Genomic DNA, 60,948 nt, shown 5'->3' on the forward strand with positions numbered 1-60,948 from the left:
AACTGCCTGTAATCAATACACAATCGCATCGATCCATCTTTCTTCTTGACGAACAAAACAGGTGCTCCCCACGGAGAAACACTCGGACGAATATATCCCTTATCAAGCAGATCCTGTAACTGCTGTTTCAATTCCCTCATCTCTGACGGTGCCAAACGATAAGGTGCTCGGGATATAGGCGTAGTTCTTGGTACTAAATCAATACCAAATTCAACCTCTCGCACCGGAGGAAAACCAGAAATCTCATCAGGGAATACATCAGGAAACTCACTGACTACCGGTAACTGATCAATACACGTACTACTCATGAACATATCAACTGCATAGATAAGGTAACCCTCCCCACCTGACTCCAAGACATGACATGCCTTCAGAGCCGAAACAAGTGGCATCGGAGGTCGCGCACCCTCACCATAAAAATACCAGCTATCACCCTCAGCATGATGAAACTGTATCAGACGCTGATAACAATCCACAGTAGCGTGATACAAAGTCAACATATCTATTCCCAAAATACAGTCAAAATCTGCCATCGCTAATATTATCAAATTAGCTGACAATACATTACCCTTAAACTCTAGAAGGCAACCCATCACTAGATGCTTAGTTACTATCTCCTGCTCCAGCGGAGTCGATACAACTAAATCCATATCTAATAATACATAAGGTAATCTATGTTTCTTAACAAAGCGACTAGAAATAAAGGAATGCGATGCTCTAGTATCAATTAAAATAAGTGCAGGAATACCACATAACAGAAAGGTACCTGCCAACATGCGATCGCTTCCCTCAGTAGCCTGTTCTTGAGACAGAGCAAATACCTGCCCTTGAGACTGGGGACGTTAACCAGAAGAACTCTGTGGTGCTGGCTGCTGTCGTGGAAAAGTAAAAGCCTGAGATCCAACTTGTGATCCTGATCCACTAGCAGAACCCATGCGCTGAGGACAATCTCTCCGCAGATGTCCCTGCTGACCACAAATATAACAAGCACCAGTAGCTCTCCAACATGAAGCTGCAGGATGCTTCCCTCCACAGTGACTACAAAACTCCTCCTTCTTCATCCCAAAACGGAACATACCTCGTGAACCATGAGATCCAGATGAAGTAGTAAGAGTAGAAGAAGACGTAGGTCCAGATTGCACAATAGATTGAGCTCGAGGCTCAAAAGATCCACTAGGCTGTGCTGACATCAACAACTGTGCACGCCTGTTGTTGGTCTCCACAAGACGGCAACGGTTCACCAAAGTCTCATAAGATACTGGGTCATCACAGACAACAACCTGTGAGTAGATATCTTGGTTCAGACCTTGCAGAAAGAGATCATACTTCGATGCATCACTCTCATTAATATGAGGACTGAAAGGGAGCAGATCAAGAAATCATTGCTGATATTGATCAATAGTCATTGATCCTTGCCTCAGAGTAAGCAACTCCATCGATCGTGCTTGGCGAACAGCTGGAGAAAAATACAGTTTTTGGAACTGCTGACAGAAATCTCCCCAAGTCACCTGTCCTCTCTCATAACGTGCCTGAGAAGCTTTGGCATCCCACCAAAAACGTGCTCGATCCTCTAGAACAAATTCTAGAACTTCCAGTTTCTGCTCCTCAAAACAATCGAAAGCACGAAAAGTACTCTCGAGTTTAGACATCCAACTTCTTGCTTGTTCAGGATTCTCGCCTCCCACCAATGGTTTCGGTCCTACTTGCATGAATTTATTGATAGAGTAGCAACGTCTACCCTCATGATGACGATGTTGATCATCATGATGGCGGTGATGATGATGATGATGACCACCTCCCTGGTCAACACTACCGTGACTCTCGTCAGCCATATCCTGAAAAGAATTGCACATTAAAATCTCAAATGCGCAAGAATTACTCAAAACTAATTCTAAATCTCAAGTACTAATTCCAAAATCTAAGCATGCTCTGATACCAAAAATGTAGTGACCCATGCATGGTATCACCTACTAACTGGCAACTAATAGCATGCATTAAACTTAATACAGCAAAATAACTTAACAGAGTAAAACGTGCGGAAACATAACCATAAATTACATATCAGCTTAGTATAAAAGTATCAAGCTTATTCATCAGTAGTGATACAACCATATCGAAATGCTTAAAAGTAAACATTATACAGCTATATCGAATCCTGCTGTATAATTAACTCCTCAAGGCCTGCTCCCTAATCCTGCCTTGAACCACAAGCTCCGTCCATCCTGCGACCTGCCCCATGAAATATGGTGTCCAAGATAACAACTAGGACGTGAGTTCTAACGCCCAGTACATAGACATGAGTAAACATATGTATATAATGCATGCAACATGATGATTGGTAAAGGGTCATCTGAAAAGTCATGCTCAGAACTGGCGCCACATGAGTGCTGCCACCGCACGGATCAACCTCTGGGTGCAACCACACTCGTCTAGTACACCAGAGTAGACAGACATAAATGCCCCCGCCGTCACGGTACTCTCAGTGACAGACTATCGAGTATAGAGCTGAGCGGCTCTATAGTCAGGTATAACAAGGTATAGGCTCAACGTGTATATGCACATGACATATGAGTATAGAAAACGGTAAATCATACATCATGCCATATAATAATGCCAAATAAATGTGTACGTACCTCTAGGCTAGTTTAAGTATAGTAAGATCCTATGTAACACCCGAAAATTTTAATACGTAAATTTGCATGCATAATTAAGGAAAATAATTATTTAAAATTTATATTTGGGTTAAATGACATTTATGCGTTATTATATGAATTATATGCATGATTTAATTTATTTTAGCATTTAACCCGCTATTTTAGAATTTTTAGATTTTTAAGAAATTATTGGTTTTGATCGCGTAGACGGGACCGTGGTCGGACGAGATACCAAAATTCTTAGCCAAAAATATTTTATGAGTTTTATGAGCCTTAAAATATTATTTTAAGATATTTTTGTCAAGAAAATTTTAGTATTTTATTATATGTTTATTTAAGGGTTGATTTTTAGCCAAAATTAGCCACTTTATTGACTTTTATTAATTTTTAAAAATACCCTAAATTAGTATTTCTGGATTTATGCTTTTATATCAGATTAGTGGGTATTTTGAATATTTTAAAATCTTATGTTTATGTTATATTATCTACCTAACTAAATTATATCTATTATTAACCTAATCTACCCAAAATAATCCCCCAAAAATCCCTCCAACCCTACGTTTCTAGTGAGTAGCCACCTCCATCATATCCCTCACCTCCATTCTAACGCTTCAGCAGAAAACTTCACACCATAGCCAAATTTTTCAAGGTTTTCAAGAAAACAAGAAGATCCGTTCGTCCCGGAGCGCCGTACACGCGATTATTGTCTCGTTTCTTCTTTCATCTTCGTCTAAGGCATGTCTATTCTTTCGTTTGAACACCATATAAGCTACTACTCACCATGATGGTTTATTTCAGATTGTTAGCATGAACTTTTCGAATTTATGCATTGTATTAATATTTTGATGCATGTGTTTGTGTTTCTTGCCATGACTCACGCTTTTTTCTGACATGGATCGGTCCAGGGCTGTTGAAGGTTGGTTCAAGGGTCTGTTAGGTCCTTTAGGACCGAACCGTGGCTAGGTTAGAGTCGGTTAAGGGCTAGGCCGATCAGGAGAAGGGTTGGTTGTGTTATTGGCTCGGTTTAGGGCTGTTAGGAAGAGGGGTCGGCTGGCCCATGCATGACCATGAACCAGTCGACCAGATGCTAGGTTAGGACCGGCAGGACCCTGTGAAGGTCCTGCCGGCGGCGCTCCGGCCGGCCATGGCCGAATCAAGGCGGAGGACTGCTGCTCGCGGCCGAGGGGAAAAGGGAAAGGGGGGATCGGGTTGGGCTATGGGTGGAGGTTGGGTTGGGTCCTGGGGGTCTGGGTCGGGTCTGGGTAGTAGCAGGATCGGGTCAGGTGATCCGAGTCCGGGTTAGGTGGGCCGGGCTTGAGTATTTTAATTTTTAAGTACTTAATAGTTTAAGTGTATTTTGGGCTTTAATAATTAGTTAGAAAATTATTTGGGCCTCAAAATAATTTTATTTTTCCAAATAATTTTATTTGGGTCTTAAATAATTTATTTAAGTTAGCCTAATAATTTTTATGGGCTTGAGAGCCCATGAATATTTTTGGGCCAGTCAGTGGATTTTGGGCCAGTCTAGAATTTTTTTGTGTTTAATTAAGTTAATGGGCTTAAATATTTTATTTGGGCCCAGTTAAGTTTAATTAAGTTATTTGGGCTAAAAAATATGATTATTGGGTTTTATTTAAGTTTAATGAACCTAGATGAGTGACCAGCAGTCTGGACCAACCCATGAAAAATAAATAAGTCCGAAATATATATTTAATTATTTTTATGCATGAAGTCTATTTTAAGTATATTATGAAAAATTAATTAAATATATATTACAGACATATTTTCAGTGCATGCATTCATGAAATTTCTTATGTATATAATTATGTAAATGATGAGCAATAAAATATTTTGGTGGAAATTGAAGTATGTGTGACATAGGGGTGGTTTTTCACCATATGATTCGGTAATTTTACTACCATAGGGGTGGTTATCCACCATATGATTCGGTAGTTTACTACCATAGGAGGTGATTTATCACCGCCATCGTACGTTGGTTCAGGAGACTGATCAGTCGACACATGAGCGTCACACTTATGGATAGGACCATATTCAGGTTTCAAAAGCATTGCTCAATTATGTTATATATGATAAATAAATAATATGTTTATGATTATGGTTATGATTCAGTTTATGATTCAGCAGTTTTATTATGTGATGAAAATATTTCCATGCATGCTCATGTACATGTATATGTATTAGTAATTATGTGATGCATTATTTTTAACCTTGTTATAAAGGATTAGACATGTTGAGCCCCTAGGCTCACTACGCTTATATGGTGCAGGTGAGCATGTTGACGTTTATGTAGCTCCTACCGGTGGTGAGGACTTATGAGCTCACGGAGCAGTGGATCCCGTGACCGTCGCAGCTATTTAGTTTATTATGTTGAGTTTTGAAACATGTTTTATTTTATTATTGTTTCCGCATATGAGATTTTTCAACATTATTGTTTATTATTTTAAATTGATGCATGAAACATTTTTAAGAATTTATTTATTTAAATTTTTTTTTGGTTATTTAAGAAAAAGTATGTTATTTTTATATACATATATGTATGGGCATGTATGTATAGTATTATTATAAAAAAAAAATTCCGCATTTATTAGTAATAGGCGCTTCAATTGGTATCAGAGCGCGGTCCTTGGAGGGTGTCTACTGTCACGTGAAGCTCAGAAATCTTACTATCGGTCTGTAAGTTTTAAATGCTTTAATAAGATTTAGAAGGAGCTTATGTATTAAGTTTAAGTATTTCATGTTCAGTAAGACTTTTAAAACCCTTAGTTATGCATTGCGATTTACGTAAAGAAAATATGTGGTGGTGCAGAATGCCTCCAAGACAGATGAATAGGCGAGGGGGACCTCCACCTCAAGCTCCGCAGAATCCTCTCTCAGCATTGGAGCAGGCCAATGCTAACATGATGGCTGGGATTACTGCTCAGTTGGAGCAGCAAGCGGCACGTCCTAGGCTCACACATGATGAGGATGTTGCCAAGCGGTTCCAGAAGAAGGGACCTAAGGAGTTTTTCGGCACCACTGATCCACTCATTGTTGAGGGGTGGATTCGATCACTGGAGTCCATATTTGACTACATGGGGATCACTGATGCTGACAGAGTGAAGTGTGCAGTGTATATGATGAGAGGTGATGCAGCCTCTTGGTGGGAAGGTGCGGTTCGAGGTGTGAATCTACCTACATTGACTTGGATAGAGTTCAGACGCATGTTCTATGCCAAGTATTTCACTGAGGATGTGCGCAGTTGAATGATCCGGGAGTTTATGAGTCTCCGCCAGGGAGACAAGTCTGTGGTGGATTACATCACCCAATTCGAGAGAGGGTGTCGTTTCGTGCCTCTTATTGCTGACAGTGCGCTGGATAAGTTGAGGCAATTTGTGGATGGTTTGCGGGCTGACATCAAGCATGACGTTCGCATGTTGGATGTCACTACTTATGAGGCAGTAGTTAGCAGAGCATTACGTTCTGAGGAAGGGAGGCGAGAGATGCAGCGAGAGCAGCAGAGTAAGAGGCCGTTTCAGCCAGGGTATCAGAGGGCGACTTCGCAGCCTCCTGCGAAGAAGCCGTATACTGGGCCGTCTAAGGGCCCGAATCAGCAGGGACAGCAGCAGAGGCCTCAAAAGCGTAAGCCACAGCAGCAGCAGAGGGGCGGGGCCCCTAATACTGGAGGAGTTCCGATCTGCCCGCAGTGTCAGAAGCCTCACACCGGGAAGTGTCTAGTGGGGTCCAATGTATGCTATGTTTTCAAGGAGCCAGGGCATGTTTCATATAACTGCCCGAAGAGGAAGAACACCACTGGGCGGGTGTTCGTCATGCAGGCTGAGAAGGCAGACCCAGATACCTCCTTAATCACCGGTATTTCCTAAACTTATTCTTTTAAGAAATTTTTGGGAATTTACTTCATGATTTTAAATTGCATGAATTATCTGTTTGTTTGGTTAGAGTAGGATGTTCATTTTATTCGTGTTTAATTAAGAGAAATATTTTGTAACTTGTATTGGAAGAAAAGTAAGTTTAGTATGCGATTGTTGGGATTTTCTGCGTGCAGGGAGAATTCTAGTGGGAGAAAATTCCACGTTTGCGTTGCTAGATTCAGGAGCCACGCATTCGTTCATCTCCCTAGAGTTTATCAGGCGGGTAGGCATCAAGCCTGAGGTTGCTGTTACAGGTTACGATGTCACTATGCCGTCTGGTCAGATTCTGTAGTGACCCTTACCCGGATCACCTACTAAACAGAACTTAGGCATGCAATTAACTTAATTAAATAGATATCAGAATAAAACTGCGGAAACCATAAACAATAAACAATCCCAAGTAAAGAAATCTGTAATTTATCCAAATAATATACAACCAAATCGAATAGCTGTATAAACCCAAACAACAGTAATAAAACCTAGACGAAGCTCCAGCTGTCCAACCACTGACTAGCCCCTCCTGGATCCACCCTCCTCGTCCAATCGCAAACCTGCCCCATGGAATAGGGTGTCCAGAAAATACAGAGTACGAGACGTGAGCATAAAATGCTCAGTACGAGAGTATGAGTATACATGCATGCAAAGTGAACTCCCTATAGACTCGAGGTCAAGGATCAGATAACAGAGACAGACCGGGCCCTGGTATGTAGCACGTTGTGCCGTCGCTTCAGGAGGTGGCTCCCATACCGAGATAACTGTGGATACGCCGGACCCAAATCGATGGAAGTCCATCCACTAACAGGATAGGATAAAACCCTACTAACAGACATCTCGAAAGAGATACAGCAGGATGCAAATGAATGCAGCATAATATCATGGCATATAAATCATGCAGTCACATAATACATGCATACTCAGTCAGGATATCTCGAACAGTACTTTCGTACCTCAAAAACAGTGCAAGCACTACCAACTCTAGGTCCACGCCTATAGTCTTCTCTACACTGCCAAATGATACTACTATCATTAAAGTGCTCTAAAAGCCTTAACTAAGCTATTGCATACTCCTAAATATTTATAGGAAGCAAAAGCTATACCTTCGTCCGTCGTTAGCCCTTTGATGTCGATGCCTCCAGAACTTGGGCACAACTCCGCTACGACTACCGAACGTCTCGCCGACCTCCGGACCAAGCCTAAGAAGACTAGAACAGCTCCAAAAGGACTAGAACGGAAAGGAAAACTCAGAATTGGCAAATGAAAGTGAAGTCTCGGCCTTCTATTTATAGACAACGATCGGAACTTCCGATCCTTGATCGGAACGTCCGAACCTCGATCGGAACGTCCGATCCTGCCATCGGAGCTTCCGAAGATCCTGATCTGCCACGTGTCAAAATATCACTTGTTGACTTCGGATAGGGGTGATCGGAGCTTCCGGTCCTGATCGGAGCTTCCGATCTTGCCAATCGTCATGGATGACGTAAAATGATCGGAGCTTCCGATCCTGCATCGGAGCTTCCGATCCTGTTCGGAACTTCCGAACCTACCTTCGGAGCTTCCGAACTCTATTCAAGTAATTATGATTAATCCCTTAATTACTGATTTTGGGTACGGGGTACTACATTCTCCCCCACTTAAGATATTTCGTCCTCAAAAATAGATCTTAAGTACCGAATGCAAATACAGAAATCAGAAACATTCTTTATTCAAATCAAATGTTTACAGAGTTTGCAACTGAATACAACTTAAAGAATGAAATCAAAACAACTCAGGATGGTCTTTACGCATCCTGTCCTCAAGCTCCCAAGTAGCTTCCTCAGTGCCTCGGCGCTGCCACTGAACTAAAACCAAAGGAATGACTTTGTTCCGTAAAACCTTATCCTTATAATCCAGGATACGAAGAGGTTTCTCAACATAAGTCAAATCCTTGTCTACCTGAACCTCAGACCGCTGCAGAATATGAGATTCCTCCGCCACATACCGTCGTAACAGAGATACGTGGAACACATCGTGAATACTGGATAGATACGGTGGCAAAGCTAGTCGATAAGCCAAATCGCCAATGCTCTCCAAGATCTCAAACGGACCGATAAATCTGGGAGACAACTTGCCCTTAAGGCCAAATCTGAGAATCTTGCGGAAAGGTGACACTCTCAGAAACACTTTCTCCCCGACCTCGAACTGCAAGGGCCTACGCTTGATATTAGCATAACTGGCCTGACGATCCTGTGCAGTCTTAATCCATTTCTTGATTTGATCAACAATATCTATCGCCTGCTGGATAAACTCCGGTCCCTAAGCCTGTCTCTCCCCCACTTCTTCCCAGAAGAGTGGAGTACGACAACATCGCCCATACAACGCCTCAAAAGGTGCCATCCCAATACTAGTGTGATAGCTGTTGTTGTAAGCGAACTTGATCAACGGCAAATGATCCTGCCAGGCTGAACCAAAATCCATGACGCACGCTCTAAGCATATCCTCTAACGTACGGATAGTGCGCTCTGACTGACCATCAGTTTCCGGATGATAGGTTGTACTCAAACTGAGAGTAGTACCCATCGCACGCTGAACACTCCCCCAGAATCTAGAAGTAAACCTGGGGTCCCGATCGCTGACAATGCTCACAGGAACTCCATTAAGTCGAACGATCTCCTTAATATACATCCGTGCCATGCGATCCACAGAGTACTCTCGGCTATAGGCAATTAAATGCGCTGACTTGGTGAGTCGATCCACCACAACCCAGATAGCATCACAGTTCCTCGGGGATACCGGCAAATGGGTCACAAAGTCCATTGTGATAAACTCTTATTTCCATTCAGGAATAGGCAGACTGTGAAGCAATCCTCCAGGTCGTTGGTGCTCTGCCTTAACCTGTTGACACACCAAACATCTCGAAACAAACTGATAAACACTGCGTTTCATTCCCTTCCACCAGAAACGAGTACGTAGATCCTTTTACATCTTGTTGCTTCCAGGATGAATACTCAACTTAGTGCGATGTGCCTGAGACAAAATCTCCTCTCGCAACTCTTCATCCTGCGGAATCACAAGCCTACCAGACAAACACAGAAAGTCATCTGACTGATAATGAAATCCAGACGAGCTACCCTCGTTAGCTAGATGAGCTAAACGCTGGGTCTTCGAATCAGAAATCTGAGCATCTCGGATCCGCAAATACAAGGCTGGCTCAGATAATATCGCAAACATCTGGATACTCTGCATACCTTTCTTATGCTTGAAGGTATAACCTGAAGTACAACAGTCACTGATTGCACTAGACATCGAACAAGTCTGAAGTGCGGATAGTCGCACCTTGCGACTCAAAGCATCAGCGGTGAGATTAGCAGCTCCCGGATGGTACTTAATCTCGCAATCATAGTCCTTAAGCAAGTCCATCCAACGTCTCTGCCTCATGTTCAACTCCGCCTGAGTGAACAAATACTTGAGACTCTTATGGTCGGTGAAGATCTCAAATTTCTTGCCATACAGATAATGACGCCAGATCTTCAAAGCGAACACAATGGCTGCTAACTCCAAATCATGGACTGGGTAGTTGTCCTCGTGAAGCTTCAGCTGTATAGAAGCGTATGCGATCACATGCCCATTCTGAGTCAGGACACAACCTAACCCCTGAAGAGAAGCATCCGTGTAAACTACATACCCTCCAGATCCTGACGGTAATGCCAACACCGGCGCAGAAGTCAACCGCCGTCGAAGCTCACAAAAATTCTCCTCACACTCGGAGGACCACTCGAAATCCATACCCTTAAGGGTAAGCTGCGTCAACGGTCGAGCTAACTGAGAGAAGTTCAGAATGAAGCGACGATAATACCCTGCTAGACCCAAAAAACTACGGATCTCAGCAACTGTCGTCGGACGCGACCAATTAAGTACCGCTTCAATCTTGCTTGGATCAACAGAAATCCCCTCCCTGGATATGATATGGCCAAGAAAGACCACTCTATCCATCCAAAACTCACACTTGCTTAGCTTGGCGTACAACTGCTCATCTCGAAGAGTCTGTAGTACCAACCGCAAGTGAGAAACATGCTCTTCCATATTACGCGAATACACCAAGATGTCGTCAATGAAGACCACGACAAACTTGTTCAAATACTCCCTGAAGACACGGTTCATCAAATCCATGAATATAGCCGGGGCATTAGTCAAACCAAATGGCATCACTAGGAACTCGTAATGCCCATAGCGAGTACGGAATGCAGTCTTGGCTACGTCCTGATCACGAACTCTCAACTGATGATACCCAGATCTCAAGTCAATCTTGGAGTAAACTGATGTGCCCTGCAGCTGATCAAACAAGTCATCAATACAAGGCAACGGATACTTGTTCTTCACAGTAACTCGATTCAGCTGCCGATAGTCAATGCACAGCCGCATCGACCCATCCTTCTTCTTCACGAAGAGAACAGGAGCTCCCCAAGGGGATACACTAGGACAAATGTACCCCTTGTCCAAAAGATCCTGTAGCTGTTTCTTCAACTCACGCATCTCTGACGGAGCCAGACGATACGGTGCTCTAGAAATAGGCGAAGTACCCGGCATCAACTCTATGCCAAACTCGACTTCCCTAGCAGGAGGAAAACCCGGAATCTCATCAGGAAATACATCTGAAAATTCATCCACAACAGGAATGCTCTCTATCCCAATACTCTCAGCGGACAAATCAACTGCATAGATAAGGTAGCCTTCCCCGCCAGACTCTAGAGCTCGACAGGCTCTCAAATCTGATACCAAAGGCATCGGGGGTCGCGCTCCCTCACCATAGAAAAACCAACTCTCACTCCCCTCTGGATGAAAGCGTACTAATCTCTGATAGCAGTCCACTGAAGCTCGATAGGTATTCAACATATCTATTCCCAGAATGCAATCAAAATCGTCCATCGCCAGGACCATGAGATTTGCTAACAGAATGTTACCTTCGAACACTAAAGGGCAACCCATCACTAGATGCTTAGCCAAAGCAGATTGGCCCATCGGAGTAGAAACAGACATCACTACGTCTAGTGCAATGCATGGTAACTTATGCCTCTTAACAAAACGTGCAAAAATGAAGGAATGAGATGCACCAGTGTCAATAAGTACAAGAGCAGGTATACCATAAAGCAGAAATGTACCTGCGATGACTTTCTCATTCTCCTCCACAGCCTGATCATGTCTCAGGGCAAACACCTGGCCAGAAGCTCGTGGCCTCAAATGAGAACTCCCAGCAGACTGTCCCTGCGACCTCTGCTGTACGGTGGCCTGAGAACCCGATCCTGAACCAGATCCAGAACCGCCTCCCCCAGATAGTGGGCAATCTCTCCGGATATGACCTGTAGTAGCCCGTGCCCTAATTGAGTAATTAAAAGGATTAATGCTAATTAATTGAATTAGGTATCGGACGGATCGGAAGCTCCGAAGGCACAATCGGAAGCTCCGAACAGGATCGGAAGCTCCGATGAGCGATCGGAGGCACCGATGTTATTACGTCAGGCATGACGTGTGGTTGGATCGGAAGCTCCGATCAGGACCGGAAGCTCCGATCACCCCTATCCGGAGTCAACAAGTGATATTTTGACACGTGGCAGATCAGGATCTTCGGAAGCTCCGATGGCAGGATCGGACGTTCCGATTGAGGTTCGAACATTCCGATCAAGGATCGGAAGTTCCGATCGTTGTCTATAAATAGAAGGCCGAGACTTCACTTTCATTTGCCAATTCCGAGTTCTCCTTTCCTTTCTAGTCCTTTTGGAGCTGTTCTAGTCTTCTTAGGCTTGGTCCGGAGGTCGGAGAGGCGTTCGGTAGTCGTAGCGGAGTCGTGCCCAAGTTCTGGAGGCATCGACATCAAAGGGCTAACGACGGACGAAGGTATAGCTTTGCTCCCTATAAATATTTAGGAGTATGCAATAGCTTAGTTAAGGCTTTTAGAGCACTTTGATGATAGTAGTATCATTTGGCAGTGTAGAGCAGACTATAGGCGTGGACCTAGAGTTGGTAGAGCTTGCACTGTATTGAGGTACGAAAGTACTGTTCGAGATATCCTGACTGAGTATGCATGTATTATGTGACTGCATGATTTATATGCCATGATATTATGCTGCATTCATTTGCATCTTGCTGTATCTCCTTCGAGATGTCTGTTAGTAGGGTTGTACCCTATCCTGTTAGTGGATGGACTTCCATCGATTTGGATCCGGCGTATCCACGATTATCTCGGTATGGGAGCCACCTCCTGAAGCGACGGCACAGCGTGCTACATACCAGGGCCCGGTCTGTCTCTGTTATCTGATCCTTGACCTCGAGCCTATAGGGAGTTCACTTTGCATGCATGTATACTCATACTCTCGCACTGAGCGTTTTATGCTCACGTCTCGTACTCTGTATTTTCTGGACACCCTATTCCATGGGGCAGGTTTGCGATTGGACAAGGAGGGTGGATCCAGGAGGGGCTAGTCAGTGGTTGGCCAGCTGGAGCTTCGTCTAGGTTTTATTACTGTTGTTTGGGTTTATACAGCTATTCGATTTGGTTGTATATTATTGGATAATTACAGATTCCTTTACTTGGGATTGTATAATGTAATTGGATTCCGCAGTTTTATTCTGATATCTGTTTAATTAAGTTAATTGCATGCATAAGTTCTGTTTAGTAGGTGATCCGGGTAAGGGTCACTACATTTATGGTATCAGAGCATGCAAAAGATTTCTTGGGATTTAGTCTCATCTTGAGGTATTTTTGTAGATGTCAAATCGTGACGACCAGAGTTCTCATGGCAGTGTTGGTGGGCGTTGGGGTGATGCCGACCGAGAGCCTCGTCGAGAACGGCGTCATCGTCATCATGACGACGAGCGTTTCACTGTGCGTCGATTCTTAGCTATGGGTCCTAAGCCCTTAGTTGGAGGTGAATTTCCGGAGGATGCGGAGAACTGGTTAGACCGCATGGAGACGACTTTTCAGACTTTCCAATGCACCGAGGAACATAAGGTGGAGACCCTTGGCTATCTTCTGGATGGGCGGGCGCGCAGGTGGTGGAGGTTTACTTCTGCACCTTTTGTTGTGGCGAGAGGAGTGGCCACCTGGGCCGAGTTCCGCACAGCTTTCCAAAAGCGGTATTTTCCTCCTGCATTCCGTCAGTCGAAGGCAGGCGAGCTACTGAGTCTGCGACAGGGAACCATGTCTATCGATGTGTATCAGCAGAGGTTCTTTGATCTGCTATCCTATTGCCCCGAGATTGCTGATAGCTCAGAGATGAAGTATAATCTGTTTCTTCAGGGCCTTAACCCTGAGATCCATGACCGTGTGGCGGTTGGCGACGACATGTCCTACGAGGGTTTGGTGAGCCGTTGTCATCAGGCAGAGGACAGCATTCGGCGGAACAGGTCTTTCCCTCAGTCGAGGCCTGCTAGTTCTTTGGGTCCCCGTGCCCAAACTTTCAAGAAGTCTGGATCTTCTTCTTCCTCTGGTTCTGGAGGTATTGTCCGTTATGGTAAGAAGGACAAGTGTGATCACTGTGGGAAGAACCATCCATCCGACAAGTGCCGTAGAGCTTCTGGAGCTTGTTTCCGTTGTGGAGAGACTGGTCATATCCGGAGGGATTGTCCACTGTCTGGGGGAGGTGGTTCTGGTTCTGGTACAGGATCGGGTTCTCAGGCCACCGTACAGCAGAGGTCGCAAGGACAGTCTGCTGGGAGTTCTCATATGAGGCCACGAGCTTCTGGCCAGGTGTTTGCCCTGAGACATGATCAGGCTGTGGAGGAGAATGAGAAAGTCATCGCAGGTACATTTATGCTTTATGGTATACCTGCTCTTGTACTTATTGACACTGGTGCATCTCATTCCTTCATTTCTGCACGTTTTGTTAAGAGGCATAAGTTACCATGCATTGCACTAGACGTAGTGATGTCTGTTTCTACTCCGACGGGCCAATCTGCTTTGGCTAAGCGTCTAGTGATGGGTTGCCCTTTAGAGTTCGAAGGGAACGTTCTGTTAGCGAATCTCATGGTCCTGGCGATGGACGACTTTGATTGCATTCTGGGAATAGATATGTTGACTACCTATCGAGCTTCAGTGGACTGCTATCAGAGATTAGTACGCTTTCATCCGGAAGGGAGTGAGAGCTGGTTTTTCTATGGTGAGGGAGCGCGACCCCCGATGCCTTTGGTATCAGCTTTGAGAGCCTGTCGAGCTCTAGAGTCTGGCGGGGAAGGTTACCTTATCTATGCAGTTGATTTGTCCGCTAAGAGTATTGGGATAGAGAGAATTCCTGTTGTGGATGAATTTCCAGATGTGTTTTCTGATGAGATTCCGGGTTTTCCTCCTGTTAGGGAAGTCGAGTTTGGCATAGAGTTGATGCCGGGTACTTCGCCTATTTCTAGAGCACCGTATCGTCTGGCTCCGTCAGAGATGCGTGAGTTGAAGAATCAGCTACAGGATCTTTTAGACAAGGGGTACATTCGTCCTAGTATATCTCCTTGGGGAGCTCCTGTTCTCTTCGTGAAGAAGAAGGATGGGTCGATGCGGCTGTGCATTGACTATCGGCAGCTGAATCGAGTGACTGTGAAGAACAAGTATCCGTTGCCTCGTGTTGATGACTTGTTTGACCAGCTGCAGGGCACATCAATTTACTCCAAGATTGACTTGAGATCTGGGTATCATCAGTTGAGAGTCCGTGATCAGGACGTAGCCAAGACTGCATTCCGTACTCGCTATGGGCATTACGAGTTCCTAGTGATGCCATTTTGTTTGACTAATGCGCCGGCTATATTCATGGATCTGATGAACCGTGTCTTCAGGGAGTATTTGGACAAGTTTGTCGTGGTCTTCATTGACGACATCTTGGTGTATTCACGTAATACGAAAGAGCATGTTTCTCACTTGCGGTTAGTACTGCAGACTCTTCGAGATGAGCAGTTGTATGCCAAGCTGAGCAAGTGTGAGTTCTGAATGGATAGAGTGGTCTTTCTTGGCCATATCATATCCAGGGAGGGGATTTCTGTGGATCCAAGCAAGATTGAAGCGGTACTTAATTGGTCGCGTCCGACGACAGTTGCTGAGATCCGTAGTTTTTTGGGTCTAGCAGGGTATTATCGTCGCTTCATTCTGAACTTCTCTCAGTTAGCTCGACCGTTGACGCAGCTTACCCGCAAGGGTGTGGATTTTGAGTGGTCCTCCGAGTGTGAGGAGAATTTCCGTGAGCTTCGACGGCGGTTGACTTCTGCGCCGGTGTTAGCATTACCGTCAGGATCTGGAGGGTATGTAGTTTACACGGATGCTTCTCTTCAGGGGTTAGGTTGTGTCCTGACTCAGAATGGGCATGTGATCGCATACGCTTCTAGACAGCTGAAGCTTCACGAGGACAACTACCCAGTCCATGATTTGGAATTGGCAGCCATTGTGTTCGCTTTGAAGATCTGGCGTCATTATCTTTATGGCGAGAAATTTGAGGTCTTCACCGACCATAAGAGTCTCAAGTATTTGTTCACTCAGACAGAATTGAACATGAGACAGAGACGTTGGATGGACTTGCTTAAGGACTATGATTGCGAGATTAAGTACCATCCGGGAGCTGCTAATCTCACCGTTGATGCTTTGAGTCACAAGGTGCGACTATCCGCACTTCAGACTTGTTCGATGTCTAGTGCGATCAGTGACTGTTGTACTTCAGGTTTTACCTTCAAGCATAAGAAAGGTATGCAGAGTATCCAGATGTTTGCGATATTATCTGAGCCAGCCTTGTATTCGCGGATCCGAGATGCTCAGATGTCTGATTCAAAGACCCAGCGTTTAGCTCGTCCAGCTAACGAGGGTAGCTCGTCTGGATTTCATTATCAGTCAGATGGCTTTCTGTGTTTGTCTGGTAGGCTTGTGATTCCACAGGATGAAGAGTTGCGAGAGGAGATTTTATCTCAGGCACATCGCACTAAGTTGAGTATTCATCCTGGGAGCAACAAGATGTACAAGGATCTACGTACTCATTTCGGGTGGAAGGGAATGAAACGCAGTGTTTATCAGTTTGTTTCGAGATGTTTGGTGTGTCAACAGGTCAAGGCAGAGCACCGACGACCTGGAGGATTGCTTCACAGTCTGCCTATTCCTGAATGGAAATGGGAGTTTATCACTATGGACTTTGTGACCCATTTGCCGGTATCCCCGAGGAACTGTGATGCTATCTGGGTGGTGGTGGACCGACTCACCAAGTCAGCGCATTTCATTGCCTATAGCCGAGAGTACTCTGTGGATCGCATGGCACGGATGTACATTCAGGAGATCGTCCGACTTCATGGAGTTCCTGTGAGCATTGTCAGCGATCGGGACCCCAGGTTTACTTCTAGATTCTGGGGGAGTGTTCAGCGTGCGATGGGTACTACTCTCAGTTTGAGTACAGCCTATCATCCGGAGACTAATGGTCAGTCAGAGCGCACTATCCGTACGTTAGAAGATATGCTTAGAGCGTGCGTCATGGATTTTGGTTCAGCCTGGCAGGATCATTTGCCGTTGATCGAGTTCGCTTACAACAACAGCTATCACACTAGTATTGGGATGACACCTTTTGAAGCGTTGTATGGGCGACGTTGTCGTACTCCACTCTTCTGGGAAGAAGTGGGGGAGAGACAGGCTGAAGGACCGGAGTTTATCCAGCAGGCAATGGACATTGTTGATCAGATCAAGAAACGGATTAAGACTGCACAGGATCGTCAGGCCAGTTATGCTAATATCAAGCGTAGGCCTTTGCAGTTCGAGGTCTGGGAGAAAGTGTTTCTGAGAGTGTCACCTTTCCGCAAGATTCTCAGATATGGCCTTAAGGGCAAGTTGTCTCCCAGATTTATCGGTCCGTTTGAGATCTTGGAGAGTATTGGCGATTTGGCTTATCGACTAGCTTTGCCACCGCATCTATCCAGTATTCACGACGTGTTCCACGTATCTCTGTTGCGACGGTATGTGGCGGATGAATCTCATATTCTGCAGCGATCTGAGGTTCAGGTAGACAAGGATTTGACTTATGTTGAGAAACCTCTTCGCATCCTTGATTATAAGGATATGGTTTTACGGAACAAAGTCATTCCTTTGGTTTTAGTTCAGTGGCAGCGCCGAGGCACTGAGGAAGCTACTTGGGAGCTTGAGGGCAGGATGCGTAAAGACCATCCTGAGTTGTTTTGATTTCATTCTTTAAGTTGTATTCAGTTGCAAACTCTGTAAACGTTTGATTTGAATAAAGAATGTTTCTGATTTCTGTAGTTGCATTCGGTACTTAAGATCTGATTTCGGGGACGAAATATCTTAAGTGGGGGAGAATGTAGTAGCCCGTGCCCTAATTGAGTAATTAAAGGATTAATGCTAATTAATTGAATTAGGTATCGGACGGATCGGAAGCTCCGAAGGCACGATCGGAAGCTCCGAACAGGATCGGAAGCTCCGATGAGCGATCGGAGGCACCGATGTTATTACGTCAGGCATGACGTGTGGTTGGATCGGAAGCTCCAATCAGGACCGGAAGCTCCGATCACCCCTATCCGGAGTCAACAAGTGATATTTTGACACGTGGCAGATCAGGATCTTCGGAAGCTCCGATGGCAGGATCGGACGTTCCGATCGAGGTTCGGACGTTCCGATCAAGGATCGGAAGTTCCGATCGTTGTCTATAAATAGAAGGCCGAGACTTCACTTTCATTTGCCAATTCCGAGTTCTCCTTTCCTTTCTAGTCCTTTTGGAGCTGTTCTAGTCTTCTTAGGCTTGGTCCGGAGGTCGGAGAGGCGTTCGGTAGTCGTAGCGGAGTCGTGCCCAAGTTCTGGAGGCATCGACATCAAAGGGCTAACGACGGACGAAGGTATAGCTTTGCTCCCTATAAATATTTAGGAGTATGCAATAGCTTAGTTAAGGCTTTTAGAGCACTTTGATGATAGTAGTATCATTTGGCAGTGTAGAGCAGACTATAGGCGTGGACCTAGAGTTGGTAGAGCTTGCACTGTATTGAGGTACGAAAGTACTGTTCGAGATATCCTGACTGAGTATGCATGTATTATGTGACTGCATGATTTATATGTCATGATATTACGTTGCATTCATTTGCATCTTGCTGTATCTCCTTCGAGATGTCTGTTAGTAGGGTTGTACCCTATCCTGTTAGTGGATGGACTTCCATCGATTTGGGTCCGGCGTATCCACGATTATCTCGGTATGGGAGCCACCTCCTGAAGCGACGGCACAGCGTGCTACATACCAGGGCCCGGTCTGTCTCTGTTATCTGATCCTTGACCTCGAGCCTATAGGGAGTTCACTTTGCATGCATGTATACTCATACTCTCGCACTGAGCGTTTTATGCTCACGTCTCGTACTCTGTATTTTCTGGACACCCTATTCCATGGGGCAGGTTTGCGATTGGACGAGGAGGGTGGATCCAGGAGGGGCTAGTCAGTGGTTGGCCAGCTGGAGCTTCGTCTAGGTTTTATTACTGTTGTTTGGGTTTATACAGCTATTCGATTTGGTTGTATATTATTGGATAATTACAGATTCCTTTACTTGGGATTGTATAATGTTATTGGATTCCGCAGTTTTATTCTGATATCTGTTTAATTAAGTTAATTGCATGCATAAGTTCTGTTTAGTAGGTGATCCGGGTAAGGGTCACTACATGACCAGTCTCTCCACAACGGAAACAAGCTCCAGAAGCTCTACGGCACTTGTCGGATGGATGGTTCTTCCCATAGTGATCACACTTGTCCTTCTTACCATAACGGACAACACCTCCAGAACCAGAGGAAGAAGAAGATCCAGACTTCTTGAAAGTTTGGGCACGGGGACCCAAAGAACTAGCAGGCCTCGACTGAGGGAAAGACCTGTTCTGCCGAATGCTGTCCTCCGCCTAGTGACAACGGCTCACCAAACCCTCGTAGGACATGTCATCGCCAACCGCCACACGGTCATGGTTCTCAGGGTTAAGGCCCTGAAGGAACAGATTATACTTCATCTCTGAGCTATCAGCAATCTCGGGGCAATAGGATAGCAGATCAAAGTACCTCTGCTGATACTCATCGATAGACATGGCTCCCTATCGTAAACTCAGTAGCTCACCTGCCTTCGACTGTCGGAGTGCAGGAGGAAAATACCGCTTTTGGAAAGCTGTGCGGAACTCGGCCCAGGTGGCCACTCCTCTCGCCGCAACAAAAGGTGCAGAAGTAAACCTCCACCACCTGCGCGCACGCCCATCCAGAAGATAGCCAAGGGTCTCTACCTTCTGCTCCTCGGTGCATTGGAAAGTCTGAAAAGTCGTCTCCATGCGGTCTAACCAGTTCTCCGCATCCTCCGGAGACTCACCTCCAACTAAGGGCTTAGGACCCATAGCTAAGAATCGACGCACAGTGAAACGCTCGTCGTCATGATGACGATGACGCCGTTCTCGATGAGGCTCCCGGTCGGCATCACCCCAACGCCCACCAACACTGCCATGAGAACTCCGGTCGTCACGATTTTCCATCTACAAAAATACCTCAAGATGAGACTAAATCCCAAGAATTCTTTTGCATGCTCTGATACCATAAATGTAGTGACCCTTACCCGGATCACCTACTAAACAGAACTTAGGAATGCAATTAACTTAATTAAATAGATATCAGAATAAAACTGCGGAAACCATAAACAATAAACAATCCCAAGTAAAGGAATCTGTAATTTATCCAAATAATATACAACCAAATCTAATAGCTGTATAAACCCAAACAACAGTAATAAAACCTAGACGAAGCTCCAGCTGGCCAACCACTGACTAGCCCCTCCTGGATCCACCCTCCTCGTCCAATCGCAAACCTGCCCCATGGTATAGGGTGTCCAGAAAATACAGAGTACGAGACGTGAGCATAAAACGCTCAGTACGAGAGTATGAGTATACATGCATGCAAAGTGAACTCCCTATAGACTCGAGGTCAAGGATCAGATAACAGAGACAGACCGGGCCCTGGTATGTAGCACGCTGTGCCGTCGCTTCAGGAGGTGGCTCCCATACCGAGATAACTGTGGATACGCCGGACCCAAATCGATGGAAGTCCATCCACTAACAGGATAGGGTACAACCCTACTAACAGACATCTCGAAAGAGATACAGCAGGATGCAAATGAATGCAGCATAATATCATGGCATATAAATCATGCAGTCACATAATACATGCATACTCAATCAGGATATCTCGAACAGTACTTTCGTACCTCAAAAATAGTACAAGCACTACCAACTCTAGGTCCACGCCTATAGTCTACTCTACACTGCCAAATGATACTACTATCATTAAAGTGCTCTAAAAGCCTTAACTAAGCTATTGCATACTCCTAAATATTTATAGGAAGCAAAAGCTATACCTTCGTCCGTCGTTAGCCCTTTGATGTCGATGCCTCCAGAACTTGGGCACAACTCCACTACGACTATCGAACGCCTCGCCGACCTCCGGACCTAGCCTAAGAAGACTAGAACAGCTCCAAAAGGACTAGAACGGAAAGGAAAACTCGGAATTGGCAAATGAAAGTGAAGCCTCGGCCTTTTATTTATAGACAACGATCGGAACTTCCGATCCTTGATCGGAACGTCCGATCCTGCCATCGGAGCTTCCGAAGATCCTGATCTGCCACGTGTCAAAATATCACTTGTTGACTTCGGATAGGGGTGATCGGAGCTTCCGGTCCTGATCGGAGCTTCCGATCTTGCCAATCTTCATGGATGACGTAAAATGATCGGAGCTTCCAATCCTGCATCGGAGCTTCCGATCCTGTTCGGAACTTCCGAACCTACCTTCGGAGCTTCCGAACTCTATTCAAGTAATTATGATTAATCCCTTAATTACTGATTTTGGGTACGGGGTACTACAGATTCTTACTACCACTAGCATCTGCAGAGATTTGGAGATGCAGTTACAGGGACATAATATCAGAGCAGATTTTGTGGTTTTACCGTTGACTGGATTCGATATGATTTTGGGTATGGATTGGTTGTCAGTCAACGGAGCAGTGATTGATTTTTGGCAGAGGACAGTGGCAGTGAAACCAGTGGTAGGCGATCAGTTTGTTTTCTATGCATATCCGAGCAGTGAGATCTCGCCTGTTATCTCTTATACACGTGCGAGGAAGTTATTGAGACGTGGTTGCTAGGGGTTTCTCGCTAGTGTAGTCACTTCATCAGAACCACCTAGCAGATCATTGTCAGATATAGATGTGGTTTGTGACTTTTCAGATGTCTTTCCGGAGGACGTTTCGGGAGTCTCACCAGCTAGAAAGGTGGAGTTCAGTATTGATCTGATACCAGGTACTGTGCCTATCTCTAAGGCACCGTATCGACTTGCTCCTACTGAGATGAAAGAGTTGAAGGAGCAGATTCAAGAGTTGTTGGAGAAGGGCTTTATTCGTTCTAGCTTTTCTCCTTGGGGAGCTCCAGTGTTGTTTGTGAAGAAAAAGGATGGTAGCATGAGACTTTGTATCGATTACCGAGAGCTCAAAAGGGTCACTGTGAAGAACAAGTATCCACTGCCGAGGATTGAGGATTTGTTCGATCAATTGCAGGGAGCTTCGGTTTTCTCTAAGATCGATCTGCGATCTGGCTATCATCAGTTGAGGATCAGAGATGCAGATATGTCCAAGACTGCTTTCCGGACACGCTATGGGCATTACAAGTTCTTAGTAATGCCGTTTGGATTGACCAATGCTCCAGCGGTTTTCATGGATCTCATGAACCGCGTATTTCAGCCGTACTTAGATCAGTTTATCATAGTCTTTATTGATGATATCTTGATCTACTCGATGAGCATTGAGGAGCATAGACAGTACTTGCAGACAGCATTGCAGACTTTGAGGGAGCATCGACTGTATGCAAAATTTAGTAAGTGCGAGTTTTGGCTAGAGCAGGTGGCATTTCTTGGCCATATAGTTTCGAATGATGGGATAGCGGTGGATCAGATGAAAGTGCAGGCAGTGCAGGATTGGGGAATTCCGAAGAATGCTTCAGAGATTCGCAATTTCTTGGGTTTAGCAGGCTACTACCGGAAGTTCATCAAGGGTTTTTATTCTATTGCAGTACCCTTGACTTCCTTGACCAAGAAAAATGCGAAGTTTATATGGAGTTCAGACTGTCAGAGGAGCTTTAATCAACTTAAATAAGCACTCACAACTGCACCAGTGTTGGCAATGCCTGTTCCACACGAGGAGTTAGTGGTTTACATGGACGCGTCTAAGCTTGGGTTGGGCGCCGTATTGATGCAGAGTGACCGAGTCATTGCCTATGCGTCGAGACAGTTGAAGATTCATGAGCAGAACTATCCGACGCATGACTTGGAGCTAGCAGCAGTGGTTTTTGCTTTGAAAATCTGGAGGCACTATCTGTATGGTGAGAAGTTCAAGATTTTCACAGACCACAAGAGTCTCAAGTACTTCTTCACACAGAAGGAGTTGAACATGAGACAGCGCCGATGGTTGGAATTAGTTAAGGATTATGACTGTGACATTAGCTACCATCCGGGTAAGGCTAATGTAGTGGCTGATGCATTAAGTCGGAAGACTTCAATGGTATCTTGTGTGACAGTTCAGTTGCCACTTCAGGAGGAGAATCAGAGATTTGAGCTGGAGTTTTACTCGAGCAGTCAGGCACCGAGTTTGGCAGTGTTAGTGGTACAGCCGAATCTTCGAAATCGTATCAGAGTTGGACAGCCTGCAGATGAGGAGTTGCAGGGATTGAGGCAGAGAGATGAAGCCAAGAGCGGGCTTTTCTATACAGTTGTTGATGGTATCGTTCAGTACCGTGGTCGTATGTGGTACCGAACGTTGATCAGTTGAGGATTGAGATCTTGACAGAGGCTCATACATCTCCGTATTCCATTCACCTCGGAAGTACGAAGATGTATAGAGATTTGCAGTCATTGTATTGGTGGCCCGACATGAAGAGAGATATTGGCCGATTTGTATCAGAGTGCTTGACTTGTCAGCAGGTAAAAGCAGAGCATCAACGTCCTGCAGGGTTACTTAATCCTCTACCCATTCCGGAGTGGAAGTGGGAGAACATCACGATGGACTTTGTAGTTGGCCTTCCGAGGAGTACTAGAGGATGTACAGCTATTTGGGTGATCGTGGATAGACTCACCAAGTTAGCTCATTTTTTGCCGGTGAGGACTAATTACTCATTGACGCAGTATGTAGAGCTTTACATCAAGGAGATTGTTAGACTGCATGGCATACTAGTGTCGATAGTATCGGACAGAGATCCGAGATTTACGTCTGCATTCTGGAAGAGTTTGCACACAGCTTTGGGAACTCGGCTATTATTCAGTACAGCGTTCCATCCCCAGACAGATGGTCAGTCGGAGAGGGTGATCCAGATTCTTGAGGATCTACTGAGAGCTTGTGTCATTGATTTTCAGGGCTCTTGGGAGACTAGACTACCATTAGTGGAGTTTACCTATAACAACAGTTTTCAGTCGTCTATAGGTATGGCTCCTTATGCAGCTCTCTACGGGAGGAGATGTAGATCGCCAGTGCATTGGGATGAGGTTGGCGAGAGGATTTTACTTGGTCCCGAGATTGTACAGCAAACTGCCGATATTGTGACACAGATACAGGATCGTATGAGGACAGCTCAGAGTCGTCAGAAGAGTTATGCTGATACTCGACGACGAGATCTTGGGTTTGTAGTAGGTGATCATGTGTTTTTGAAAGTATCACCTATGAAAGGGGCGATGAGATTTGGTCGCAGAGGCAAGTTGAATCCGAGATATATTGGGCCATTTGAGATCTTGGAGAGAGTTGGCACTTTGGCATACCGTTTAGCACTACCGTCAGGGCTTGCAGCAGTGCACAACGTTTTCCATGTATCCATGCTTCGGAGATACATCTCTAATCTGACGCATGTGTTGGATTACGAGCCTTTGCAGTTAGCACCAGATCTAGCATTTGAGGAGAGGCCTGTTCGTATCTTAGCCAGAGATGAGCGGAGATTGAGGACGCGGGTCATACAGATGGTCAAAGTCCAGTGGCAGAATCATTCCGAGAAGGAAGCCACTTGGGAGACCGAGGCAGACATGAGGACTCGCTACCCGAAGTTATTCAAGTAAGCACTTTAATTTCGAGACCGAAATTCAATTTAAGGGGGGGGGGGGGGGAATTGTAACACCCGAAAATTTTAATACGTAAATTTTCATGCATAATTAAGGAAAATAATTATTTAAAATTTATATTTGGGTTAAATGTCATTTATGTGTTATTATGTGAATTATATGCATGATTTAATTTATTTTAGCATTTAACTCGCTATTTTAGAATTTTAGATTTTTAAGAAATTATTGGTTTTGATCGCGTAGACGGGACTGTGAACGGACGAGATACCAAAATTCTTAGCCAAAAATATTTTATGAGTTTTATGAGCCTTAAAATATTATTTTAATATATTTTTGTCAAGAAAATTTTAGTATTTTATTATATGTTTATTTAAGGGTTGATTTTTAGCCAAAATTAGCCACTTTATTGACTTTTATTAATTTTTAAAAATACCCTAAATTAGTATTTCGGGATTTATACTTTTATATCAGATTAGTGGGTATTTTGAATATTTTAAAATCTTATGTTTATGTTATATTATCTACCTAACTAAATTATATCTATTATTAACCTAATCTACCCAAAATAATCCCCCAAAAATCCCTCCAACCCTACGTTTCTAGTGAGTAGCCACCTCCATCATATCCCTCACCTCCATTCTCACGCTTCAGCAGAAAAATTCACACCATAGCCAAAGTTTTCAAGGTTTTCAAGAAAACAAGAAGATCCGTTCGTCTCAGAGCGCCGTACACGCGATTATAGTCTCGTTTCTTCTTTCATCTTCATCTAAGGCGTATCTATTCTTTTGTTTGAACACGATATAAGCTACTACTCACCATGATGGTTTATTTCAGATTGTTAGCATGAAATTTTCGAATTTATGCATTGTATTAATATTTTGATGCATGTGTTTGTGTTTCTTGCCATGACTCACGCCTTTTTTCTGACATGGATCGGTCCAGGGCTGTTGAAGGTTGGTTCAAGGGTCTGTTAGGTCCTTTAGGACCGAACCGTGGCTGGGTTAGAGTCGGTTAAGGGCTAGGCCGATCAGGAGAAGGGTTGGTTGTGTTGTTGGCTCGGTTTAGGGCTGTTAGGAAGAGTGGTCGGCTGGCCCATGCATGACCATGAACCAGCCGACTAGATGCTAGGTTAGGACCGGCAGGACCCTGGGAAGGTCCTGCCGATGGCGCAGCAAGGCGGCAGCAGCCCTGGAAGGGCTGCTGCTCGCGGCCGAGGGGAAAAGGGAAAGGGGGGGATCGAGTTGGGCTATGGGTGGGGGTTGGGTTGGGTCCTGGGGGTCTGGGTCGGGTCTGGGTAGTAGCAGGGTCGGGTCAGGTGGTTCGGGTCCGGGTTAGGTAGGTCGGGTTCGAGTATTTTAATTTTTAAGTATTTAATAGTTTAAGTGTATTTTGGGCTTTAATAATTAGTTAGAAAATTATTTGGGCCTTAAATAATTTATTTAAGTTAGCCTAATAATTTTTATGGGCTTGGGAGCCCATGAATATTTTTGGGCCAATCAGTGGATTTTGGGCCAGTCTAGAATTTTTTTGTGTTTAATTAAGTTAATGGGCTTAAATATTTTATTTGTGCCCAGTTAAGTTTAATTAAATTATTTGGGCTAAAAAAATATGATTATTGGGTTTTATTTAAGTTTAATGGGCCTAGATGAGTGACCAGCAGTCTGGACCAACCCATGAAAAATAAATAAGTCCGAAATATATATTTAATTATTTTTATGCATGAAGTCTATTTTAAGTATATTATGAAAAATTAATTAAATATATATTACGGACATATTTTCAGTGCATGCATTCATGAAATTTCTTATGTATATAATTATATAAATGATGAACAATAAAATATTTTGGTGAAAATTGAAGTATGTGTGACATAGGGGTGGTTTTCCACCATATGATTCGGTAGTTTTACTACCATAGGGGTGGTTATCCACCATATGATTCGGTAGTTTACTACCATAGGAGGTGATTTATCACCGCCATCGTACGTTGGTTCAGGAGACTGATTAGTCGGCACATGAGCGTCACACTTATGGATAGGACCATTTTCAGGTTTCAAAAGCATTGCTCAATCTTGTTATATATGATGAAGAAATAATATGTTTATGATTATGGTTATGATTCAGTTTATGATTCAGCAGTTTTATTATGTGATGAAAATATTTCCATGCATGCTCATATACATGTATATGCATTAGTAATTATGTGATGCATTATTTTTAACCTTGTTATAAAAGATTAGACATGTTGAGCCCCTAGGCTCACTACGCTTATATGGTGCAGGAGAGCATGATGACGTTTATGTAGCTCCTACCGGTGGTGAGGACTTATGAGCTCACGGAGCAGTGGACCCCGTGACCGTCGCAGCTATTTAGTTTATTATGTTGAGTTTTGAAACATGTTTTATTTTATTATTGTTTCCGCATATGAGATTTTTCAACAGCATTGTTTATTATTTTAAATTAATGCATGAAACATTTTTAAGGATTTATTTATTTAATTTTTTTTAGGTTATTTAAGAAAAAGTATGTTATTTTTATATACATATATGTATGGGCATGTATGTATAATAGTATTATAAAAAAAAAATTCCGCATTTATTAGTAGTAGGCGTTTCATCCTAGGTTCCAAGCCTATATTCAAAAGTTCACCGTATCACTACTTAAATTCTATAAGCCTTAACTAAGCTAATAAGTACTCCCAAAACTTAAATAGATTTCCGAACCATACCTTCGTCCGTAGATAGCCCTTTGGAGTCGCTAGTCCCGGATGACTATAACCACACCTTGGTTATTCCAGAACCTCTATTATAACCGATAGGACCCTCAAGTGTATATCTCACACTATATAACTGAAGAAGGAACCTCGGGAATTCGTAATTCAAATGAAATCAGACAAGCCCTATTTATAGGCAAAATTCCCGGCCAGGATCGGAACCACCGATCTCGAGATCGGAGCTTCCGATCCAGCTCACACCTTGCATGCATGACACGCCGGGATCGGAACGTCCGATCCGACGATCGGAACTTCCGATCTCGCCTCCGATCAACATTTGTCAAAACTCGTGGCTGAGTCATCGGGTAAAGCTGGAAGCCGGAGATCGAAACGTCCGTTCCAGGATCAGAGCTTCCGATCTCGGTGCTTCCGCTGAGCTTCCGAAGTGGCTGGGATCGGAGCTTCCGATCCGGCCCAAAGTCAAAAACCAAAATTCTCTTCCGAAGTCCAATAACACTTCGAAAATGATTAATTACCAACCTTTAATCATGTTTATCATATTATTATCTTAAAATGGAATTTGGGTTACTACAGGGTAATGATAAAAATTTATTACATACATACACACATGCATAACACAATATGGATATAAGTTAGATCGATGCAATTACTTAAGAGTGCATATCCAAAAGTGTGTGTTTGTTCTAACATGAGATGTTCATAAATTTTTCAGTGAACGTCGCACACAAAAAAAAAAATACAATGTCCCCTTAGGACAGTGTTATAAAGACAACACTAAAATTTCTCATAAACATGACATAAGGAGATTTTTTTTATTTTTAAAAAGGATAATATATCATCAATGTTTATTAGCATATATGACCAGGTTTCAAAAACCAACAAATTTGATGTTAATGAAAACTGAAATCAGGATGGCACGTAGCTTGGATAAGGGATTCAAATATGAATTTGGTGTCCATTGTGAGCATTGACGGAGCCATAAACTCAATTAAGACCGACGAAAATGATTTTTTTTTTATCGGACTAAAGGACGGTGTGAGTAAATCATTTAAAAAAAAAACTGTTATTACAAATTTGATAGATTAACATCAGTGGTGTATTCAGGATTTTCAACCAGGAGGAACGAATTCAATAAATTAAAAAAAAATATTACAACACAAAATGTATAATAAAAAGTCATATATTAACTTCATATGATTTACAATAACGCACTCCGAAATTTCATAGTTTGAAAATGTTGAATAATAGTTTTAATATCAACTCTATCATACACATCACGCTTAATATATGGTATCAAACCATTATCTAACACATCATCTCCCAACCGATTACGAGGTGATATTTTGATTATTTTTATTGTTGAAAACTCTCTCTACAATAGCAGTTACAACAAGTAATAACATTGTTAACTTTAAAAGTAAATATATCAAATGATATAATCGATTTTTATTCGATTGGAACATTATTTTAACAAGCTCGCTAATCTCCACACCCTTAGAGAACTGATTGTTACTTTGCATGTCAAAAATAAAGTTATGAAGTTGATACTCAAGATGCATTAAATCCATCAAGAAGAAATCTGGTGGATAAAATTGAGTAAACTGAATTAAATTTCCCATGTCACATTCAAGCATAAAAGACATTTCGTTTTCCAAAAAAATAAATATGAGCCAATACAAAGCATATTGTCAAATCTATTATAGTCTAAAATAAATTTATTCTCATCTTATTCATCAAAAATCATCTTAATCAATATAAAATTAAATCAACATTCTAAAATATATTATATATATATATAGTACTAAGTTTTTTAAAAAAAAATTCAATGGATCGGTCGCACAATTAATTTATATTTAAAAGATATATTATGCATATAATACTAAAAAGTTTTATAATTTCAAGGGGGCAGTCGCACTCTTTTAGGAACATGTAGGTCCGTCACTGATTAACATATCATAGATGTGACAAAATTGAGGCACGCTTGTAACCACCAGCCTCTCTTTGTCTCCAAACGAATTCAAACTAACTATTTCAATCGTGCTTATGCATCAAGGCGATTGAGGGTAAACCCAGAAGAATAAAAAATGCGAAACAAGCTCGTGGTGACGAATTCACGTTAAAATCGGGAACCAGTACCCTTGACTTTTACGGGCCGCATTTGTTAGGCCCAATATTTTGTTCAGTCTTCTTGTACACCCACTTAGCCTTTTAGAGCCGCTTTGTTCTAAGGATGACAATGGATCGGATCTAAATTCGACCCTGTATTAAACACGTCTCGTCGAGACGGGTCTAAATCTAGAGGTATCAAAATTGGCTAGTGGTCCGGTCCACAACCCGTCGCAATCCACCATTGGGCAGGTAGGCCCACTTTTTAGGCAGGTTAAAAAAACATCAATCCAACTCATCTATTTTAAATGTCGGTACGGGTCAACCCGAAGAGCTCACGTATAAATTGACGGGTTTTGACGGGTTAACCCACAATCCATCACAACCCACCATTAGACGGGGCCGGCCGGCCCACCTTTTAAGCGGGTTGGGAAATTACCAACCCAACCCATCAATTTTGTATGGCGGGACAGGTCAACCCGACGAGCCTAACTCATTTTGAAACATCTATCTAAATCCGCCTAAGCAGGTCTGGGACGGGTCCCGGGTTTGGCCAAACCCGTCGTGCCAAAGTATATATAAATTTAAAAAATATATGTAATATTAATAATGTATAATTATTTTTTTATATTAAATGATTAATATTTTATCCATAATTTGAGTGTATAATATTATTGGATTGAAATGAATTTATTTTATTATGATATGTTAGTATAAAAATCAATGTTCTAAAAAGCGCTAGGCGGTAGGCGGGTGGCTACCCATAGCCTAGCGCCTAGGCGTTTTTTTTTATAGCCTAAAGTGTAAATTTTTCTTGGAATATTCGTAAGTTGGGCAAATAAATTTAAAACAAATAAAAAAAAACCTAAAACTCGAGGTGGGCTAGGCGAATTTGGGATCGCCTAGGCCATTTTGGGCCGCCTAGACGGATTTCGGACCGCCTAGGCGGCCGATTAATTTCTTTGCGCCTAGAGGCTCGCCTCTACAAAAGGCGAGGCGAAATTTAGAACACTGATAAAAATATATGATTATAATGTTTTTTGGCTAATAATTATTAATTAATTACAGTTGATAAATTTTAATTTGTGAGAATATTTTTTTTTCTTAATATTATCAATATATATTTGAAATTTAATTTAATGATTTTTGTTAATTTTTAAACTTTTAAATTTTTTAATTTAATTTAATCTAATAAATTTAAAATTATTTAATTTTTGACAAGTTCAACGAATTTAACCCGGATTAAACTCATTGGGTTCGTGGGTCAGGGCGGATTCAAAGGAAGACGAGACAAGTTTAGCCAAACCTATCCCAGACGACCTACCCGTTGACATCCCTACTTTGTTCGCATCGTACATGAGAATAAATGGAAATGTAGTTTCCAATTCGAACAAAGATATACTTCCACCGTCCCAATTATATTGTCAACGTTTCCTTGTTTATTTGTCCCAAATATATAGTCATACACCATATTTAGTAATATTTTTTTACGCTTCTTTATTAATATACCCCTGTTAACTATATCTTAAAAATTGTGCAATCATTGTTTAATACATTAAATAGGGATAAAATAAAAATTTTATATAAAATTTATTTTTTCAATAAATTTTTTTTAATTCGTGTGAAAACTAAAACAAAACAACATATATGAGACAAAGAGTATTAAATATAATTTTTTTTATTTTTTAAACGATTACATTCATTTTTTTCATTTAGATTTTTCAAATATATACATAGGCTTAGGTAGGGAGAAATGGATATGGTCTTTTACTTTGAAAAAATTAAGGAATATTGATACGTCAATTTGCATTCGGCAAGAAAGATCGTATGGAAGAAAGAGCAAGATTTCTCAAATGGGAAATAACAAATGATGGTAAACCGATAAACTAAATTCAGGAAATGCGTTTGTGCATTAGAAATGAAAGTAATGTTCCATTAAGGGAAAAAAACCGAACTTAATGATATATGCTCAAAACCAGGACATGTAGAATTCATAGTATTACTTCAATGCAAGTTTAATAGCAAATGCTCAACCAAAACATATCATGGGCGTGCCCCAGCAGGTGCTCCACCAACACGATGAGCTTGACCGGGCTTTGGCAGATCATCCTGTGTGGAAAAGAATGGTAGTATAATATGTTATCATAATTATATGAATAAGATAGAACATGAACCACTGAAACAGATGAAAAGATATCGAATGAGCAAAACATATACCTGAAACAGATGATAAGATAGAAAATGTTTCCAAATATGATTTACACAACAGTTAATTTCAAATCCATAAAAACGCATGGAGAGTAAACAGATATGTAGTTCTCACTAAACTCGAGAAACACTGTAGAAGATTGTATCCACAGGAAATCCTCTTGTTTTAGTTCACGGTCCACTATGAAAACACATAGCAACTCCAAAACTTTCTAGTGGTGCAGTATGTGAAGACTCAAAAATATCTTCCTCGGTGTCGTGATTTGAAGACTTGAAACTACTTCACTGACCTTTCTAGACATTACATCGTTCTCCTTGCAGACAACTTTCTATATAAAGCAGCAATTTCAATAGTTTTTATTTCAGAACCATCTGGAATGAGTCTGAGGGCTTACGGAGGTAAATACACTCTCAACATTCTAGACATGGACAAAACCCCTTGAAAGGGAAGCTTGACTTTGTGCCCCAGAGAGGCAAGGATGAGGATTATGAGCGTTATACCTTGAAATGTTGTCACACGGAGGAAATGGTATTTAATAGAAAGGTGAAAATAATTGCATGTTAAGTTGAGAGATGCAAAACACAACCATTAATGGTCAAAAGATAAAAGACCAGATTGCACAATATAAGGTAGTTAATACTTACCCTTGGGCGTCTGAAGCGCTGTGGAGGCTCACGGTTCCTCCTATCAGTACGAGACCGGACCCTCACCACTTTGGAGTGAATAGCACATGAAACACAGTACTGCATCTTCACGTACAGTTTTGGAAGGGTATACACTATAGAGAACACACACATATGCATAAGATGGTATAAATTGCTTCCTAACCATTATTTAGGAGGAAAGCTCACAACTACAAGGATAGATGAGTGTCAGTGTAAAACTAAGGCAACGGAAGCTCACTGTCAAACGCGCAAGCTTCCTGGACATCCCTCACAGCAGCTTGCTCAACAATGTTCCTCACCAAAAACCTCTTGATTGCCTTGTCCTGTCAGACAAATCAAATCAAATCAATGGGGAATAATTAATCATCGGTGACTCGATCATGCTCATAAGATAACAACTTCAACCAGGGGTGGTAACACACATTTTAAGAAGCCAATAAATTGAAGATTATAAATATATTTAAGAAAATTGAAACAGAATATGGCGAATATTTTGTGGCAGAAATATGTTTATCAAGGGACTGAGTTTTTCTCAAAGAACCACATCTAAGCTGCTCTTTTTTATAGGTGCCAGGCTAAATCTTTGTTTCATTGCCGCACCAGGCTCGTCTTTAATCACCACAAGCAGAAATTAATGATGTCTAGAGACACTATCAAATTGAATGCACCATAGCCAGCAAGGTCACGATAATATAACAATTCACATAAGATCTACAATAACAGGAGCAATTGGTTATTCTTCAACACTGAAAAGCAATGGCATCCTACAAATAGAGTTTCAATCCCAGAAGGAACCGATTTTTACAATTCCAACCACAAACCATTATTTGACCAACTATACACACATTCTAATCAATACACTAAGCGTTAGCAACAACAGAGAGATAAGTGTGTAACACTAAATATATTCACTAAAATGAATAACATATTCTCAAAATAAAAATGAAACCAACAAAATATACAGATCTAAACATACTGGAAAAGTACATATAATATCAAAAACAAAAATTTAATGAAGATAACCAAAAGAAACCTTGGGGCAGCACTTCCCACAGTTGGAGCAGCGAATGAAGTTTACATGGCCACGGCCATGCTTGTTGCGGCCTCCGTTCCTTCTCTTGAAGGTCTGAGAATTCAAACACAGAGAAAAATTCAGGAACTTGCATGTATAAAGATCAGGATCAAATCGTGGATAACCTAAAACAAAATTTTGGATTGATTTCTCACCATAGTTGATGTATTGTTCTTGATTTGCGGAAATGAAGCCGCACGGGAACAGCGCAAAAGTGACTAGGGTTTAGTTACTAGGTGATAGAGGCCGAAATTGAGTTGGCAGTGGTTTATATACTCTGCTTAAAACTCCTAGTCCATTGGGCTGAAAAAGGATGGGTCGGATCGATGGCTTTACAGCCCAATAAAGTATGCAACAAATTTAATTCCAGGTTTGGGCTCAAAAAGGGTAGTTTGGATCGATAGCTTTCAGCCCAATATGGGGTCTGCAACTAATTTAATTATCAGATGGGTACTGAGTAGGGAGTGGCGTAATTCTCCCATAATGGACCTTCTCCAGAAATATAAAATGTGCAAGGGTCCATTCAACTGTTTAATTTTTTTAGATTAGATATATAGATATATATATATATATCTAAAAATATATATATTTTTTTAAAAAAATAAATAGGTAGTTGATAAAAAGAAAATTAAACAAGTATCTCCGTGGGAAAAATACCAAAATAGTTATTATTGTTGAAATGATCGAAAAAGTACTAATACAATTTCATCTTTGTGATAATTATACATTCATATTTAGGAACCAATTGTCATAAAACCTATTTTTAAAAGTTAAAATATATTAATTATATCACTATAATAATAATCATGACAAATAAGAAAAATAATAACATACTTGTTGCTAGAACAACCGAACAAGAATGGTAGTAGCTATGAAACATACATATTAGGTGTAAATGACGATATTTTGGTGGAATATTTAGAGTTGAAAATATATCATTTTAACATATAACAATAATAAATAAATAATTAAAATAAAAAAAAACAGACGAGCAAAAACTACAGTTGGCTTTGGGTTTCCCGCTTTAGGGATACCAAGTATGAAAGGAAAGCGAAACGTACTATCTAAGCCTCCAATTAGGTCCCATCCCAAATTGTTACTGTATAAACGAAAAAACGAGTCATTTGACTGCAGGGATGATAATAACATCAGACAAATTATTTTTCTTCATGATAGAGATGATAATTCCAAAGGAAGAATCGCGTGCATAAAAAAAATGAAATTTCTCTCAAGAGGAAAATGAAACAGAGAGAATGGAATCAATGAATAGAATACATGCATATTCTTTATTTGTTGACCTTGATTCACTTTCCTATAAATCAAGTTCCGGTTATTTAAATAATTTCCAGTATATCGCAACATATTGGATGAGAAATTTTATCGGTTTCTATGTCAACAAAAGCTGGGATAGAATTCGGAATTCTTCTTAAATTCTCTGAGGTCACTAATGACCTGCGCAGATGTTACTTGGGTATTGCTCAAGTCGGCATTGCAACCCCACACACGAATAGCAAGCCTCCGACACTTTGGAGAGTGCTGCCTCAAATATGTGCGATACCAATCCACAATATCCTTCTTTTGGACACCATTAAGCTCCTCCGCTTCCTTCTTCGACAAGTCAAACATATACCTGAGACCAATTTAGTCATGCAACAAATCAGATTCGATTTCCCCCTAAAACTAGATGAACACATACCTAAAACTAGAGGGAAGGAAAGTACTAGACATTTACTGGTTTAATGATCTTAATACCAGGGATAGAGAACTTCACGACAAACAATTTCAGGTATACTCTGTCGCTAAAACAACTAGTTTGTCCAAACCACACTGGTATCGAATTCAGACAGCAAAATACCTTTTCTGGAACACAATATATTTATTACCTTTTATCGACAATTTGACCCCAAAAACGATTTGTTTCATATAAAAGAGATGGATCTTTCTCGAGAAGCTTCCCCATTAAACCATTTTTGTAATTCTCAAAGGTATCAGAGTCGAGCTCGTTCTGCACCAACAGAAGAGTTTCATTAGGAAAACACATGTCAAGGAAGTAAACAATTCAACTTCAATCAAGCTGTCAATCTATTTTGTTTGATGAAACTTGGATATCACCATGGAACACAGTGAAACCAAACATAAAAAATGTTGCCCTTTCTTCGTCCAATGACTGAAATTGGAAAATGAGGGACAACGACAACAAATAATAACACAAATAAGAAAGAAAACAAAAATTATCAAATATGATTAAGAATTTATAAAAGGTTTCATATTCATAATTCACACTTACCAATGTTTTTTCCAAACCATTGATGAAGTTTTCAATCCTCCCTTGTAAGTAGACTGGATCGTGCTCAGAAGATTGAACACGGAAACAAAACCCTAATATGCGATAGGTTACCCGTGCGCTGCAGTCAACAACATACCCTAGCTGCTCCTTTGTTCTGTATCGAACGACAAATTCCAAACATCATTTATTTACCACAGCTGTGTGGACACGCAACATGTGGCCATGTTTTCAAACACGACTGCATAAGTGCGTTGGACTGTGATCTATGAGAGAGGCTGAAGAACTAATATTATCCTTTTGATTTATCCTCCAAAACATTTTAAATATAAAGAATATGAACAATATTCAAATTCTTTATGAACAATTTAAACCGTACAATTTTCAAATTCGTTATGCTCAATTCAACTAAAACATGAAATACCTGAGCTGATTAAAAAGTGGTTCTTCCACAATTTCATCAAACAAGTCAGTTAAAGCCTTTAATTTAGTCAAATCAGTCCCTTCTGGTTCAATCTGAAAATAAAGCTGCAAATAAACCAAAAAAACAGAAACCAAAGTAAAATTGGGTGTTTTCAGCAACAAGAACCAACAAACCTCACAAAAATAATTTTTAGATCACCTCCACCACGGAGTTTGATTCAAGTTTATTTTTCACTTGGACATCTCTGACAAGGTCAGCACCTGGAGATAGGCACATCACAAACTCCCTGTGTCTCAGTTCAATTGGAAGGGTCTGTACAGATAGGTTGCTTCTCAATATATCTGATATGTAACGAGCTTCCTCCTCCAACAAATTCCCATGGCAAAGGCCCTCGATATACAACTGGAAAAGGACAGATGGAAGTTATAGCAGAGTAACACGGTTAAAAAACATCAATACAAGTCACTGCAAATGTTAAGAAACAGTTCTGTACAAAAGTGACCACAAACGTACAGCAAAATGGAACTGAATTAAAATAATAAAATAAATTAATTATCAGTATTACAAGGGAAATACTGTAGGTTTATCCAAAAAATTAATAAAGCTTATTCAGTCACAGATTTGTAGTGGCCATCATTAACTGTACATTTTTACCAAGATTTTGAAATACAATGGCTAGTGTTTAACGGTTTCAAATTCACAGAGGAACTCAACATGACCGCCACATATATATCATATAAGGAATAACTTTATGCCCATTAAATATAACTTTGTTTCATAAATAACAATATTTTTCACTTTTTTGAAATATTATTATCCGGGACGACCCAGCTCTATTGCTATACAAAATTTCAACAGCTAGAAATAAATTCCAAGGACTTGGAAAGACAGTTTGCTTGAATTTAATATTGACAAGTTTTAATGTGGATTACTTTGAAATAGCTAGTTATGCAGCCCAATCAATCGAAGTGTTGACCAGAACTTCAACACATGAATCGCCCAATAACATGAGAGTTTGCATAAATATTGACATTTTTATTTGTGGAACAAACACAAGCTTCATACTCTCATCTGTCATCCCTTTAGAATAATGTTTCTGTACAACTTAGAAAAACAAGAAATTCCAACCCTTTTATAGTGCTTTCAAATATCAACAAGACACGACCTTAATCTTTACAGAAGAATATGCACTTCTGCAAACCAACAAATCACACAAATATGTGAAAGAAAAGAATAAAGCTCCATAAAAGCTGCATGGGACAAGATCCACAAATCCATATATGTTACTAAAAGTCATTTTTAGATAAGATATAGATAGCAAAAAATGTTCACTCAGATAGGATTGTATAGCAACAGAATTAATAACTACTGAAACCTGGGATAGAAGATCTGGAACAAAAGCCCTTAAATCTGCTAGAGACAAATCACTTAACAAGCACAACTTTTCTTCCACATCCCAGAAACTTTGGCACAAAACTTGCAGCCTTAAATAGGAAGAATGATTTAGAGGTTTCATGTTGGTGTTTCTCAAAGTTCTTTCCATATCTTCTTTAACAACCTGCCAGACATGGAAAGATTTAAAAAGATTGCAAAGTCCTCGAGAGAAAATTTACCAAAATCATTTTAGAACGCAAAAAATAAAAAAAAACATTTATCATCCCTCAAAAGAAATACTCAAATAATGCATACACCTACCATAACATAAATTAAATAACCTGATCATTGACTTTGCAGTCCATTTTCTTCGCTTACTCATCTTCCAAAAAACCAAAATTTAGAACTAAATGAGAGTTGCTATGACGAGTGAATGCATTATTTATCATCCACTGGAAAAGGAAGTTACGTAAGTACCTCTGTAAATTAATAATGGTTGACCATGAGATTTCATTAATTTATAGAGTATTAATTAATCGATAAATTAATAATTTATTATTTTAAAGAGTGTGATTTCAATCTAACTTATATACAGTATTGTTTAGTAAAAAAATGTTTTCGTATTATCTAGGTGAAAATGGATGTATTAATAAGTGCAAAGTTTAGAAGAAACTGCAGCCAGCCCAATTGAAAATCTCATTGATGATGAAGGCGATGATGATACATTATCTTTTGAACCAGTTACGCGAAAGGAAACATTCATAGAGAAAACACGCTTCACCCTTTTTTGTTACGGTTCGAGAATGTAACAGAGCTTTTGGATGCAATGATTAGAAAAGTTAGAGATGAAATTCAATTACTATCAAATTTCAGTTAGATTTGAATTTCAAGAAAAAAAACAAATAACAACCCATAACAATAAGCATATTTTACTGACTTTTCCTAGTTATAATTATAAGATTATTAATTTATGATATTAATTGTACTATATATTTATATAAGGATCTTCAAAAATTTTATTATCTTATATTTATCGAAATTATTCATTTAATAAACTGGCTCAAGTCGGGACTGGAAAAAATATCATTTTAGAGAGGTTATTAATTAATCGAGTATAAATTTAAAGAGGTTTTATTATATCACTGATATGCTGCGACAATTATTGTGAATGCAACTAGAGGAGCAGAATCCTACGTGCGAGATGCAGAATCCCTTTTTTGTTGTTTTTGCAAGAAAATATTATTAACAATGGAATAAATGGTAAGGAAGTGAAAAAATATGAAACTGCGCAACGTTTACAGTTATCCCTAAAATGTGGAAATATGCTATTTTATATGTATCTTTGTCCAATGTCAAGTTAAACTCATCCTCACTACAACTATTTCATCTTCAAATTTGAACATAACAGAGGTTCTGAATATTTCTCCTGCTTTCTCAACTTCCATTAAATAAATAAGAATGTTGCATACCTTGAAGCGATCATCGTTTGGCAAGAATGACTTGGCTATTCCCAGAACTTTATTCAAGAGAACTGAAAGCTTATCATTAAAACCATAAAGCTTCAGCTCTAACTTATCACCATACAGAGAAACCGAACTTTCCAATTTTGCCACACTTGCCTGCAGTAAATAAAATTAGATGCACAATATTTATAAAAAATAATCATACTTCACGGGGATCAGCACCCAAAAATCAGATCAAGATCACAGAAAACAGCAGACAGTGATAACCTGATAGATAATCTCATTGAGTTCATCCTTCAGGAGCAATATATATAATTCAGTCAAGACAGCATTCCTTAAACTACTGTATCCTCCTTTTAGTGATATCCGGAAATATGTATTTGCACGAGGAAGTCTAAAAGTATTGTCAAGCATGTACCACAACTTCATATGAGGTTCATCAAGTATACAGATTGGAGATAATGCATCTGCAACATGGCAAGGTGCCTTGTCGGCCCTTATGGAAAAATCACGTGGGATAAAGTTGTTCTTTGATGGCAGATGTAGAGAGGAATTTATTTCTGGAGGATCCTTCCATGACTCCATCAGAGAAGAAGGTATATCTTCCTCAACATATCGTGATCTGAACCATGGCTCATGCTGAACATCTGAAAATCATGCAAAGAGGTAAGATGACCAACATTCAATGATCATTTGCTATTATGTAGACAAAAGGCCGATCCATTAATCTGGGAAAAAATTCATAATAGAAATAATGAATATTTTAAAGATACTTTTTTTAGTGACACTTGAGTGAACAACAAGATTTTGCCAGTGTGAAAAACAATAACAGGATGCGATAATAGATGATTCAGTAGATAAACAAATAAACACAAAGATGGCCCAGTCTTCAATTTATTAAGGAGCCCATAGTTATCAAAGACATACAAGTCAGATCGAATCATCACCAAATTCAGTTCCTAGGTCAATCAGTTGAGTTGGTAACGTAGCACAAAATAGTAAACTATATAGAATGGGATCTATGTGGTTAAATATTTTAACCTAGAGAAACGAATTCTACCATATTCAAAGAAAATGCATACAGATATCATGCCTGATATCCCTAAAAAGTTAAAACAAAAGGATAGTTTGGAGAACCTCAATCGATTACTTTTCATATCCTACACACTTATGTTATTTAAGGAAAAATTCAGCACATGACCACAAGATAACAAAATATAGCAATAAATAACAGCTCGTAACCAAAATCACCATATGACTTGTTAAAAGATTTGGTTATTATGTCGACTCTCATGTTTGCAGGCCCGAAGAAATCGAGAAGATATTTGATCATCTCCTCATCCCAGACTTCGTATGAATAGTCACCATAGATAACATGTTCTGGAGGATAAACCAGGAGGTTTCCTGCAATTGAACATTGGTGACTTAATACAACCTGATTAAATATAAGCAAAGAAACAATAAAAAATATACCAAAAAAAAAACCACAGAAAAAGATTTCTTTGTTTTTTAATATATATACACCCCTTTCATCACATGTCTAAGGTCTTGTTGAGATTCATAATCTGTTTAAAAGAGAAACACATCCTCGAACACCAAAACTACAATTATGTTTAAGTAACCACTCAAATATCATTACAAGTTAAATGAATATTCAGTGAGACAAACCAAATGCCTCGGGCTCTGCAGCGGTTTAAACGACAAAAGTAAATGATTCTTATCCGAATAACATTAAAATTTCTGGGAATTTTTTCTTGAGCATCCTTCTATTCTCAAAGAATGTTCAAGATTAATGTCAAAATTGTTGTGGGACATAAAAAAGATTCAGCGTAGAAAATGGGCTCGTTGTTAAACCAATTCCCAAATTGTGTGCCAAAGCTAAAGGTGTGTTTGTTATCACAGGGTTTGAAGATTTTGAAGGACAAGGGATTGCCATCCTTTGGCCTTTGCTCTTCTCTCGTCACCTGTTCTTCCTACCAACACAAAGAATGGTGTGTTTCCCAAATACCCATGATCAAACCCTCTTCCAACCGTTCTTCAGAAAGATTCTCTGGATGGATCATGACAAAATTTTTTAATAAAATCTCTTTTAGATAGATCACCTTATGAATTCTCTTCGGTAAACAGCAGTAGTTAGAACCTATAAGCAAATAGAATCAATCGCTATGCATGGATTTTTCTGACAATGGGTTATTATAGAGATTTTTCTGGTCATCAAGGTGTTAATATGACAGTCTTGCTGCATACTCTAAGTTATTGTTGATAGCTAAAAACTAAAAAGTTAACTCAGTATCTAGGAATATAATTTATAGGCTACTTGTAATTAAAAATGCCACAATGAAAACCAGAGGAGGAATTCGATGATAAGAAAATAAGAAGGTCCCAAGCCAAATGAGAAGAGTAGTGTTGCTACATGCTAGTTTGGTGAGAGCGGTATAAATAAACGAGGGATTATGGAATTTGAAATTAATGAATACAAACAGGAAAATCGTAATGTGATATATAAAATACCAGCAAGTTCTGCAGCATAATCATCTGCAGGTTGTTCCTCAGCAAATCTAAACTCCATATTTCCGATATCTTGGAGTTCCTTAAAAATCCATTCTTGAGGAGGAATTTGACGCAACAGTTTGAGATATTGATAAACAAAGCCAATGATTTCATATATCTGCACCATCAATCAATAAGTTAAAAAGAGAGCAAGGCAGACCACAGCTCTTGAACATCCATGAACCCCATGGATATAGTGAATAAAGGTTCATAAGTAAGCCATAAAAATAATTAAACAACCACCCAAACAGAAAGGATGGATGTTCAATAAAGATGCTGCTTTTTAAAGCCTAAAAATTATGGATATCAGAGAGCACATTATATCTGTTTGCAAGCAAGTTTTTCTATGTACAAATGGTTTCAAATAGTGCTGAGTTATATGCCTCGAAGCCATATTGCAAGGCCGAATAACTCAGACATGAACCCTGAGTTATGTCCAATAAAGATGCTGCTTTTTAAAGCCTAAAAATTATGGATATCAGAGAGCACATTATATCTGTTTGCAATCAAGTTTTTCTATGTACAAATGGTTTCAAATAGTGCTGAAAGATCAACTACTGTTTCCTATCTATAATTGCATGCCTTCTATTAATTACCACAAGGTTTTAAAGAAGTTGAAAATGTGATTTTCAGGGTAACTTTCACTATTTACTCTAATAACAAAGAGATCATGCAATTTCACAGCTGCATTTATCAGAACAATACTACCTTAACACAAAGGACATTTTTTCTTGTGACATCCCATGAAGGTTGTGAGCTCGTCAATTCACTATTGAAGTAAATAAATCTGCCGACAAATGGCAATAACATTTACACAAAATTACTTTGTGCGTAAGAGGAAAATTACATATTCAAAGTCCTAAGTTGCTTCAAGGGATGTAATCTAACAGATAATACTTTATTTCTTTTAGTAATTACAGAAGGAGCTCCAAAGTGTTACCTTCTCTAAGCCAGAGTCTGTGAGATGTAGGGACATGCCGAAAATGTAAGCTATTGAAGAGCGAGACATCCCTTCATCGCCAACGCCAGCAGATATAGAAGTTACCCAGCCTTTAGCTTTCAGGAAAAAATGCAAGCTCCCCTTGCCCTCTGGAATCATGATAATTTTTATCTCCGTCAAAATTCAAATTCTCAGATACAAGCACATGATAAAAGTCATATGCAAACACATGAAAGAAAGTGTAGGAGCTCAAACCGAATTAATCCAATTCGATTATTACAACATCTAAATAACACTTTTTCTTACAATATCCCGCAAAATCACATGCTTTGAAATTTGAATTGCTATATTTCCAGTTAGTCCATAATTTGAAAATAGTTCTAAAATACAAGATGTGGCTACAATTTTTTTCAAACCAACACAATTTATTTTTAAAAAAATTTGAGTTTCCGCAATTTATAGTTTTGAAGATGACAAAGTAAAATTTGAAGTTCTTTCTACCAGATCTAATACATGCCAACAAAAGATTGTTCCATTGTAGAGAAGGAATGATCAACGATGAAGAAACAGAAGGAAGAAATAAATGATGAAGAAACAGAAGATAAGCCCATATCAAACAAGATTTGAGAGGTCAATGTCCCAGAAAATAAAGGGTATCATACACTAAAAACTTCAAATCTTGCCGCTGATCTCCCAGAGTGAAAAACAAACAACACAAGAACCAAAATAAATAAATAAAATATATTACAAGAAACAGAATTTTGCACCATGTTTTTTCCAGTTTCAAGCAGCATCATGTACAGAGAGTATACATAGAGTAGTGTTTTCCCAAATCCAGATGCAAATTATTGATAAGAGCTGAATACAAAAATAAAAATAGAAACACAAAAACCTACTATTTCAGTATTTCTTGCTTGTCGCAGATGCATTTTGTTATGCTAATAGAGAGCAACAAACCATCATAAGAAAGAAATTGTAATAGCAGCAATCTCACCGTGTCCAAGGAGATGAGCAAGATAATCTTCAGCCTTCTTCAAATAATCTTTTCGCAGCGAAGGTAATGTCCATGACAAATCAAGGATGTGAACATCTTTAACTGCCTCTAACCAATAAAGTTTGCCTGCTTTCCAAATTGGAATGTTCAACCCAATCTCTGGCTTAACCGAAAGGCCTTTCCTGACATCGCTAAACAATTCGAGGACCCAACTTTCAAGAACTTCAAGAGTCTCTGGAAAAAAAAATTCAGCAGTTAAAATTACAACAAAAGGATAAATCAGACCATGTCTTTCTATGTGTAGGCCAACAAAGTAACAAAATGAAACACTGCTAAGGAGCCAGTAGATTCTTATATTCCCTCCTAAGGCAAGAGAGTACCTTTTTAATCATCACTATTATCTAGACCACACTTACAGGCATCTTTTTCCCAGGCCCATGTGGGAACTTTAAGCAGATACAGAATAAGAGCAAAAACCATATCCGCAAACTTTACGGATTATAATTGATTCCATCATGGCATTGTTGCCATCAGATATGCAGTGCATGTTTTCCACCGCTATGTTGACATGAGGATTGAGAAGGGTGGTTACACGGTTTAGGGGAGCGGTGAAATCTTCAGTTTACAAAGACGACCACATGTCTCTAAATTAAATGAATTTATACAGGTTGGGGCCCAACTCCACCCACATTGCTTGATTGCCTTTATCAAAAGCAATAGTACGAAAATTTACAGGCAACCCAAAATTTGCAGTGACTTTCTATCAGCGAAGTGGGGAAGTCAGTGAAGTATAAACAACATGCCCCCAGCTGCTCCTTTCTTTTCTAAAACAGCTAATACTCCTTTTTTTTAAGACAACTAATTTATTGTACGTTTTTCCCCAGCCTTACCTTAATAGCCATTTACATACTCGATAAAAAGAATCCAATTAAAAAACTAAAAAATTTCCTGGACCAGTTAACAAACTAAAAACCTACCACGTCAACTCATTTTTACTACTTATTATACACATTCGAAAAACTTACCACCCCCTATAATAACTAGCTTCATTGATCCACCATAATAATAATCGTTGTACAGCTTCAAAATGTGATCCCGTAAATTGATTCCCTTTTCCATAGCATCAGCCAGGCTCTTTTTATTCCCTACAATAATCCAAAGGGGAAGTTTAATAATAACCATAACTTACCAGCAGGAACACAAAATAAAAGTGATGGAAATGAAAAATACCCCAAAAGAATCGGTTGAAAGGATGGTCTGATGCAGATGTATAGCACTGTAGTTGTTGGAGCCGGCAGGAGTCATTTTGTAAAGCCTGGTTAAATTCTGTAACCCAGATTTCCATGTGATGACAAAAAAAAAAAAGAGCGCTGAGTTTCCGAGCATCAGAAGGAGCAGAATACAACAAAACACTAAAGAAATATGATCTTTTATGACATTGCATGAGGACACAGACAATAAAACTTGAGCTACCCGAATCCACGGCCAATACCTCCCGTTCCATGGCTTCAGCCTTCACTAAAGGCGATATGAAAAATTGAGCAAATCTGAAAAATTGGACATCAAGAATAAGCATCCACATAATCTTGCACTCAAGAAACACAAGCAAAGCCACAAACACGAAGCAACTCTCCTTGACTGCAAAACGACATCATCAAGTCCATAACCACACATCACACCATGAAAAAATAGAAGCATTAGATATGCTACATTTAAGAGAACTTAGAACCCATGTAATTCCATGTTATGTCACCCTTCATATCAATCAGCATCACCAGAATTATTTACACCTTCAATTTCTGCCAAGTCCAAAATTTTGAAGAACTGACATAATTTTACATTCATCCACCACACGGAAAAAACTTTTATGTTCCCCGTGTAATTCCACGTTTTGTCACCCAGCAGATTTACAATTTCAATTTCTCCCAAGTCAAAATTTTGAAGAACTGACATAATTTTCCATTTGTCCACCACACGGAAAAATCTTATATGTTTCCCCCAAAACCATAAAAACAGTCGTTCACTTTATGTAATCATGAATAACTAGCAACATCTAACACAATTATAAAGATTATAAAGAGTTTTGTTAAGCATAAAGGTAAATAATCTATGTGTCAAAGTAATATATAGTAGCTAAATTACCATGTTGGACACGAACACAACATAAAGAAACCATAACAAAAAAAATATAACATTCTAGATTCCACAAAATAACTGTACTGGTGATGTGCAGGTATAAACAATTTCACACATAAACTTGAGTGAATAAATGAAGATATATTCAATCACTCACACGAGGCACAGAAAAAGAGCTGTAAAATACAGTTCAATGCATTCATGAAGTGAGCATTAATTGTAAATTGTAAATAAACAAAACACAAAAATCAAGGTTCTAAAATTCGCTAAGCACTAGTCAGGCGCTAGACCAGAGCCTAGGCCGCCTAGGCGGGGATTAGGCGTCGCTAGGCGGATTCCAAGTGTATAACATAAATAAATCAGATATTATAACTCCAACATGATGGCATCAAATTTAAAATGAGTTCAAAATTACATGACTGATAAAATTCCACAAATTTACTCCACTTATTCTTCTCCACAAATATATCTACTTGTTATTCTCATATTTTTTTTTCTCTTCTCTTTGGAAATGACGTTGAAAGGATTTTCGTGGAAGGGTGAATACAATTTTTCGTCAGTTTTTTTATTGGGTTTATGATTTAAAAGCCAAAAAAAAAAGAAAATCATTTCCGCCTAGGGCCGATCGACTAGCACTTTTTCGATGTGGTCAGCCCGCGCCTAGCGCCTAGGCGGCCGCCCAGGTCGATTTTTAGAAAACTGACAAAATATATAAAAGCATGCGTGCAGGAACAAAAGCACAGGGAAAATAATACCATTTTTTTTAGTAGCTCATTTCTCTACGGGCTAAAGGATGTTCGAGAAAATCAACATGGCAAAGATAAAAAAAAATATCTTTTACAGACCTTCTATGATTTTCAATACCAGTGAAAAGAATATCAAGGATAATTAAAACATGAGAAAAACTGATTGGATGAACAAAAAACTTAGTAACAGGTTGCTTCGATAGAATGCCTAGTGGCTGAAAAGAATTCAAATCAAATCAATGAAATTTCTTTCCTGCAAAAGAACCCTTCATTTACCTTGTCAAGGCACCCTTAAGAAACTCCCTTTTTACTTCAAAGTGGTAACAGGTATGCTCGGTTTCTGTATACGCATTCGATGATCCTCCATGCTTAGACAAGTAACTATCGTACTAGTAACAAAAAAAAAAAAAGACAATTTAAGACATAGTAGACATAATAAAATTTTTCATAACCTCCACCAAAATGATTTAATCAAAAAATAATGACAAGAGGATGTGTGTTCCACACCAGGAGCTCTAGACTTCAACGTTCGAACAAAATCATGACATTTAGGACAGTTTTTTGGTTGAGTTCTAAATTTATAGTTATTTTCTACATTTTTTATGCCATAACATTTACATATTTCATTTTACTTTTGCTTATCTATCCCACCTCAACCTTCACAGTTTACCTATCCCTCAAATCAAACTTTCATATTAGGGCTGCTTGAGTTCAATCATTTGCAAATTACCCTCAGCTTTCCATCATGTTTATTTTACCGGATCAAAGAAAACATGGGCAAGTTTCCAGATTGCAAAGTTCCACTAGCATCTAATCAAACACTTAAAGCTACACGGAGGACACAATTTCTTTCAACAAACCTCATTTTCGTCGGGAAAATCAGCACTTCCCATGAAAAGCATGTGCTCTGCATTGAAAATTTCAAGATAAACACGTTTAAATAACAGAAAATTTAAATTCTATTTACTTTTATAAGGAATGCCCCCAATTATTCTCATGTCCGGTAAAATAAAGAGGATCTCGTGCACCAAAAATATGATCTCAAGCAAAAAACTCAACGTAAATCTTCTCATGGTACGCAGAGTATCGCTTCTCCGGAAGCAGCAAGCAGAAAACTGCTGCTGCTACTTTCAAAACTTCATCCACATATCAACAAAATAACAGAAAGTTTCCTACTGACTTCGACTGGAAAAAATAAGTCGGGGTAATATCCAAAAGACCTCCTCTTCCTCGCCTTAATTTTTCAGTTACATTTTACACAGGACCTAAGCAACTTCTTGAGTTCAATAATCTTAGCCTATGTGTTGTAGTTATTTATCCTATATCTCCACACAATCTCATTATTTGGAAACTAGCAAATAGCAATGCTCAAATGTATGGAGTAGCATTTCATAGTCAAACAAGAGTGGCAAATTTAAACCTAGAAAGTGTGCCAGGCCCTGCGCTTCATAAGGATCCTTAAAACTCCCCATTCCTACACACATTGCCGCCGCAACCTGTATAAAAAATGGAAAACGAAGATAACTCCATTATCAACCATCACGAAGCTCAATCGAACTGAATGAATTAAACTAACTCAAATTGATGTCATTAATTCCCCACAGAATCTATCCAACCTTCTTCTGCAACGAGCCTTTCAATCCTTTTTCCCCTTCCTCCTCTACTTCATCTTCCTCTCCACTATCTCCTTCTCCGAAATCCTCATCCCCATCCTCATCCTCATCGTCTTCTTCTTCTTCGTCCTCGTCCTCCACACTTCTCTCCTCATAAGGCTGATCGGAGTAAATCTCGGGATCGTGAACAAGCAAAGCACAGAGACCGTTAGCGAGCTGAATGTATCTGTAAAGCCGCCTGTCTGTGGGGGACTTTATCACGACGTCGTCGGAGGAGATAGCGCCGCCACCGACCGCCATTGTTAGCAATAGAGATCGAGAGTGAGAAGAGAAGCGGTTGAATTTTGGTTCGGGGAGAGACGCAGGAGTCTTGCAAAGGTATCTGCAGTATGCGAGTCTTTTGGAGTCTGTGTTACGGCGTATAGGGCAGTAGCTAAGCGTGGATATCACCTTCATTCTCGATACCAAATATAGTCTAGTCTAGTCATGCCATATTTTTTTATTTACCCCTTTTGAAAATGAATATTAAAAGTTGGATATATTTATTTTTTCTATTTTTAATTATTATTATTATTTTTATTATAGTTTTTGAATAATTATTAATTATACTAGAATTATTTTTCAAAATTTTAAACCAATTGGTCAACTTCATTAATTGTCTATTCTTAATACCAACAAACTGTGGTATCTGCTTGGATTTCTAATGTGATGTTATATTGTTATACACTATATTAGTTTAAATGTAGATGGTGTTATAAAGAGAATTCCGGGATGTTATTGAATGAAACTGGAAATTATGAAATATTATATATAATTATTTGAAAGTTTATTAACTTTTTTTCTAATTTACATATATTATATGATTTTATTGTAGAATATTGTTGGACATAACAACAATGTTTGATAATTCCAAACTGCAACATTGATATTCTCCTAATTGGCCGGTCGAGTCACCTCATGAATCCATATATCCAACAAAGGCCAGCATCCTTTCGATCATAACATAATCATAATAATAGCACTTCAAAAAATACCTTTAATCCTCAAATAACAGGAGATGCAAACAATTATTATAAATGAAAAACCAAGTTATAATTTCATGATCAGTACTACTAGCTAGAAACTAGAAAGGCAGTGGATGGTGGTGAGCTGGTGAATAAGGCGAATACGGCGACGAGCTCGCGACAAATGAAGGGGGGTTATGCGGAGAATGTGGCCTGCTCGGTGTTCTTGGAGAGACTGGGAAATGGTGATTGGTAGGAGAATGTGGCCTATTCGGTGATCTTGGATTAACCATCACGCTATGAGTGTATCGATTTTCCCCACTTCTTCGGGGTCCTCTCTCTGCCCATTTGAGCTCCTGTTGTTTCACCAAAGATGGATATCCCATACAACACCCGATCTTCCCAGCTTTTTTTATATATCTATCAAACAATATTACATATGTATTCATGTCATACCATAGGTTAGCTAGCAGTCACACGAAATTGAATCGAAAATTATTTTTTTCTTGGAGTACTTCTGGTATATATATATGTACGTACCTTTGACTGAATCTTCTTCCCAAGCACTCTATGCACTTTCTACCCTCAGTCATCTCTCCCATTCCGATGCTAACACATTGCCTGCAATACACCCTTCCACACACCTAATGAATTAACACGCATAAATGCGAAAATGGTGTTAGCTATATATATATATACATAATCAAAAAATATCTTGAAAAAACTAGCTACTTACTAAGCAACGGTGCCGAAAAATGTAGATGTAATTGCAGCATACGGTACATATATTGGAGTGAGGAATCCCGGGGCGCCGCCTGCCGCCGCCTCGGCCTCCTCCGTATGCCACAGTACTCATGCCACTGACATGGCTCATATCATCATCATAGACAACACTCCTCTGAAAGCTCCCGACCCCATGATCACCACTATGTAAGCTCAATCCATCACGAAGATCATGGTCGCGACTACGAGCATTCGCATGATGATGATGGTGATGATCATGTCCATACATATAATTCCCCACACGGTGATCGCCATGCAGACTATTATGATGGCGGTGGTTGGTTTGAAAAGATGCTTCTAAGCCTTTGGTGAAGTCTAGGCTAGGGAGTTTGTCTAACTGCGACGTTTTGGGGGACGTCGATTCCGGTATGGGATCTATGGCTTTTTTCTTGTCTGATGCATGCTGTTGCCTCACTTGAGCCAAGTCTTGGAAAGTGAGGTTTACTGAATCATCTGGCACTCCCAGATAGAAATCCTCGAGCTCTTTTCTTGCTTTCTCTAGCGTTGCTCTGTCCCCCATGAAATTTCTGATAAAAAAATTTTGCTTAATTTGTAACTGAGACAGATGTGAAATGAAAGTTATGTGTGTTTTTGGTGGGAATATATTGAACAAGCGCAATGTAAGGGGACGAGGAGGCATTACAAAGAGCCAAAACGTTAGGCCGGTCACGCGTTTTGGTGTCTGTAGTTTACAATAGAAAGGGAACAAAAGTTAACCACGAGGCCATCCCGGAAAAAATATATTTTTAGTTTGTCATATTTTCATGTCAAAACATTTTTTATCTTTTAACATTTCAACTTAATATTTTTAGTCCTTGAACTTTACAAATTGCGACACAATTAGTCCTTATTATTTATTTTATAGTTAAATATATTTATTATGATATTATTAAATTTTAAGGATAGTATTTTCAAATGATAAAGACTAAAATATTATAGATAGATATCGTTGCCATGATAATGAAATTAGCATTCAAAATATTCACATGCATATTATCGAGTATTAATATATAACAAAAATCCAAATATGTATTGTAGACCAATTATTTATTTCAAATTCCCAAATCTATTGATAAATATTTTTTGAGTAATGCTAGATGTACACTTCGGTGTACACATTGGTTTACACTCTTCCTTATTAATTATAAAATTTTTCTTGATCAACTAGATATTTATTTCTTATCATGGGTATTTTGCAATTAATGAAGGAAATTAGAAAAATTTTAAGTAAGGATATAAACCAAGGTGTATACTACAAGGTGTGCATCTAGCATTTTTCATATTTTTTTGGGTTTTTTCCCCAATTAAATTTGCCTGCAGGCCGATGTTTACATTGGTTGCTGCGTGTTCTTTTACCATAGTTTTGTAGTTTTCGGTGGGATTTAAAAAGGATTAGGTCATTTCCAAAAGAAATAAAATAAAATAATAATTAGGTGGATGACAGTAATATATGAATAAGAAAATGGTCATTTGAAAACATTCTTCGTACATTAACTGGTGCCAATTAAAAATATCTCAATTAAAAAGACAAGTCCGGCCTCAATATTATCATAATTTCCCCGTGATTACGTTTGTCCTCTGTTTGGACCCACCCTACAATAATTAATAGAGTATTGTTGATTTACGGTAAAGTTATCTTCATGAGTTAGATCTATTGTGTTGTTTCACTTCATTCTAAAAAAATACATTGATTCGATTAGTAATTTTGCGAACTGCTCCGGTTAATGAGACCCTATTTTTAGGCTCAGTTTGGTTCGGGTGATAGGATTGATAATATATAGATAAGTAATGTAATGTAATAAAAAATAAATTAGAAATGATAGTTAATATGATATTTGATTTGATTAATAGATTATAGTTTATTGATTTGATTGATTAAATTATATATAAAAAATGATAAATTATCATTTTATCTTTTTAACAATAAATAAAATATAAATAATATTATTTATAAGGGGTAATATAATAATTTGAATTCGATGATTTGATTGATGTAAGATAAATAATTAATTACTAGTCGCGCTTGCACATGCGTTGCGTGTGAGATTAAAATATAAATATTATTTATTTTATACATATATTATTTTTTTGTTTCAAATCAATTTAAATTTGAAAATAAAATGAAGGCACAAAAATGGAGAAAATCATGGACAAACGAAGTTTAAAATAAAGATAAAGATTTTGTTCCCCTTCTTTTTTTTAAAGGGTATTTTAAATCTTTTGTCTTTGGCTTCACCAAATGAATTTTAATTCGGCTACTAAGTGTTGCTTTTTTTTAATAAGATAGTAAGATTTGATTGATGTAAAATAAATAATTAAGAGATGATAAATAATATGTCAAGAAGAACGCGGGATTGGATGAGATAAGTTATATCGGAATTAAAAATACTACAACCAAACACAGCCTTAAGGGTAATACACAAATTATACATCCGAGGGTTTACATCTCAACATATATGCATAATTAACATTATTGTGCTGACATGATAAATAATGGATTGTTAGATCTACATCTACTATTAAGGTAATGGTCTTAAGATAGGTTAAACTGAATCATCTGGTCCTCCCTAACTCCCTATGATGATGGATAACGAGTCAATTCGCCTTGTTGGCTCGTTTCGACCATGCTAATTAATTGTTTTTACAATGACTTTGAAGCTTTTTCTTTAATTGAGTTTGATCATTTGTGTGTTATGATTAAAATTTGTGCATGATGTTTATCAGTTTGTGTGAGGTGGATATTTTTTTTTTTCTAAACAGAAGAATATAGTTTTAGAAATATGGTTTCAACCCTTGATCAAACTGAAATTTGAAAAAATTTGTGAGCATCTAATAAAATAATTTAAAGTCAGATTCAGCTTGAATTGCATGATATATATGAGAACATTTTAATTCGTATGACCCAAAAACTCCGATATAAGTTATCGTAAAAATCTATTTTAATAAAATATATCTCATTTATAACTACTACTCCCCAATATGATGTAGTAGCGTCAATTACATAAATTTTTTTTATATTAATTAATTTTCATATTATTTTTAGAAATCAAATGATGAATTAGCTAGATATTCAAAAATTTAAGAGTGATAATTATCTAATCTAAATCTTTCAAAAAAAAATCTAATCTAAAAATTAAAAAAAAAATATAAACAAAGATATCGAATATCATTTTGGTAAATAATATTGTTTCTAGTGACTAAAAAAAAGAGATTATATAAAATGACTAATTTGTCTAATACTTTTAGTTTTGTTGGAAATTAAGTTATGATATAATCTTAATTTTATCTCAAACTTCATCAATTAATTGCAAGTTAGTTAATCAAAGAGTCTCTACTATAATAATATAGTAATATATATATATATATATATATATATATATATATATATATTTATTTTATCTATATTTTTGAATTTCAACAGGAAAAAATTATTAAAAATCAAATTGATATTTTAATATAATTTTGTTTTCGCACACACAAATAATAATAACAATTATTTAACATTGGTTTCGAAAAAAAAAAAATTTAACATATATGCAAGCATGTTATGATATATGTCTAGGTATCAAAACTTGATTCCAATCTCAACAAATTTGGTTCCCTTGGGATATTTTCAAACAGCAAACCGCAATCCAAAGGAAACAAATCACACTCACTCAACTCTATACTTTGTATATGATCTACATAAGCTAAAACCCAAGTAAACAAGATTGTGGTCACAAAAAAGGAAAATTAAACATATAATAAAGAAATAAACCATCTAAAGGGGAAAATGGAACCCAAAAATAATGCCCCTTACTCATCTTCCGGATTACATTCTTGTCCCGAAACCCCAGGAAGAACGGCTCCTTCACCGGCAACATTATCTAAGTTATCTTCCTTCTTAGACACAGATGCTTCAAGGCTCGGCCAGCCATTCGGCTTCCCCAAAAACATATCGAAAGGGAGCGTAGCAACGTTCATCAACGTTGTCAAGCTCGTCCCATCCTCTTCGGCAATAACATCCTCTTCACGGTACGGATCACAGTTCAAATCCAATCTTCCTTTTTTTGCCTCTTCCAAATGCATCCGATTTCCATCTTCATTTTCCTGATGGTGGTTCATGTTTAGAAGTGCATTTCCAGCTACTTTTTCTTCTTCCTTCTCAAAACAGATTTTGGCAAGAGCGGGCTTATCTTTCTCCTGGGCGAGCTCAGCTTCACGTTCTGATTGTCTCTTCTTCTTCCGCATCATTAGAGTCTTGAATCGACGTTTTACGGTTGAACAGACATTGCATTTACACGTGGGTTCATGTTTTCCTTTTCCACTCGGAGGCTGGATGCAAACAATGCATGAGCATCCTGGTCGGTGTCGAGGATGTCTCGTGGTGGCCCCAGCAGAAGACTCTCCCATGTCACCCATGTTGTCACCTAGAACTGCAATGGTAGCCAACGCGTCTAAGCCAGATGGTTCCCCTTCTTTTGACACATTATCTGAAATTCTTCTCTTCTTAAACTCTGGAAATTATGCATGCAACAATTCGTAATCGTACTCGAAAGCAATTATATGGTGAAGTAAACAAATAAAAATGGTTTACAAGAGACCAACATATACATATCCAGATTAACAAGATAAGGAGGGATTTTTTCACTGAACTGCTTTTAATACATACCATTGTTAGAGGTAAAGAGAGCTTCCAAATCCTGCGGACTTATATCGTCTGCCGCTGAACATGAACACCTGAAGCAAATAAACAGCACACTGATAAGTTTCCCCTTGCTTCCCCTCTGATGGAGCAGTAAAGGTTCAAAAATACTGCCACGACATATTTAGAAATAAATAGAAAACAAAAATTAATATATTGAATGACTTATCGTTGATCCATAAAAAAGTCTCAGGGGTATGGAGGCGGGATCAGAATTGTACAAATCTTAAGAATTTGTCATGTTAAGGGTGGACCGAATCATTTCATCCCATTCTCGTGACAAGAAGCCGAAAAATACTAAGTTTTGAGTTTTTTGGCCTCAAGTGTCCCCTTTTTGTTAATGTTTGAAAATTTAGGCATAACCCTCAATTTGAAATAATTAAAAGCATCTCGGTATTAGCCTCGAACATTTCTAGTCTATATTTATTCAAAAATGGTTCCGAAAATTTATGGATGCCTCAGAAGGTTCAAAAATCTTTCTCTGAAGTTTATGGATTCAATAGTTTTATCTATATCAAACCTCTTAATGTACTAACCTGTTCGAGTCCCATATATTATCTGAACACGTCCACTTGGCAGAAAGAAGAGCATGAACGGGTAACCTTCGCCATTTTGAGCAAATGTCGCATTGTGCAAGTTGTTCCTGCTCTCTGATTAGATTATCCAACATTGTAAATTTGTAATTAATAAACACACAAGAACAAAAAGTCTCATGCAGACACTTAATTAAATTTGAGTCGCCGTCTTACAAGATAAACAAAAATACTTCAATTCTTACCCCGACAGTCGAGAAGTGAAAATTGTCCTCTTTCCAAAAATTGGTGGTTCCTAAGCAACAGAAAAAATAATCAATACAAACTGCTACCCAATTAAAAAGAAAGACTCTGAGTAACCGAACATTAACGCCTGCACCAAAAGTTATAGATGATGGTAAAATTATAACTCAATAATTTAGAAGTCAAACAGCCAAAGCATCATGTTTCAACTGTTGTGCCATGTTAATAGATCTACAAAAGAACGGGAGCATTGATGCTATACAACAGAATCCAAAGTGAAATCCAAAAAAACCATAACCTTAGCAACATACAAGGTTTCATAGTCTTACACCTTAAAACATGAGCATCATGTTATTAAGATAACATATGAGACAACTGCATGAAATTTTACTCACATCAAATTCTTCAAATTCAAGGTCTTCAACCAAGACAATGGTTGGTTTCGCAGCTGGTGAGGGGCGAAGCAACTCTTGTGCTTCTTCCCATGTAATTCTCAGCTCCACAGCATCATCATTGTGCATAAGAAGCCGTTTATTTTTAATGTTTCTCAATTTCTTCTCAGACACAGGATTACTCTGTTGCATTGAATCATCAGATGTTCTGCCTCCAGTCTTCCAAATTTTGGGAAACAAGATTATGCCATTATCATATGCATAAATTCAATAAAAGAATGAGTCAAGTAATAAAGCAAGCAATAACTTACGGGAAGCAAAGTGTCAGTAATGCCAGAATATGTTGTTTCTCCAGGAGAGTTACCATTTGGAAGGATGGTCGCATGGGAATCCTACTTGTTTCGCAATAACATTACACATCAGCAATTTAAAATAATCAACAGGGTCATGCATAACATGCTTACCAGCAATTCACCGTTATTTGTAGCCTTCCGACAGCCAATCACAAGCTGACCCCCAGGATCTATCCGACTAAATGTCACTGCTCAAAACACAAACAATGCACAGTAATATAATATATGTCTCCAGGAAACAGTTTGAAAAATAATCATGGACGGTAAATACTATTTAGTGTTTGAAAAAAGAAGTGATAAGCAATGATATAATTATCCGAGGACATACCTATGTCACCGGCTTGTACTTGCATGTTTTGGATGCAAGGGGTAACACCCTCCAATACATACATTCGGCTGTTATTATTCGGCCAAAATCTAAATTGAAATGTCCATTGCTTTCCTTTAATGTCCTGAATCCTAATAGGTATACCTTCTGATTGATTAATAGGAGGAAAATATGCCTGCAGCAAAGATAATAGTGATGATAATCACCGAAGTTTTGTCGCTAGATCAAGGTTAATATGCCTGCAGCAAAGATAATAGTGATGATAATCACCGAAGTTTTGTCGCTAGATCAAGGTCCTAAAAAGTACAAGGCGGTAGGTGGACCGCCACTCGCCGCCTAGAGCCTAGGTGCAGAAGCGGCCGCCTAGGCAGTTTTTTATTTTAAAAATATTTTAATTAATTATAAAATATTTTAAAATATCTAAAATTAGTCAAAATATACATAAATTTGTTCAACATTTTCATTAATATTTTTTCGACAATGCTTATTAATGTGCATAAATTTTTTATGTGCGTATTTCAACAAAATATGCATAAGTTTATTCAACCGTGTTTTGAAAAAGTTTTATTCAATTTTTAAATTTAATGTTTTAAAAAAAAAATTGAAACGCCTAGGCAGTTTGTTACCCGCCTAGGCAGCCGACTTTCCAGCGATGCCTAGAGGCACCAATTCTCTAAAAATCAGGCCGGTAAGTGACCGCCCTCCGCCTGGGTGGCACCTTTCGGAACACTACAGTGACTAGATGCTAAAAACAGTAACAACACTAAGCAAAAACACGAGACTAACTTCAGCACAGGCTTTAGGAAGGACCAAGCGACCAATTCGGCCAGCATCACTTGCACTCAGGATCTTCTCAAACAATGGTACAATCGAGGATTTCAAGCTGAAAATCTGCTGTCAAGGCAAACCCTACATAATTTTTTTTCTTTGCAAAGAAATATCTGGGTCAGGAATAAAATAAGAAACAAATAAATTATAGAGGATACTCTCCGGACAATTGCTGCAATTCTTGATCGGTGATCTTAGGCCAGTAGCGAGGAAGCAGCTGAGTCCGACCCCGTCCATCAGCTGGAGGCCTAGCAAAACGCTTTTGTGCAATATTGCCTTTATTTGTCTCTGAACTGGCAGCTGGACTATGCTTGACTGGCTTTGACAATGCTTGCTTTGTAGTTTTTCCATGTTGGAAGGAACTTTTGCTCTGTTCGACCCCTTCAATAACCTCTCCACGTAAAGGCAGAACCGAACTTGAACTACCTAAAGGACTTGCCAAAGAGAAGTTTAGAGACTGCTGGGACAGAGACTCGTATGCATCTTTAACTTCTTGTTTTGGTCGACTGATATCTGGTTTGAGAAAAGCAGATGATGAACACTGCTGTCTTAGATTTGATACGCATGTTTGGGTGTCCACGGTTTTCAACATTGATTCTTCTCGTCTAAGTTGCTCCAACTTCGAAATCACGTCATTTGCTCCCACAGCCTTCGTCAACTGAAGAAGCCTCTCGGTACTAAATTTGTCGTCATTTCTTTTATGCTCGGTAACTATAGGATACACATCTTTTACACCATTTGTCATAAACGGGCCAATGGGAAGAGCACCAGGAGTCTGCATGAACTATTCAAGTATGAGAACCATGGAATCATCCTATAGTCTCATAATAGAACAGATATTCAATATTAATCGGATCATGCATCACGAATAAACAGAATTCAACTTTAGAGGCTTTCGAAGGAATGCCAATTCACGAACTGCAATCAAGACAAGAATCTCTACAGGATGTGAATACACATGATATTAAGGAAATTGAGACAAACCCAATGGCTTCTTATTAAAATGGTCAAATTCACAATACACGGAATCCATGATTCTGGAATTAGAAGAAGACAGGGTGAGACGGAATGAAATTTGCAACTTCGGAAAATATTCAAAAATCCTGCATATACATCGAGGTCTGCAAGAAGCTGAGCTAAGAAGCTGGCTCTCTCGAAATAAGCACATTTTAGTTCTTGCAATTTTTTTATGTTAAAGGAACAAAAACCTGAACTGGTTGCACAGGTTGAATTTCCAAATGCTTCGCACAGCTTAGGCAACTGATACCTCCAAAATCCATGTATTCATACAGATATTTTGAAGCAGTGCATCCGCAATGGACGGTCTGTCATGCCAAATGACAAAAAGATATGCAAACACAAAATTTAGAAAGAAAAAAAAATTAATTAACTCTTAAGAACTTTAAAAAGACGGCATGGATGTCAGTATATTATTACCTTCCCACATATTTTGCATTCCCGCCAACCAGACTCCTTAAAGTGGAATGTCTCACAAAAGACTGAATTCTCATACGATGATCTGAATCCACATTAGGCCATATCACCACACAAATCGAGCAGACCAAACAAATTAACTAACTGATTAACTGAAAGAAACTTCTTTGATTCCTAGAAAAAAGGTAGTGGAATATAGCAATAGATACAGGATATAGACATCATACACAAGAACTCGAGCACAGCCCGAGAAGTATGTAAGAGATACAGATTCCATACATCTATATGAATAGCTAATAATTTTTTAAAAAATTAGTAAAATTCAAAATAAAATGAGCAATTACGAAAGAACCAAGATAAAAAAGCCTCAAAAAATCGGGAGGAAAAGGCAAGGGAACCGAAAAGGCTGTAGAAAATAGAAGAAAAATTCTAAAAATAGGAAACACACAAAGGACAGAGAAAACATTCATACTAGCAGAAGAAGAAAAACTCTCCAGTGGAACGATATTTTAGGAATCAATATTTCACATCCCCAAATTACCCCCACGAACTGAAACCAGACGCGGGTGTAGGTGATGAACTGTATGCAGAATTGAAAAGGGTCAAATTTGGCATTCGGAAATTACCCGCAGGTGTAACAAAGCGTGGCGAATCCTCCTGATTTCAAGCTCCAACCTTTCTTCCACTCAGACGACGTCGTTTTACGGCACGCCTCATTCATGCAATTCTTTGACCCCATTTCTCGCAAATTTCAACTCCCCGACTCAAAATCCCTATTAAACCCAAGCATTAAACATCGAGATCAAAACCCTAAAACCCCACCAAAGATGAAATCTTGCTGACCCAGATGGACAAAACACATAATTCTTCGGGCGAATCGCCACATCAAATGGAAAACAAGAGAAACCTTCCCATGTACCTCTGATATTTCAGGCAAAAAAAAAATAAAAAAATTCATGTTCCACTCACCTTATCCAAATCAATCAAATGCACGACGGCATGTAAAACATCTCCCCGGTCGAATCAATCAAAACCCACGTCGCCAATTTTTTTTTTTATATCACGAACTAGAAATCTTGGACTAAATCTGAGATTCAAAAATCAAAAGTCAAAACGGGGGCGGACGGCGGTATCCCCGTCGGTGTTGCCACTGATCCTTGCTGCGCCAAAATCAAATTAATCAAAAGAAAGAAGGATAAACAAACGGATTAGGCATAGAGATATGTGTACTAGTGTAGATACATGGGCGTGTGCGACTGCGTAGAAAGAGAAATAGGAGAGAATATAGAGAGAGAAAAAAGCGGGCGTGCATGCAAAATCAGATGCACAAAATGCATGCACGACACTTGAAGACAGATGCACTAAATCAATGCTGTTTAATTCCCACCCTCATCTTTTCTTTCTTTCCCATTTTTCTTTCTTTCTTTTTTTTTGAAGAAAATTAATTGATTCAATAATAATAATAATTAATTTCTGGGTTTTTACAGGATTTCAGACAACCGATACGATGAATTTTTGCCGTCACGTATGTTTTGTAGATTCTTACGTTGTCCCGTTTGATATCCTCCACTGTATACTTACATATATATATATAGAGTTTTGCTATCCTTCCCACCCACCGTGCCCACCTAATGTGCCCACCATGAGTGGCACTCAACTATTGGATACACAATTCATCACATCCAATAGTTGAGTGCCACCTCATGGTGGGCACATTAGATGGGCACGGTGGGTGGGCAGGATAGCAAAATTGTATATATATATATATATATATATATATTGCTGGAGATATCATTATATATTTGTTTTGATCTTTTTCATGGATTTTAAAATAATTTAACTAAAATAACGTTAATAATTCCATGAAACTAAAAGGTAAAACTCTTTTTAAAAATAAAAGTTACTTATATTATAAAATCTACTAGTTTCAAAATTCATAACAAATAATATTGCATTTATCAACAAATAAACAAAAAAATAAAAACAATAAAAACTTTCCACATTAATCAAGTTCCTTGGCGTTGCCGTATTTACAATCATATACCATGTATATATATACATCACATAGTTGTCAAGATACGTGGTGTGTGTACATATTTATGGGATGGGATTACAATTTTGGTCGTGTAAATTTGGTAGTTTGTGATTTTAATTATTTATATTGTCAATTTCAGCATTATAATTAACATCTGATTTTTTTTTCCCCAATTTTTTTTTATGTGATGTTATACGATACTAACGTGACGCCGATATAGTATTGATGTGTGTCGTATCACATCAACGCTATGATAAAAAATAACTAAAATTATCAAAACTTTGGATGTGGTAATAGTTTAATTGTATATAATTAACACATGAAATCTACAAAATAATATAGTTTGAGAGGTGTTATTCTAT

At 39.0% G+C, this 60,948-nt stretch overlaps 4 protein-coding genes across 5 annotated transcripts; all 4 read right to left on the reverse strand.

Annotated features, from left to right (window-relative positions):
* Window positions 1-31,367: 31,367 nt before the first annotated feature.
* LOC140883027 (small ribosomal subunit protein eS26y-like) lies at window positions 31,368-33,683 on the reverse strand. Its single transcript, XM_073289322.1, has 5 exons — window positions 33,601-33,683; window positions 33,407-33,499; window positions 32,612-32,696; window positions 32,353-32,486; window positions 31,368-31,608 (listed from the first exon to the last, which is right to left on the reverse strand). The coding sequence occupies exons 1-5, from the start codon at window positions 33,601-33,603 to the stop codon at window positions 31,543-31,545; spliced, it is 381 nt and encodes a 126-aa protein (XP_073145423.1). The 5' UTR covers window positions 33,604-33,683; the 3' UTR covers window positions 31,368-31,542.
* Window positions 33,684-34,712: 1,029 nt separating this feature from the next.
* On the reverse strand, window positions 34,713-48,428 carry LOC140881230 (nardilysin-like). The gene is made up of 19 exons (XM_073286374.1): window positions 47,973-48,428; window positions 47,777-47,852; window positions 47,217-47,263; window positions 46,633-46,745; window positions 44,948-45,021; window positions 44,705-44,800; window positions 44,500-44,619; window positions 43,475-43,708; window positions 42,481-42,629; window positions 41,502-41,658; window positions 40,242-40,394; window positions 39,258-39,637; window positions 38,997-39,146; window positions 37,529-37,711; window positions 36,352-36,555; window positions 36,154-36,257; window positions 35,733-35,886; window positions 35,329-35,450; window positions 34,713-35,075 (listed from the first exon to the last, which is right to left on the reverse strand). Exons 1-19 carry the CDS (start codon window positions 48,423-48,425, stop codon window positions 34,838-34,840), a joined length of 3,207 nt encoding a protein of 1,068 aa, XP_073142475.1. The 5' UTR covers window positions 48,426-48,428; the 3' UTR covers window positions 34,713-34,837.
* A 551-nt stretch (window positions 48,429-48,979) lies between these two features.
* LOC140884958 (uncharacterized) lies at window positions 48,980-50,344 on the reverse strand. The gene is made up of 3 exons (XM_073291868.1): window positions 49,710-50,344; window positions 49,514-49,617; window positions 48,980-49,393 (listed from the first exon to the last, which is right to left on the reverse strand). Exons 1-3 carry the CDS (start codon window positions 50,274-50,276, stop codon window positions 49,093-49,095), a joined length of 972 nt encoding a protein of 323 aa, XP_073147969.1. The 5' UTR covers window positions 50,277-50,344; the 3' UTR covers window positions 48,980-49,092.
* A 2,975-nt stretch (window positions 50,345-53,319) lies between these two features.
* On the reverse strand, window positions 53,320-59,894 carry LOC140878748 (B3 domain-containing transcription repressor VAL1-like). Of its 2 annotated transcripts, none has more exons than XM_073282364.1 (14): window positions 59,521-59,894; window positions 59,178-59,324; window positions 58,555-58,636; window positions 58,332-58,442; window positions 57,276-57,901; window positions 57,076-57,172; window positions 56,290-56,464; window positions 56,073-56,149; window positions 55,920-56,000; window positions 55,612-55,827; window positions 55,219-55,268; window positions 54,977-55,090; window positions 54,408-54,475; window positions 53,320-54,252 (listed from the first exon to the last, which is right to left on the reverse strand). In XM_073282364.1, the coding sequence occupies exons 2-14, from the start codon at window positions 59,288-59,290 to the stop codon at window positions 53,552-53,554; spliced, it is 2,511 nt and encodes an 836-aa protein (XP_073138465.1). In that variant the 5' UTR covers window positions 59,291-59,324; window positions 59,521-59,894; the 3' UTR covers window positions 53,320-53,551. The 2 variants fall into 2 exon arrangements, with proteins under 2 accessions (XP_073138465.1, XP_073138466.1); XM_073282365.1 differs by having other exon boundaries at window positions 57,276-57,892; window positions 58,326-58,442.
* Window positions 59,895-60,948: the final 1,054 nt, after the last annotated feature.

The sequence above is a fragment of the Henckelia pumila genome, chromosome 2, assembly GCF_033568475.1.
Source record: "Henckelia pumila isolate YLH828 chromosome 2, ASM3356847v2, whole genome shotgun sequence".
Classification (NCBI taxonomy): domain Eukaryota; kingdom Viridiplantae; phylum Streptophyta; class Magnoliopsida; order Lamiales; family Gesneriaceae; genus Henckelia; species Henckelia pumila.

Bases quoted from the DNA above. Each gene is read 5' to 3' on its own strand.
- LOC140878748 (XM_073282364.1), bottom strand. From the start codon at position 59,290: ATGGGGTCAAAGAATTGCATGAATGAGGCGTGCCGTAAAACGACGTCG. The intron at 56,001-56,072 runs GTAAGCATGTTA...CGAAACAAGTAG, and splicing joins CAAATAACGGTGAATTGCTG to GATTCCCATGCGACCATCCT. The intron at 54,253-54,407 runs GTATGTATTAAA...CATAATTTCCAG, and splicing joins TCTCTTTACCTCTAACAATG to AGTTTAAGAAGAGAAGAATT.
- LOC140884958 (XM_073291868.1), bottom strand. From the start codon at position 50,276: ATGGGGGACAGAGCAACGCTAGAGAAAGCAAGAAAAGAGCTCGAGGAT. The intron at 49,618-49,709 runs GTAAGTAGCTAG...TTAATTCATTAG, and splicing joins TTTTTCGGCACCGTTGCTTA to GTGTGTGGAAGGGTGTATTG. The intron at 49,394-49,513 runs GTACGTACATAT...ATTGTTTGATAG, and splicing joins GGAAGAAGATTCAGTCAAAG to ATATATAAAAAAAGCTGGGA.
- LOC140881230 (XM_073286374.1), bottom strand. From the start codon at position 48,425: ATGAAGGTGATATCCACGCTTAGCTACTGCCCTATACGCCGTAACACA. The intron at 43,709-44,499 runs GTAAGTTTTTCG...TTTTTTTTCCAG, and splicing joins GCTAGTTATTATAGGGGGTG to AGACTCTTGAAGTTCTTGAA. The intron at 42,630-43,474 runs GTGAGATTGCTG...TCATGATTCCAG, and splicing joins TGCTCATCTCCTTGGACACG to AGGGCAAGGGGAGCTTGCAT.
- LOC140883027 (XM_073289322.1), bottom strand. The intron at 32,487-32,611 runs GTGAGCTTCCGT...TGTTCTCTATAG, and splicing joins GGAAGCTTGCGCGTTTGACA to TGTATACCCTTCCAAAACTG. The intron at 31,609-32,352 runs GTAAGTATTAAC...TTTTCCACACAG, and splicing joins AGCGCTTCAGACGCCCAAGG to GATGATCTGCCAAAGCCCGG.